Source organism: Lissotriton helveticus, chromosome 9, assembly GCF_964261635.1.
Source record: "Lissotriton helveticus chromosome 9, aLisHel1.1, whole genome shotgun sequence".
Taxonomy (NCBI): Eukaryota; Metazoa; Chordata; class Amphibia; order Caudata; family Salamandridae; genus Lissotriton; species Lissotriton helveticus.
The window spans coordinates 78,224,517-78,296,605 of record NC_136070.1 but is presented as its reverse complement, the minus strand read 5'-3'; positions in this window follow the sequence as shown (position 1 = coordinate 78,296,605).

The window sequence follows — 72,089 nt, the reverse complement described above, 5'->3', positions numbered from 1 at the left end:
ACCATCGGGGCTCTTCACTCGCAAATGAAGGCCAGTTTCCACATATTAACCGTAAGGATCGAGACTGTGGGTTTGAGACCGGACTCCGGCCCTGTGTCTGACCTGCAGCATACGGTGACCCCCGGGAAGCTTGATCTAACTCGAAAGGAGGACCCCGAACAGAATCAAGACCTGGTGCCATTTGTCTATACACGAGCACAGCGGTGCGTTACTGGAGCCCCTGAACAACTAGCATGATTGACAGAGTCGTCGCCCGCACTGGACCCATTTCTTCTTTTACTTCTGGAGACTTCCTTCAATACTTTTTGGGCTGACTTTCGTATATCTGGTGGACTTCGAGACTTAACATTTTTTACCCTTTCTGGCTGTATTGGTCTCCATTTTCTACAACGTTTTGACTCTTCTGCTGTTATGATGGTCCTATTGGATGGGGTTCGTGCGATGGATCGTAAGGGCCAGGGCTGAGTTTGACTGTCTGAGTTCGGTACAATGACTTCCTTTTGGCTCTGCTGGGTTCGATACAATGGCTATGTTTGAAGGGATTTGCTGCCTCTGTTGCGCCGGGAGTTGGGCGGGAAGTTATTTTTCTTCTGTGACTCCCCTATCGGTTTGTTTATTAGTCTGCTTTAATTGCTTTGTACGACGGTAGGGGCTGTCTGCTTTTGACGGGGGGGAGGGGAGTCCGGGAGCTCGTATTGTATTCTATGACATTTCCTCCTCCATCTTTTCCCTTCCTTGGGGTTTGGTTTAGTGGGCGACAGGCACGCTGCTAGTGGGGTTAGGCCGTAGCCATCTGCAGGGGTGCAGGGTGGGGGGCTGAGGGTTTATTTTTTTGTTTTTCCTTTACATTTTTTTCTATGGCCTTTCCTTTTCCCTTTTCTCCTCTTCACAAGAGATGTGGCGTATTATCCTGAGTTGCTCTGTTCCTCATATCCGGGTGTCGAGTGTTCGATTTTCATATCCTGTATTATGGGTGGGCGTGCTCTGATGATGTTGCTTCAAGTGATCTGTACCGTATTGTTTTGCTCCAGCTCTACGCTTGTCTTGTTGCCTCTCAGATGCCTATAATTGTTGTGTATTTCCTCAAATCATTTGCCCGTTCACCGCTATACTATGTTCCTCTAAATGACGCCCGATATGTTCATTTCTCCTCTTGTGTTATAATTAATAAAAATATATATAAAATTGGTCACCCTCCCATTAATTTTTCCCTCAGTGACCACAGGAATGTGTCTAGCATCATTGGATCTTCTAGGTGCTTTGTTACACATTCCAATCCACCATGATTCCCAAGGTTACCTAACATTTTTCTCTCTGCGACAATAGCTCCAATTCAGAGTGCATCCATTTAGTTTTGCTGCCATTCTGAGGGTTTTCACAAACGTTATTGCTCCACCAGTGGCTAATTTACATGCTCAAGCCTTAATCCTTTCTACTTTACTTGGATGACAGGTTCATCTGTGCTGCTACTTTTTCTAAGGGTGTGGAAGCAGTTAAGCTGGTCTGCGAGCTCAGGAGAAGCACAGATTCCTTTTGAATATAATGAAATCTTACCTGTTGCCAGTGCTGCGCCTGATTTCCATAGGGGCCTGTTAGACCTGACATCCATAGTGTGGTATTCCCCCAAACATTTTACCTTCACTCCTCCTGTTTTGCTGAATTCTTGTTGGCATTAAGACTCTGGGCACTTTAGCACTGCTAAACAGTGCTAAAGTGCTTGAGCGCTCTCCTTCAAACATGGTAAAATGCATACAATTTATTTCCCTACGAAGACGATACCCAACTCATCCTCTCACTCACCGACGACCCCACCACCACCAGAAACAACTTCCACAGATGCAAGACAAATGTCCCCAACTGGATGATGAACAACTGCCTGCTGCTGAACACAGACAAGAAGGAAGTACTGATCTTTGGCAACAGCAGCAACACATGGACCTAGGACCTTCAGCCTCTCCCTTCAACCATGCCAGAAACCTCAGAATCATCATTGAAAACAAGCTCACCATGAAATCACAGTTCAATGCCTTCTCCTCTGCCTGCTTTCTCACTCTACGCATGCTACGTAAAATCTTCAAGTGGCTACCCCTACACATGAGACGCACCATGACACAAGTCTTCATCACCAGCCGACTGGACTACGACAATGCCCTCTATGTAGAAATCACAACACACCTTTTACAGAGACTTCAGACCATACCGAACGCCGCAGCCAGACTCATCCTCGGCCACCCCTGATGAACCCTCATCACACCCACCTCAGAAACTCCATTGGCTCAACTTACAGAAGAGATGCCAAGTCAAGTAGCTGACCCACGCCCACAAGGCTCTACACAACCAAGGGCCTGCATACATTAACCACCGCCTGAATGTCCATCAACCATCAAGAAGACTACATTCCGCCGCCATTTCAGTTGACCATACTCCCTGCATTTACCGAAGCAGAAGTGGAGAGCACTTCTTCTCCCACATCGCAGCAAAGACCTGCAACAGCCTCCCCACGCACCTCCGGACCATCACCTCACTTCAGGAATTCCGGATGGCCCTCAAGACCTGGCAGTTCGAATAAGCCTCCAGGGTTTGCAAGTGCCTTTATGCCCTATCGAGTGATTAGCCCCACTTTATAAATCCTGATTGATTGATTGATTGAGTCATTGATTGATGGGCCATAAGTCCGAAATGACTGGGGGCAGAGCTGTGCCTTGCCCCACTTACACTTCAAAAGGCTTGCCTCCAGAGGACCCTGACACCAGCCTTTTGTCACCCCAAACAGTTTGGAGCCGTAATAGGAGAAGTGAAGAACTTTGCAGAATCAGATGTAGGGTGCAGGGCAGGATGTCCAAATAAACAAAGGCTGGTACCAGTTATAAGTATTGGACCTCCAGTGCTACTCATCAGAACACACCTGGACCTGTGGACTTTACAGAAGAAGGACTGCCCTGCTGCTTGAGGACTGCCTTGCTGTCTGTGAATGAAGACTGGGCCTGCTTACCTTGATCCCAGGCTAACCTGAGTGACTCCAAGGGTCAACTGGCTAACCTGCTGTTTGAACTATAGGGACTCAACACGCTCCAGAGGCCTTCCTGCATCTGCCCAGTAGACCTGAATCTTCCTGGATACACAATGAAATCTGCCTGAGCCCTGCTGGCCTCTGCTGGAGTCAGTCCCTGATCACCAAGTGGTGTCTCTTCAGGTCCTGGACCATGGTTGGCTTAAGAGCGCACTCCTCCTCAAGAAAAAAGTGAAATCCTGAAGTTTGGACTCTTCATGACCACAAACAAGCCCTTTGTAGGCCAAGTCTATGGTGAAACCTGCTCACCACAGTCCTATGAGTAACCTCATAGGAGTCTAAGTATACTCTGTGTGCAGTCCTGGAGTGGTAGTTCAAACTCTCAATTATGATGAGTGGAACATGTGGAGGTTAAACACAGTACTGGTGTTTTGGAGCACCAGCCCTCAACCACCACTTGGTGGCATACTTCATAAATGGGCTGTGTCCTTGTCGGGCTGGTGCTGCAGTGCCCAACGGGCCCCTCGACGGGGCTGTTTGACAGAAATATTTTTCAAAATCAGTCTTCGAGTCCGAAATGTCGGACTTGATGTGAATGCAGAGTAGATTGGCCAAAGCAGAGAGTGAAGAGGAATATAACATTAATTAAACAACCCCCTAAACGATTTTTTCATCTGGTGAGGCCGTTGTTAAGGAAAAAAAACATTTGAGATCTCAAGGAAATAATGTTCCATGAGATCTAATTTGGATCTACATGTTTCTTGCCTAGTAGTGTCCCTAATTGGATCAGCAGCAATTCATCAGGACCAATATACTAATGCCTAATCTCCATCTTAGGTTGTACCTAGGTCAGGAAATACTGGCATGCCCTATTTAGTGTACCCACAGCTGGTGTCACACTGCAAAGAAATTGTGTATATTTAGTAGACTCAAGTTACTCTATTTGAGGGAACTTGTGTAGCATTGTATAGGGACCAAACTTTAAAGTAAGTCTGGTCCCTTTGGTACTCATGGAGAGAGGATCTCAGTATGGAGTATTTGTTTTTATGGAAGGTTCCGCATTGTGTCTACCAGTCTTCATAGCAAAAACAACAGGTAATGGACAGAATGCTGAACAATGTCATACATTCACCCCAGTACAGAGATCTGGGCCTAAATCCATCGTTTTGTTGCTCACCATGCCATTCCAGTTTGAACCCAGCCATATGCAAATCAGTCTTGATCCTGTGCCCCATGGGAACAGTCCAGCCCGAACTGCCAAGCCAGGTCCTCCCAGGACTGGAAACAAGCATCCAAGGACCGGTTTCGGGCTTTCAGCCCTCATCAGCCTGGATAGCTTGATTCCAGTGGCATGGAGAGCACGGGACCCACGTCTGAGCATACCCGTCCAACTCGGGGTGACAATTGCAATGGTTCTTTCTCAGTGAGTACCAAGGCGCACCTGCTCCTCTATCCTCTAACGAACCATCTACTGTCCCGTTGGAACCCAAAGTCAAAGCACTATGACAAGCTGGTGCCTATCTCTCAGTATTCGCCTATGAGGCAGGAGTGATGGCTGAATCCTTCCCATCTGGCCTTGGTTATCGCCTTATCAACTTCTCTTTCCCTAGTTCTGACAACAGATTCAGTAGATGAGGGACCACATTGGGAGATCTGTCAGTCCAGGGTTGCTGGTTGACCAGAGAACAGAAGAAGGAAGAAGCTATCTGCTGTTTACAAGGCCGTTATCCTTCATGTCTCTTCTCTGAAATCACGCAGTGCAGATCTGTACAAGCAGGTCACAGGATCATACATGAATCACTGGGATAGTTCAATGGTTCCCAGTCCAGCTCACTTGATGGAATTGAAAGGTACCTCTAGCAGCATCTCTCTCTAATGACAGTATATTTGCCGGGGACAGAGAATGGTATGCAAACAGGTTGAGTTTTGTGTCCCTGACCATGGGTCTTTGTCCCCTTCTGTTTCTGTAAATTCAGTTGAGATTTGGATACCATGGCTATATCTGTTCTCACCCCCAGGAGAACTCTGTGCTGAGACGTTTAAGCTTTCTTCTGGCTTGTCCTTGGGCAGTAAGTGCTATGAGCATCCAGTGGCCCAAGGAGGCCTCAATGCTCCCCACTCTTTTCCATTGCTGTGATGATTCTACTCAAAATCAGAGACAAGAAAGTGATGGTTCTTTTAGTAGCCTCAGCTTGGTTTCACAGGCCCTTTTTCCCTCCGTTGCAGCAGTTGGCTGTTCAGGCTCCGTGGCTTTTTCCTGCATGCCCATCTTCCCTGAGAATCCTTCTTCTACCGAAGAATTCTCTTCTGCAAATGTCCCTCGGGGTTTGGAAATCGAAAGGCAGACGTTAGAAGCCTTTGGTTGTTGTTCAGAAGGGGCCCAATCCACCCAAAATTCAAGGGGTTGGCCTAACGGCTAAGTCGCTCGACCTCGGACCTGGGGATCTGGGTTCGAGTCTCGGTAACGACGCCAATAACCCCCTGTGATTCTGGGCAAATCACTTAATCTCCCCGTGCCTAAAAAAATGAAAGTGTGTCCTCATGTAACGTAACTGGTGCTATGTAAAGCGCTCTGATAACTGATTCGGTTCGGTTCTAGTTCGCGCTATATAAAACTCTACATAAAAAAAAAAAAAAAGGGGGCTAACTAATAATATGTCATACACTGGAGAAACTGTAGCTCGTGGTGTGTAGCAAGAGTGAGAGTGGGAAAATCTTGGAGTTTCTTACAGATGGTTTTCTTTGTGCACCTTGCTGTTTCCATCTTACATAGTCAGTAGGCAGCTATCAGAACAATTGGAGATGACAGTATTTCTGGCCTCTCCTCTTCTGAAGAGCTTTTTTTAAAGAAACCAGTGGTGAATTATCCAGTCCCTTCCAGGGATATTGCACTTGTTCTGAGCATTCCTCAAGTTGGTCCATTTGAGCCTCTGCAGCCGGTCTGTATGAATGTTCTTACTTTGAAAGTCTTCTTTTTGGTCGCAGTTTGCATTAGGTGTTTTGATGATGAGGTTGTATTAAGACCTAACCCTCTTCTATTTTTTTTTTACCAAAGGAGGCCTCACCACTCTATCTATGTCAGGATTCGATACTCCCGTTTTTCTTTTCCTCTGGCATGCCTTAGATCTACACAGGTCTCTTTCCATTTACTTAGAAAGAACAGCTACCTGGAACCTGCTCGACACCACAGCCCCAGACGTCGCCTTCCTCACGGAAACCTGGATGAATGCCTCTTCAGCGCCCGACATCGCCATCGCCATCCCAGACGGCTACAAGATCATCCGAAGGGACCGCACCAACCACACCGGAGGAGGCATCGCCATCATCCACAGGAACACCATCCGCATCACGACCAACACCGACGGCACCCTCGCACCCGCCGAGCACCTGCACTTCCAGGTCCACATCAACCCCAAGACCACCCTCAGAGGCACCCTCATCTACAGACCCCCGGGACAACGCACACAATTCAGCGAAGACATCGCCGACTTCATCAGCCCGCACGCCCTCTGCTCCGCTGACTACATCCTCCTCGGGGACCTCAACTTCCACCTGGAGAACAACAACGACCGCAACACCACCACCCTGCTGGACAACCTCGCAAACCTGGGACTCAAGCAGCTGGTCACCACCCCCACCCACCTCGCCGGACACACACTCGACCCCATCTTCTCATCCAGCAAGGACATCGCCTTCAGCCACGCCACCGGACTCCACTGGACGGACCACAGCTGCATCCACTTCAGCTTCGGAAGGACCACGATCCACCACCACCAGCAACAGGTTGCACGCAGAAGCTGGAACAAGATCACAGCCGACCAGCTCGTGACCTCCCTGAGCATGAACCCTCCCACCAGCACAACGAACCCAAGCCAGGCGGCCACCAACCTCACGAAGTGGATCAGCGACTGCGCAGACGACCTCGCCCCCCTGAGGACCCCGCCTAGCAGACCCGGCAGCAAGAAAGCCCCATGGTTCACCGACGAACTCAAGAGCTCCAAGAAGAACTGCCGAGCCCTAGAGAGAACCTGGCGCAGAGACCCAACTCCGGACAACATGGCTGCCTTCAAGCTCGCCACCCGAAAGCACCACCAACTCATCCACGCCACCAAGAAAACCGCATTCAAGGAATGACTGGACAACAACGCACGCAACAGCAAGGAACTCTTCAACATCGTCAAAGAGCTCTCCAACCCCAACGCCGGAAACAACGACATCACCCCTTCGCAAGACCTCTGCAACTCCCTCGCCTCCTACTTCCACAACAAGATCGCGGACATACACAACAGCTTCAGCACCCAACCGACGCACGCCACGACCGAACCACCGCCCCCCACCACCACCCTACGCGCCTGGACTCCCATCAGCACCGAAGACACCGTCCGCACGATGAACTCCATCCACTCCGGATCGCCGACCGACCCCTGCCCTCACCACGTCTTCAACAAGGCCGACGCTGTCATCGCACCCCACCTGCGGGACATCATCAACACCTCCTTCGACACCGCTACCTTCCCGGAGAGCTGGAAGCACGCCGAGCTCAGCGCCCAACTGAAGAAACCAACAGCGGACCCCACCGACCTCAAGAACTACCGCCCCATCTCGCTGCTCCCGTTTCCTGCAAAAGTCATCGAGAAGACCGTCAACAAGCAGCTGGCCGCCTTCCTCGAGACAAGCGGATCCCTCGACCCCTCGCAGTCCGGCTTCCGGGCCAACCACAGCACTGAGACCGCCCTGATCGCAGCTACCGATGACATCCGAGCTCTACTCGACAACGGAGAAACAGCGGCCCTCATCCTCCTAGACCTCTCCGCGGCCTTCGACACTGTCTGCCACCGTACCCTAGTACAGCGCCTCAGCAACGCCGGAGTCCAGGAGAAGGCACTGGAGTGGATCATCTCCTTCCTCGCCAGAAGGACACAGAGAGTCCGCCTCCCTCCGTTCAGATCTGAAGCCACCGAAGTCATCTGCGGCGTTCCTCAAGGCTGCTCACTCAGCCCAACCCTCTTCAACGTCTACATGAGCCCCCTCGCAGACATCGCACGTCAGCACAACCTCAACATCATCTCCTACGCCGACGACACCCAGCTGATCCTCTCCCTCACCAACGACCCCGCCACCGCCAAAGCCAACCTCCACGAAGGGATGAAAGAGGTAGCCGAATGGATGAAGAACAGCCGCCTGAAACTGAACTCGGACAAGACGGAAGTCCTCATCCTGGGATCCTCACCCTCCGCCTGGGACGACTCCTGGTGGCCCCCCGCCCTAGGCAGCGCACCCAAACCAACAGACCACGCACGCAACCTGGGCTTCATCCTGGACTCCTCCCTCTCCATGACCAGACAAGTCAACGCCGTCTCCTAGTCGTGCTTCAACATCCTGCGCATGCTACGTAAGATCTTCCGGTGGATCCCCACCGCGACCAGGAAGACGGTCACCCAGGCCCTCGTCACCAGCCATCTGGACTACGGCAACTCCCTCTACGCCGGAACCACCGCCAAACTCCAGAAGAGACTCCAGCGGATCCAGAACGCCTCAGCACGACTCATCCTGGACATCCCCCACCGCAGCCACATCTCCGGACACCTGAGAGACCTGCACTGGCTCCGGTCAACAAGAGAATCACCTTCCGTCTCCTCACCCATGCACACAAAGCCCTACACAACCAAGGCCCAGGATACCTCAACAGCCGCCTCAACTTCTACACTCCCAAACGCCAGCTTCGATCGACCGGCCACGCCCTCGCCGCCGTCCCCCGCATCCGAAGAGCCACCACAGGAGGACGGTCCTTCTCCTACCTCGCCGCCAAGACATGGAACTCCCTACCGACCCACCTCCGCCTGACCCAGGACCACCTCGCCTTCAGGAAGCAACTCAAGACCTGGCTGTTCGAGCAGTAGCGGACCCCCCCTCCCCTAGCGCCTTGAGACCCTCTGGGTGAGTAGTGCGCTATATAAATGCTGTGATTGATTGATTGATTGATTGACCTTTCATAAGGTGGCTTCTTTATTTGTAACTTTCAAACTGCCCAGCATGGGTTAGCAGTCTTGTACTTACATCTTAATTAGAGTAATTAAGGTTATCCTTCTGTTGTTTATCTAAAATTAATTTTGCGAATAAATATTTTTCTTGCAATTTGCAAATTGATGCATGCTAGTTCCTTGTCACCTGGTTACGTTTTGGAATATTTGGGTCTTCCTTCTGAAAATACCACTTATTGAGACTGTTTTTAATTTAAAAAGGTCTCTGAAAACAGGAACTTGTAAGTCTCGATGAGACTGTAGATCAGTTCTATGAATCCGGCGTCTCTCCGTCCTCCTCTACTTGTTCTGCCTTCCCAAGAGTCTACCGTGGGCATTTCTAGGAAGGGCCAGAGAAGCGAAAGGTGGCTTCCTTCAGTGACTTCATTGTTTTCCTGTGTTCAGCCTTGGTGTGCCTTGAACCGCACCCTTTACCTTTTTAGCTTCCCCCCACACATGCAATGTAGACCCCTGAGTTTGGTTGCTTCAATTGTGCCCTTGGACCTTTACTCCTCGCCACTATTCTGCTCTAAAATGTGCTCCTCTCTTCTTTCCACTGCCTCTCAAGGCCAGTGTGCAGAAGGCACATCTGGGTGAGCACAGCACCTGCATTCTGTTCCCCTATATTACGCCAATCTAAACCATTCTGCTGTAAACACTTCTCTTAATTGTACTACTTGAAGATCTGTTCCTCCCAGACTATCTCTCAGCTTCTGTGCTGGTCTCTAATCTCATTCACTCTCCATTAGCTACACATCCAACAAGTACCAATACTCTGCACACCTTTTAAACCTACCCTACCACTAACTCTCTAGTCAATGTCCCACTCTCATGTCACTTTCCAGAACTTTGGTTGGAGTTAGTAGATTGCTTGGGATGAAGCTGATTGCATTTTTGGGGAGGTCTACCCCCTGGGCTACCTCTGTGATGCTTCTTGGAGAACTCAGTAGACCTTTGGGTAAACTTGTCGCAACCTCTACTGTAACACCTTTATGGGTGGATCCTGTAGATTGCCTCAGTAACCTCATAGGAGAATCTTCCATCCCTCCCGAGTGCACCCCACAGATAGTTTGGATATATCAGTGGTGCCCCCCTGAGAGCTTTGCCTCCCACGGTTGAAGCTGTGCCACCTCTGGGTGGTCAGTAACGTGATCTACAGAAAAGAAGAACAAGGTATCAGGTTATGCATCAATAATGACATGCATTTGAAGCCAGAAGATGGCACCACGAGTTACTGCATTGCTGCGCAGAGGCATTTTTGGATAATCAGGTTTTTGCCTAGAGATAGACCAACCCCCCTCCTCCAAAGAAGATCAGCCCTCTCAGGCACTTGAGATGGAACTGCGCTGTTTATTTTACATTTTAATGTTTAACCTTGAAAGGCCTCCTGGTGTTTCCCAGAATGAAGCCTTCATTTGTCACCTTCAACGAAGTACTTATTTATTAGGGAGTTTGGTTCTTCATTTGGAAGCAGAAAATAATTGTCTACTGTAACAATTTTTTTTTCAGTTGATATTAAAGTTTTCTTATTGTTTACTTAATTACAGTACAATTTTTCAAAAGATAAACAGAAAATAAAGTTTGCTGATTTTTTGTGTTGTTGAGAATGTGGGGTGGCGTTGGGTTATCAGCGTTACTAGAATGCGGCAAGGGGAAGAGTCTCGAAGCCAGTCGATTTGTTGCTAGTTGTGGTATTGGTTAAATATGTAACGTAGTGCGCGTGTATGGTCTCGTGTGTGTTAGCGTGTGTATGTGTGTGCGTGCGTGGAATGTATAGAATGTAGAGGGAGAGAATGTAGAGGGGCAGAAGCTGGCTGGAGGAGAAGGGAGAAGGTTGTTGTGTATATCGGTGCCGCTGTTATCCTGTATCCATCTAATAAAGGAAGAAGTGCGGAACCTGAACCGTCTGTGAGTTTCTCTTTGCAACATATGGCGACGAGCGGGATACGAGTGAAATTACTACGAGTGAAATTACAGCGGCACTGAGCACAAAACAAAAAAGAAAAAAAAAAAAAAAACTCAAGAAAAAGGGCAAGAAAAGAAAAGCCCTTAACAACAAAACCATGGATAAATGAAGTACCGGACCACCTCTTCCAGTGTTCGACCAGCGTTCAACCAGAAAAAACCGTACCTGGTAAGCCAACTATGCAGCGCAGAATACCGCCGTTGGTGAGCAATTTATAAAGAGGCATTTTTCAAGCAGCCCGCGAGTAGCCAGCACGGAACGTTCCATACGTCCTGCTGTGTGACGTCGAACTTCCAAAGCGGTTCACAGAGGCAGCTTTGAGCCACCGTACTAATATCGTCATCACGTCCTACAACGCAACGTGGCAGCCATTTTGTTGAGGAATTGTATCCTAGCAACAACACTGAGCCCACCGAGTGCTGAATCCGACGCTGCTAGTTCTTCAAAACGCTTACACTGCTAGCGTACTCGTGAACTAAATTGAAGAGAAGAATTTAAGTAAGCATTCAAGAGTTGACATGATATCCATGATGACATACATACTACAAAATTTTTAAACAACCAACCAAATATTAACACAGATCTTCAGCGTTTTTTTTTAACCACAATATTGGGTGAACATTAGTGAACATTGGTGAACTTTTTGCGCAAGCACCAGTTCTGCTGTACTGATAATTAACTTACCATCCTAGGTGAACTTTTTGTGCAAGCACCAGTTCTGCTGTACTGATACTTAACTTACCATCCTAACCAAAATGTCTTCAATTGTTCCACCACCATTCTTCTTAGCAGAATCTGGTGAGCCTCCCATAGCATGGGATTTATGGCTCGACATGTTTGAAGCATACGTTGAAGTTTTAGCAGAGGAAGAAGCCTCTCAAGAAAGAATGGTATCTCTACTTAAACACAGACTTGGCGCAGTAGGGTTAAGGGAGTTTAAAAATTTACCTAAAATTGATAATGCTGGAGACATGGGTGTTTATCAATGTGCTGTCAAACAGATGCAAGAAAGATTTGGGAGGAAAATTAATGTAGTGATGGAGAGGTTTAAATTTTATTCAAGAGCTCAGAAAGCGGATGAGTCAATTGATCAGTATGTTTCAGTATTAAGGGGTTTGGCTGTTACGTGTGAATTTGAAACTATAACCTATGACCAAGTTTTACGTGACCAAATTCTTATGAAAACTAAGTCAAAAAAGATTCAGGAAAAGTTATGGTCATCGAGTAGCACTTCATTAAAAAATGCTATAGAAGTCGCTAGGGGTGTGGAAATTATGGACCAATGTATTAGTGAAGTCAGAAATGAGAAAAATGATATTACTTCTGGTTCAGTTAACGAGATAAATAAGGGTGATAAATATAAACCTAAAAACGAGAATAAGTCATTCACGAATTATACTAATAAGAAAAGCAATGAGAAAAGTTATGAAAAGAAAAATGAGCAAAAGAAGTTTTTATGTTATAGATGTGGGTCATCCAACCATTTAGCAAACTACAAGTGGTGTCCTGCAATTGACAAAGTTTGTACAAATTGTAAAAAGAAAGGCCATTTTACTAGAGTGTGCCACAATTTTAAAACCAAAATCAATTGTATTCAGGAAGAAGATCAAGATGACATAAATTACATCCAAGATAATGACACCTTTCACGTTGTAGGTGAAGTTTGCAGTGTACACGATGAATTAGTTAAGGTGAAGGGTAGAGTCAAAGAGCTACCATCTACCATAGTTAACATTGATGGTCTAAACGTCAAGATAATGGTAGACTCTTGTGCGTGGTACACCATCATGGGCATGGATCAATTTAAGTCTCTCTGGCCGAACAGATCGTTATTAGTTCAAGATGTACACCCTGGTGGTTATACTGGACATAAAATACCTTTAGAAGGATACATATTAGCCAAAATTAGTTTTGGACACAACTCGTGTAATGGTAAAATATACATATCTAGCAAAGGTGCAACCATTTTGGGATGGCCGCACATGTTTGATTTGAACATGAAAATTGATCCTCGTTTAGAACACCCTGTTTATTCCATTCAAGATGATTGTCGTGAAATGAATGACTATTCATTTTTAAAAGAAAAATTTCCAGATGTTTTTACCAATAGTATTGGCAAAATGATTGGATTTAAACATAAAATTGTTTTAAGGAAGGACACACACCCAGTGAAACAAAAACTGAGAAATGTACCTATTAGTTATAGAGAAAAACTGGGTGAAATACTTAAAAAATTGTGTGAAGATGAAATTATTGAACCAGTTGAAAGTTCTGATTGGGTTTCGCCAGTCGTAATTTCCCTGAAATCCAATGGCGATTTGCGTCTATGTGTTGACCTAAGATGTTTAAACGAAGCCATTTGGGTTGACACATTTCCTCTTCCAAATTTACAAGAGCTCACATCCTCTGTTGGTGGATCTTCTTGGTTTTCCAAGATAGATTTAACAAGTGCTTATCACCAAATAGTTCTTGATGAAGATTCTACACATTGTACTGCTTTTATAACCACTGAAGGAATGTTTAGATATAGGCGAATGCCATTTGGTCTTGCAAGCGCGTCTGCAGTATTTCAAAGAGAGATGTGCAGAGTTTTGCAAGGCATAAAAAACGCCAAGGTATTTCAAGATGACATTTTAATATATGGGGATGACAAGGAATGTCACGATGAAACTTTATATGCTGTTCTAGATGCTCTGAGGAATAGTGGATTGACCATCAAAAATGAAAAATGTGTGTTTGGGAAATCTGAAGTGGAATATCTAGGACACATTATATCCAAGGATGGTATTCGACCTAAAATTAGTCATGTTAATGCTATCTTAGCTGTTCCTGAACCTGCAAATAAGGAACAATTGATGTCATTTTTAGGGTTGACAGAATTTTATTCTCGTTTTATTGAGAATTACGCTGTAAAAGTTGAACCATTGAGACTCTTGCTAAAGAGGAATGCAACATTTGAATGGAGTGAACATCAAAAAGAATGTTTTGAAAAATTGAAGGAAGAAATAGTTGCCACACCATGTTTGAAACCATTTTTACCAAATGCTAAATGTGTACTATCTGTGGATGCGTCTGGTCACGGCATTGGTGCAGTTTTTTCTCAATGTGTAAAGTCAGAAAAATGGGTAGTAGCATATGCATCTCGCACGTTAACGAAATCAGAACGGAATTATTCCGTAATAGAGAAGGAATTGTTGGCGGCTTCATGGGCTGCTGAGAGATTTAGAATGTATGTTTGGGGGAAGAAATTTAAGATTTTTACCGACCACAAACCATTGGTAAATATTTTGAGACCTGAAGGGGGGAAGAATCTAACTCCTAGATTAGCTCGTTTGGCTTCAAAACTACAGATGTTTAGTTTTGACATTGAGTACATTCCAGGTAAGGACAATGTGGTTGCTGATGGTCTTTCAAGGTTACCAAACAAAGATATAATAGGAAGTGAAACAAATATGGATGGTGAAATAGCCTTTACCATCAAGGATGTATTCTTGATAAATGAATTGAGTACTAATAATATTATTTCTGAAGCATCTTGGCTGCGCGAAATGGACAAGGATGAAGTTTTGAAAGAAATCAAAAAGTTTATAATTGATGGATGGCCAAGAGAATCCAGCTTACGTGGTGAGAAAGTTGCGTTTTCAAAGATTAAAGAAGAGTTATGTATTATTAATGATATTGTCCTAAGAGGTGACAGAATTGTACCTCCTGTAGGGTTAAGAGAAGAAATTGTTAAGAAGAGTCACATGGGGCATGGTGGTATGTCCAGTACCAAAAGAAGAGTTAAAGAATGGTTTTGGTGGCCAGGAGTAGACCCTATGGTAGATAGATTGGTGAGGGATTGCAAGGTTTGTGGAACTAGTGATAAAGTAGCAAAACCATTGAATGTACCTTTAACAATGGTGGAATTACCTGAGTATCCATGGCAAAAAGTAGCGATTGATTTCATGGGTCCATTTTCAGCAATGTCTACAAAGGATTGTTACGCTATTGTGTTAGTAGATTATTATTCAAAATGGCCCGAGGTGAGAATGGTAAGTGGAATGACTACGGAAGTAGTCATTGAATTTCTAGAAGATGTATTTTCAAGAGAGGGAGTTCCAGAAATATTAGTTTCAGATAATGGTCCCCAATTTGTATCGCAGAAAATGGAAGAATTTTTGGTAATAATGGGTATTAAACACATAAAATCATCATTATATCATCCCGAAAGTAATGGTCAAGTTGAGCGCTTCAACAGAGTAGTAAAGGAAGTGATTGAATTAGCGTTGAGCGCGGGCATACCCTGGAGAAAAGCACTACTAGAAAGATTAACTGCATATCGTGTAACTCCACATTCTGCTACAGGAAAAACACCTTTTGAGATTTTGAGAGGTAGGAAACCTTTTACTGGATTGGTTCCTTGGTGGTTAAGAAAAAGAAATGAGAAGATGCAATGCAGTAGCAAAGACATTGATAAAGAGATTAGATCTAAAGTTAAGGATTATCAAGAACGTAGCCGAAAATACCATGGAGGTAAATGTAATTGGCCTTTGGTGAGGACTGGTCAAATGGTTCGAGTAAAGAATCCTAGGATTGTGTTGAAGGGAGAAAGCGTATGGTCTAAACCATTGAAAGTAATGAAGGTTTTCAATGGTGCAGTAGAATTGGAAGATGGTAAAAGATGGAATTTTCGCCAATTGAGTTTTTGTAATGAGAAGGGTGGTGGGGTAAGTCCATTGAATAATTCCAATTCTAGTAGAGTTGACGAAGGGTCATGTAATGGATTAATGCTAGGTGATGATTTTGGACTAAAGAAAGATAGAACATCTACCAGTAGTATAATTAGTAATGATACTAGATGTAACACTAGATACAATACTAGAAGAGAAAATAGAAACATAGTCAACGATGTTCCTTCATGTTCCGATATTAGTGTTGAGAGTAACAAATTACGTCGTGGCAATAGAACAAGGAAATTACCTGCCAGATTCTCTGATTTTGAATTAGAGTAGTTATCTAGAGTCTTTAATTGTTGAGAAGGAGGGTGTGTGGTATTGGTTAAATATGTAACGTAGTGCGCGTGTATGGTCTCGTGTGTGTTAGCGTGTGTATGTGTGTGCGTGCGTGGAATGTATAGAATGTAGAGGGAGAGAATGTAGAGGGGCAGAAGCTGGCTGGAGGAGAAGGGAGAAGGTTGTTGTGTATATCGGTGCCGCTGTTATCCTGTATCCATCTAATAATTCAATCACTTCCTTTACTACTCTGTTGAAGCGCTCAACTTGACCATTACTTTCGGGATGATATAATGATGATTTTATGTGTTTAATACCCATTATTACCAAAAATTCTTCCATTTTCTGCGATACAAATTGGGGACCATTATCTGAAACTAATATTTCTGGAACTCCCTCTCTTGAAAATACATCTTCTAGAAATTCAATGACTACTTCCGTAGTCATTCCACTTACCATTCTCACCTCGGGCCATTTTGAATAATAATCTACTAACACAATAGCGTAACAATCCTTTGTAGACATTGCTGAAAATGGACCCATGAAATCAATCGCTACTTTTTGCCATGGATACTCAGGTAATTCCACCATTGTTAAAGGTACATTCAATGGTTTTGCTACTTTATCACTAGTTCCACAAACCTTGCAATCCCTCACCAATCTATCTACCATAGGGTCTACTCCTGGCCACCAAAACCATTCTTTAACTCTTCTTTTGGTACTGGACATACCACCATGCCCCATGTGACTCTTCTTAACAATTTCTTCTCTTAACCCTACAGGAGGTACAATTCTGTCACCTCTTAGGACAATATCATTAATAATACATAACTCTTCTTTAATCTTTGAAAACGCAACTTTCTCACCACGTAAGCTGGATTCTCTTGGCCATCCATCAATTATAAACTTTTTGATTTCTTTCAAAACTTCATCCTTGTCCATTTCGCGCAGCCAAGATGCTTCAGAAATAATATTATTAGTACTCAATTCATTTATCAAGAATACATCCTTGATGGTAAAGGCTATTTCACCATCCATATTTGTTTCACTTCCTATTATATCTTTGTTTGGTAACCTTGAAAGACCATCAGCAACCACATTGTCCTTACCTGGAATGTACTCAATGTCAAAACTAAACATCTGTAGTTTTGAAGCCAAACGAGCTAATCTAGGAGTTAGATTCTTCCCCCCTTCAGGTCTCAAAATATTTACCAATGGTTTGTGGTCGGTAAAAATCTTAAATTTCTTCCCCCAAACATACATTCTAAATCTCTCAGCAGCCCATGAAGCCGCCAACAATTCCTTCTCTATTACGGAATAATTCCGTTCTGATTTCGTTAACGTGCGAGATGCATATGCTACTACCCATTTTTCTGACTTTACACATTGAGAAAAAACTGCACCAATGCCGTGACCAGACGCATCCACAGATAGTACACATTTAGCATTTGGTAAAAATGGTTTCAAACATGGTGTGGCAACTATTTCTTCCTTCAATTTTTCAAAACATTCTTTTTGATGTTCACTCCATTCAAATGTTGCATTCCTCTTTAGCAAGAGTCTCAATGGTTCAACTTTTACAGCGTAATTCTCAATAAAACGAGAATAAAATTCTGTCAACCCTAAAAATGACATCAATTGTTCCTTATTTGCAGGTTCAGGAACAGCTAAGATAGCATTAACATGACTAATTTTAGGTCGAATACCATCCTTGGATATAATGTGTCCTAGATATTCCACTTCAGATTTCCCAAACACACATTTTTCATTTTTGATGGTCAATCCACTATTCCTCAGAGCATCTAGAACAGCATATAAAGTTTCATCGTGACATTCCTTGTCATCCCCATATATTAAAATGTCATCTTGAAATACCTTGGCGTTTTTTATGCCTTGCAAAACTCTGCACATCTCTCTTTGAAATACTGCAGACGCGCTTGCAAGACCAAATGGCATTCGCCTATATCTAAACATTCCTTCAGTGGTTATAAAAGCAGTACAATGTGTAGAATCTTCATCAAGAACTATTTGGTGATAAGCACTTGTTAAATCTATCTTGGAAAACCAAGAAGATCCACCAACAGAGGATGTGAGCTCTTGTAAATTTGGAAGAGGAAATGTGTCAACCCAAATGGCTTCGTTTAAACATCTTAGGTCAACACATAGACGCAAATCGCCATTGGATTTCAGGGAAATTACGACTGGCGAAACCCAATCAGAACTTTCAACTGGTTCAATAATTTCATCTTCACACAATTTTTTAAGTATTTCACCCAGTTTTTCTCTATAACTAATAGGTACATTTCTCAGTTTTTGTTTCACTGGGTGTGTGTCCTTCCTTAAAACAATTTTATGTTTAAATCCAATCATTTTGCCAATACTATTGGTAAAAACATCTGGAAATTTTTCTTTTAAAAATGAATAGTCATTCATTTCACGACAATCATCTTGAATGGAATAAACAGGGTGTTCTAAACGAGGATCAATTTTCATGTTCAAATCAAACATGTGCGGCCATCCCAAAATGGTTGCACCTTTGCTAGATATGTATATTTTACCATTACACGAGTTGTGTCCAAAACTAATTTTGGCTAATATGTATCCTTCTAAAGGTATTTTATGTCCAGTATAACCACCAGGGTGTACATCTTGAACTAATAACGATCTGTTCGGCCAGAGAGACTTAAATTGATCCATGCCCATGATGGTGTACCACGCACAAGAGTCTACCATTATCTTGACGTTTAGACCATCAATGTTAACTATGGTAGATGGTAGCTCTTTGACTCTACCCTTCACCTTAACTAATTCATCGTGTACACTGCAAACTTCACCTACAACGTGAAAGGTGTCATTATCTTGGATGTAATTTATGTCATCTTGATCTTCTTCCTGAATACAATTGATTTTGGTTTTAAAATTGTGGCACACTCTAGTAAAATGGCCTTTCTTTTTACAATTTGTACAAACTTTGTCAATTGCAGGACACCACTTGTAGTTTGCTAAATGGTTGGATGACCCACATCTATAACATAAAAACTTCTTTTGCTCATTTTTCTTTTCATAACTTTTCTCATTGCTTTTCTTATTAGTATAATTCGTGAATGACTTATTCTCGTTTTTAGGTTTATATTTATCACCCTTATTTATCTCGTTAACTGAACCAGAAGTAATATCATTTTTCTCATTTCTGACTTCACTAATACATTGGTCCATAATTTCCACACCCCTAGCGACTTCTATAGCATTTTTTAATGAAGTGCTACTCGATGACCATAACTTTTCCTGAATCTTTTTTGACTTAGTTTTCATAAGAATTTGGTCACGTAAAACTTGGTCATAGGTTATAGTTTCAAATTCACACGTAACAGCCAAACCCCTTAATACTGAAATATACTGATCAATTGACTCATCCGCTTTCTGAGCTCTTGAATAAAATTTAAACCTCTCCATCACTACATTAATTTTCCTCCCAAATCTTTCTTGCATCTGTTTGACAGCACATTGATAAACACCCATGTCTCCAGCATTATCAATTTTAGGTAAATTTTTAAACTCCCTTAACCCTACTGCGCCAAGTCTGTGTTTAAGTAGAGATACCATTCTTTCTTGAGAGGCTTCTTCCTCTGCTAAAACTTCAACGTATGCTTCAAACATGTCGAGCCATAAATCCCATGCTATGGGAGGCTCACCAGATTCTGCTAAGAAGAATGGTGGTGGAACAATTGAAGACATTTTGGTTAGGATGGTAAGTTAAGTATCAGTACAGCAGAACTGGTGCTTGCACAAAAAGTTCACCTAGGATGGTAAGTTAATTATCAGTACAGCAGAACTGGTGCTTGCGCAAAAAGTTCACCAATGTTCACTAATGTTCACCCAATATTGTGGTTAAAAAAAACGCTGAAGATCTGTGTTAATATTTGGTTGGTTGTTTAAAAATTTTGTAGTATGTATGTCATCATGGATATCATGTCAACTCTTGAATGCTTACTTAAATTCTTCTCTTCAATTTAGTTCACGAGTACGCTAGCAGTGTAAGCGTTTTGAAGAACTAGCAGCGTCGGATTCAGCACTCGGTGGGCTCAGTGTTGTTGCTAGGATACAATTCCTCAACAAAATGGCTGCCACGTTGCGTTGTAGGACGTGATGACGATATTAGTACGGTGGCTCAAAGCTGCCTCTGTGAACCGCTTTGGAAGTTCGACGTCACACAGCAGGACGTATGGAACGTTCCGTGCTGGCTACTCGCGGGCTGCTTGAAAAATGCCTCTTTATAAATTGCTCACCAACGGCGGTATTCTGCGCTGCATAGTTGGCTTACCAGGTACGGTTTTTTCTGGTTGAACGCTGGTCGAACACTGGAAGAGGTGGTCCGGTACTTCATTTATCCATGGTTTTGTTGTTAAGGGCTTTTCTTTTCTTGCCCTTTTTCTTGAGTTTTTTTTTTTTTTTCTTTTTTGTTTTGTGCTCAGTGCCGCTGTAATTTCACTCGTAGTAATTTCACTCGTATCCCGCTCGTCGCCATATGTTGCAAAGAGAAACTCACAGACGGTTCAGGTTCCGCACTTCTTCCTTTATTAGATGGATACAGGATAACAGCGGCACCGATATACACAACAACCTTCTCCCTTCTCCTCCAGCCAGCTTCTGCCCCTCTACATTCTCTCCCTCTACATTCTATACATTCCACGCACGCACACACATACACACGCTAACACACACGAGACCATACACGCGCACTACGTTACATATTTAACCAATACCACACACCCAGAGATTTAGAATGTATGTTTGGGGGAAGAAATTTAAGATTTTTACCGACCACAAACCATTGGTAAATATTTTGAGACCTGAAGGGGGGAAGAATCTAACTCCTAGATTAGCTCGTTTGGCTTCAAAACTACAGATGTTTAGTTTTGACATTGAGTACATTCCAGGTAAGGACAATGTGGTTGCTGATGGTCTTTCAAGGTTACCAAACAAAGATATAATAGGAAGTGAAACAAATATGGATGGTGAAATAGCCTTTACCATCAAGGATGTATTCTTGATAAATGAATTGAGTACTAATAATATTATTTCTGAAGCATCTTGGCTGCGCGAAATGGACAAGGATGAAGTTTTGAAAGAAATCAAAAAGTTTATAATTGATGGATGGCCAAGAGAATCCAGCTTACGTGGTGAGAAAGTTGCGTTTTCAAAGATTAAAGAAGAGTTATGTATTATTAATGATATTGTCCTAAGAGGTGACAGAATTGTACCTCCTGTAGGGTTAAGAGAAGAAATTGTTAAGAAGAGTCACATGGGGCATGGTGGTATGTCCAGTACCAAAAGAAGAGTTAAAGAATGGTTTTGGTGGCCAGGAGTAGACCCTATGGTAGATAGATTGGTGAGGGATTGCAAGGTTTGTGGAACTAGTGATAAAGTAGCAAAACCATTGAATGTACCTTTAACAATGGTGGAATTACCTGAGTATCCATGGCAAAAAGTAGCGATTGATTTCATGGGTCCATTTTCAGCAATGTCTACAAAGGATTGTTACGCTATTGTGTTAGTAGATTATTATTCAAAATGGCCCGAGGTGAGAATGGTAAGTGGAATGACTACGGAAGTAGTCATTGAATTTCTAGAAGATGTATTTTCAAGAGAGGGAGTTCCAGAAATATTAGTTTCAGATAATGGTCCCCAATTTGTATCGCAGAAAATGGAAGAATTTTTGGTAATAATGGGTATTAAACACATAAAATCATCATTATATCATCCCGAAAGTAATGGTCAAGTTGAGCGCTTCAACAGAGTAGTAAAGGAAGTGATTGAATTAGCGTTGAGCGCGGGCATACCCTGGAGAAAAGCACTACTAGAAAGATTAACTGCATATCGTGTAACTCCACATTCTGCTACAGGAAAAACACCTTTTGAGATTTTGAGAGGTAGGAAACCTTTTACTGGATTGGTTCCTTGGTGGTTAAGAAAAAGAAATGAGAAGATGCAATGCAGTAGCAAAGACATTGATAAAGAGATTAGATCTAAAGTTAAGGATTATCAAGAACGTAGCCGAAAATACCATGGAGGTAAATGTAATTGGCCTTTGGTGAGGACTGGTCAAATGGTTCGAGTAAAGAATCCTAGGATTGTGTTGAAGGGAGAAAGCGTATGGTCTAAACCATTGAAAGTAATGAAGGTTTTCAATGGTGCAGTAGAATTGGAAGATGGTAAAAGATGGAATTTTCGCCAATTGAGTTTTTGTAATGAGAAGGGTGGTGGGGTAAGTCCATTGAATAATTCCAATTCTAGTAGAGTTGACGAAGGGTCATGTAATGGATTAATGCTAGGTGATGATTTTGGACTAAAGAAAGATAGAACATCTACCAGTAGTATAATTAGTAATGATACTAGATGTAACACTAGATACAATACTAGAAGAGAAAATAGAAACATAGTCAACGATGTTCCTTCATGTTCCGATATTAGTGTTGAGAGTAACAAATTACGTCGTGGCAATAGAACAAGGAAATTACCTGCCAGATTCTCTGATTTTGAATTAGAGTAGTTATCTAGAGTCTTTAATTGTTGAGAAGGAGGGTGTGTGGTATTGGTTAAATATGTAACGTAGTGCGCGTGTATGGTCTCGTGTGTGTTAGCGTGTGTATGTGTGTGCGTGCGTGGAATGTATAGAATGTAGAGGGAGAGAATGTAGAGGGGCAGAAGCTGGCTGGAGGAGAAGGGAGAAGGTTGTTGTGTATATCGGTGCCGCTGTTATCCTGTATCCATCTAATAAAGGAAGAAGTGCGGAACCTGAACCGTCTGTGAGTTTCTCTTTGCAACATATGGCGACGAGCGGGATACGAGTGAAATTACTACGAGTGAAATTACAGCGGCACTGAGCACAAAACAAAAAAGAAAAAAAAAAAAAAACTCAAGAAAAAGGGCAAGAAAAGAAAAGCCCTTAACAACAAAACCATGGATAAATGAAGTACCGGACCACCTCTTCCAGTGTTCGACCAGCGTTCAACCAGAAAAAACCGTACCTGGTAAGCCAACTATGCAGCGCAGAATACCGCCGTTGGTGAGCAATTTATAAAGAGGCATTTTTCAAGCAGCCCGCGAGTAGCCAGCACGGAACGTTCCATACGTCCTGCTGTGTGACGTCGAACTTCCAAAGCGGTTCACAGAGGCAGCTTTGAGCCACCGTACTAATATCGTCATCACGTCCTACAACGCAACGTGGCAGCCATTTTGTTGAGGAATTGTATCCTAGCAACAACACTGAGCCCACCGAGTGCTGAATCCGACGCTGCTAGTTCTTCAAAACGCTTACACTGCTAGCGTACTCGTGAACTAAATTGAAGAGAAGAATTTAAGTAAGCATTCAAGAGTTGACATGATATCCATGATGACATACATACTACAAAATTTTTAAACAACCAACCAAATATTAACACAGATCTTCAGCGTTTTTTTTAACCACAATATTGGGTGAACATTAGTGAACATTGGTGAACTTTTTGCGCAAGCACCAGTTCTGCTGTACTGATAATTAACTTACCATCCTAGGTGAACTTTTTGTGCAAGCACCAGTTCTGCTGTACTGATACTTAACTTACCATCCTAACCAAAATGTCTTCAATTGTTCCACCACCATTCTTCTTAGCAGAATCTGGTGAGCCTCCCATAGCATGGGATTTATGGCTCGACATGTTTGAAGCATACGTTGAAGTTTTAGCAGAGGAAGAAGCCTCTCAAGAAAGAATGGTATCTCTACTTAAACACAGACTTGGCGCAGTAGGGTTAAGGGAGTTTAAAAATTTACCTAAAATTGATAATGCTGGAGACATGGGTGTTTATCAATGTGCTGTCAAACAGATGCAAGAAAGATTTGGGAGGAAAATTAATGTAGTGATGGAGAGGTTTAAATTTTATTCAAGAGCTCAGAAAGCGGATGAGTCAATTGATCAGTATGTTTCAGTATTAAGGGGTTTGGCTGTTACGTGTGAATTTGAAACTATAACCTATGACCAAGTTTTACGTGACCAAATTCTTATGAAAACTAAGTCAAAAAAGATTCAGGAAAAGTTATGGTCATCGAGTAGCACTTCATTAAAAAATGCTATAGAAGTCGCTAGGGGTGTGGAAATTATGGACCAATGTATTAGTGAAGTCAGAAATGAGAAAAATGATATTACTTCTGGTTCAGTTAACGAGATAAATAAGGGTGATAAATATAAACCTAAAAACGAGAATAAGTCATTCACGAATTATACTAATAAGAAAAGCAATGAGAAAAGTTATGAAAAGAAAAATGAGCAAAAGAAGTTTTTATGTTATAGATGTGGGTCATCCAACCATTTAGCAAACTACAAGTGGTGTCCTGCAATTGACAAAGTTTGTACAAATTGTAAAAAGAAAGGCCATTTTACTAGAGTGTGCCACAATTTTAAAACCAAAATCAATTGTATTCAGGAAGAAGATCAAGATGACATAAATTACATCCAAGATAATGACACCTTTCACGTTGTAGGTGAAGTTTGCAGTGTACACGATGAATTAGTTAAGGTGAAGGGTAGAGTCAAAGAGCTACCATCTACCATAGTTAACATTGATGGTCTAAACGTCAAGATAATGGTAGACTCTTGTGCGTGGTACACCATCATGGGCATGGATCAATTTAAGTCTCTCTGGCCGAACAGATCGTTATTAGTTCAAGATGTACACCCTGGTGGTTATACTGGACATAAAATACCTTTAGAAGGATACATATTAGCCAAAATTAGTTTTGGACACAACTCGTGTAATGGTAAAATATACATATCTAGCAAAGGTGCAACCATTTTGGGATGGCCGCACATGTTTGATTTGAACATGAAAATTGATCCTCGTTTAGAACACCCTGTTTATTCCATTCAAGATGATTGTCGTGAAATGAATGACTATTCATTTTTAAAAGAAAAATTTCCAGATGTTTTTACCAATAGTATTGGCAAAATGATTGGATTTAAACATAAAATTGTTTTAAGGAAGGACACACACCCAGTGAAACAAAAACTGAGAAATGTACCTATTAGTTATAGAGAAAAACTGGGTGAAATACTTAAAAAATTGTGTGAAGATGAAATTATTGAACCAGTTGAAAGTTCTGATTGGGTTTCGCCAGTCGTAATTTCCCTGAAATCCAATGGCGATTTGCGTCTATGTGTTGACCTAAGATGTTTAAACGAAGCCATTTGGGTTGACACATTTCCTCTTCCAAATTTACAAGAGCTCACATCCTCTGTTGGTGGATCTTCTTGGTTTTCCAAGATAGATTTAACAAGTGCTTATCACCAAATAGTTCTTGATGAAGATTCTACACATTGTACTGCTTTTATAACCACTGAAGGAATGTTTAGATATAGGCGAATGCCATTTGGTCTTGCAAGCGCGTCTGCAGTATTTCAAAGAGAGATGTGCAGAGTTTTGCAAGGCATAAAAAACGCCAAGGTATTTCAAGATGACATTTTAATATATGGGGATGACAAGGAATGTCACGATGAAACTTTATATGCTGTTCTAGATGCTCTGAGGAATAGTGGATTGACCATCAAAAATGAAAAATGTGTGTTTGGGAAATCTGAAGTGGAATATCTAGGACACATTATATCCAAGGATGGTATTCGACCTAAAATTAGTCATGTTAATGCTATCTTAGCTGTTCCTGAACCTGCAAATAAGGAACAATTGATGTCATTTTTAGGGTTGACAGAATTTTATTCTCGTTTTATTGAGAATTACGCTGTAAAAGTTGAACCATTGAGACTCTTGCTAAAGAGGAATGCAACATTTGAATGGAGTGAACATCAAAAAGAATGTTTTGAAAAATTGAAGGAAGAAATAGTTGCCACACCATGTTTGAAACCATTTTTACCAAATGCTAAATGTGTACTATCTGTGGATGCGTCTGGTCACGGCATTGGTGCAGTTTTTTCTCAATGTGTAAAGTCAGAAAAATGGGTAGTAGCATATGCATCTCGCACGTTAACGAAATCAGAACGGAATTATTCCGTAATAGAGAAGGAATTGTTGGCGGCTTCATGGGCTGCTGAGAGATTTAGAATGTATGTTTGGGGGAAGAAATTTAAGATTTTTACCGACCACAAACCATTGGTAAATATTTTGAGACCTGAAGGGGGGAAGAATCTAACTCCTAGATTAGCTCGTTTGGCTTCAAAACTACAGATGTTTAGTTTTGACATTGAGTACATTCCAGGTAAGGACAATGTGGTTGCTGATGGTCTTTCAAGGTTACCAAACAAAGATATAATAGGAAGTGAAACAAATATGGATGGTGAAATAGCCTTTACCATCAAGGATGTATTCTTGATAAATGAATTGAGTACTAATAATATTATTTCTGAAGCATCTTGGCTGCGCGAAATGGACAAGGATGAAGTTTTGAAAGAAATCAAAAAGTTTATAATTGATGGATGGCCAAGAGAATCCAGCTTACGTGGTGAGAAAGTTGCGTTTTCAAAGATTAAAGAAGAGTTATGTATTATTAATGATATTGTCCTAAGAGGTGACAGAATTGTACCTCCTGTAGGGTTAAGAGAAGAAATTGTTAAGAAGAGTCACATGGGGCATGGTGGTATGTCCAGTACCAAAAGAAGAGTTAAAGAATGGTTTTGGTGGCCAGGAGTAGACCCTATGGTAGATAGATTGGTGAGGGATTGCAAGGTTTGTGGAACTAGTGATAAAGTAGCAAAACCATTGAATGTACCTTTAACAATGGTGGAATTACCTGAGTATCCATGGCAAAAAGTAGCGATTGATTTCATGGGTCCATTTTCAGCAATGTCTACAAAGGATTGTTACGCTATTGTGTTAGTAGATTATTATTCAAAATGGCCCGAGGTGAGAATGGTAAGTGGAATGACTACGGAAGTAGTCATTGAATTTCTAGAAGATGTATTTTCAAGAGAGGGAGTTCCAGAAATATTAGTTTCAGATAATGGTCCCCAATTTGTATCGCAGAAAATGGAAGAATTTTTGGTAATAATGGGTATTAAACACATAAAATCATCATTATATCATCCCGAAAGTAATGGTCAAGTTGAGCGCTTCAACAGAGTAGTAAAGGAAGTGATTGAATTAGCGTTGAGCGCGGGCATACCCTGGAGAAAAGCACTACTAGAAAGATTAACTGCATATCGTGTAACTCCACATTCTGCTACAGGAAAAACACCTTTTGAGATTTTGAGAGGTAGGAAACCTTTTACTGGATTGGTTCCTTGGTGGTTAAGAAAAAGAAATGAGAAGATGCAATGCAGTAGCAAAGACATTGATAAAGAGATTAGATCTAAAGTTAAGGATTATCAAGAACGTAGCCGAAAATACCATGGAGGTAAATGTAATTGGCCTTTGGTGAGGACTGGTCAAATGGTTCGAGTAAAGAATCCTAGGATTGTGTTGAAGGGAGAAAGCGTATGGTCTAAACCATTGAAAGTAATGAAGGTTTTCAATGGTGCAGTAGAATTGGAAGATGGTAAAAGATGGAATTTTCGCCAATTGAGTTTTTGTAATGAGAAGGGTGGTGGGGTAAGTCCATTGAATAATTCCAATTCTAGTAGAGTTGACGAAGGGTCATGTAATGGATTAATGCTAGGTGATGATTTTGGACTAAAGAAAGATAGAACATCTACCAGTAGTATAATTAGTAATGATACTAGATGTAACACTAGATACAATACTAGAAGAGAAAATAGAAACATAGTCAACGATGTTCCTTCATGTTCCGATATTAGTGTTGAGAGTAACAAATTACGTCGTGGCAATCATGTAATGGATTAATGCTAGGTGATGATTTTGGACTAAAGAAAGATAGAACATCTACCAGTAGTATAATTAGTAATGATACTAGATGTAACACTAGATACAATACTAGAAGAGAAAATAGAAACATAGTCAACGATGTTCCTTCATGTTCCGATATTAGTGTTGAGAGTAACAAATTACGTCGTGGCAATAGAACAAGGAAATTACCTGCCAGATTCTCTGATTTTGAATTAGAGTAGTTATCTAGAGTCTTTAATTGTTGAGAAGGAGGGTGTGTGGTATTGGTTAAATATGTAACGTAGTGCGCGTGTATGGTCTCGTGTGTGTTAGCGTGTGTATGTGTGTGCGTGCGTGGAATGTATAGAATGTAGAGGGAGAGAATGTAGAGGGGCAGAAGCTGGCTGGAGGAGAAGGGAGAAGGTTGTTGTGTATATCGGTGCCGCTGTTATCCTGTATCCATCTAATAAAGGAAGAAGTGCGGAACCTGAACCGTCTGTGAGTTTCTCTTTGCAACACTAGTCTTAAGCTTTCGCCAGTTATTGTGGGGCTGCATTCTCGGGGGTCTCTATGCCCTGCTAGAACAGGTCACACTCATGCTCTAGACCAGTGGCCCTCTTGACCTTTACATGCAGCCCCATTGGTGAACAGCTGCACTAGCTGCTGAGCACTAATATTCAGAAAATAGTGTTAAATAAACGGACAAGCATTTATTAAACTGCAAATAAATGCTTGCCCGTTTATTTAACATGTTTTAGACCTCCTTACACAATCCCTGACCCACCCAGACCCCCTACCGCCACCCTGCTGGCATCAGTGTGGCCCTCGGTCACACCACAGACTGCACTTTGTGGCTCCTGGGCAAATGTATGTGAGTACCCATGCTCTAGACTGATGCACTGTGTCTGGTCTAGTCACTTGCACCCCTCTATCTGATGCTTTACTGTCAGTCAGCGGCATCTCAGTGCTTGCTTGTGAGTAACCTCCTTGTGCTATATTCCCCAGTGGTCCCACATGCCCTCCTCCATGCCCTAGTGCATTAGACACAGCCCCTCCAGCCTCCCCGGCCTGCACGGGAACTTGTCCAGCAAATCCAGGCTCCTTGGGGCTTTTCTTTCAGTCTGTTTCTCCTGTGGATATGTTATCTGGCGGGGGAGATTGAGAGAAGCAAGTAGCAGTAGGATCGCATGTCCTAAGCGGCTTTTTTGATACTCCAGCTTCTCCTGGGAATTCTTCATGCCAACAACTTAGGATTTATGTTTTCATTTACGGGTTTGCTTGTGGGATTGCAAAATGAGTGGCCACTGATCGGTATCTATCTTATTTTTGGGGTCTTCAGCTTCATTTGCAAATTCCCTAAACTTTTTATATAAAAAGTATCATGTTCATTAAAGAACTTCTTCCCATCCTCGTTAGTGATTCCCGCCCACTCCTTGAGATACCTTCACATGGCTTTACTGTGCTGGTGGTACATAGTGTGGGCAGGAGCGCCTCTCATTGGGGCTCCCTACGATTAGATTTTCCACCCCCATCATATAGTACATGAGGATGGAAAGGAAGCAGAAAACAGGGTTGGGGTACCCTCAGTTTTTTTTCTAACTGATCTTGTGGAGCGGAGAAGGAAAGGGTAACGTACACTCACACCCAAAGTTCCCCCTGCATTCGCCTGACCTCGTTTACGCACTCAGATAGCTAGAGTAGGGGGCTGGGTAGATAGATAAAAGTACCTCTTTCTCATACATTCAACCTTCAAGGGCTTTTCCTGGGGCTCCTGCCTATTTTCCCCATCACATACTATCTCTAGAGCCGGCTCGCTCTATGTTATGGATTCACACTCACACAATTCCTGTCTCTGGACTTCTATTTCTACTCATCCAACCAGTGTGTAGTGTTGCTGCCGTTGGGGCGTACCATGGCAGCACACGCCCCGTCCCCACTGTTGTCATGTTATTTACCCCTTGGGCGTAAGGGGTCTGTTGGTTAAGTCCAGCGTAGCGTGGACACGCACGATAACGAATAAAAGGCCCAGGGAGCTGGGCGTGGCTAGGTTAGTTACTGCCACTATCTGTATACAGCGTGTCCTGTGTCGCATTGATTGAGGCCTATGCCAGGACACGACACTGGCGACGACGGTGGTCTACGATCCACCCTTCAGCGTGCCCCACTCCACAGCTCAGCTGCACCACGCTGTGCACGCCTGCCCGTGGCGAGCCGCCCGTCACACCGGCGCTCCACTCACCGGTGCCGGTCGGAATCTCCAGCCGCCTCCTGAGCCGTCCTGACCGTGGTAGCCGCCCTCAGGTACCCCCGTGTGCCCCCACCGCTCCACGCTGCCTCAGGCCCTGGCTCCGCCGCTGTACCCGGTCCCGGACCCCTGTCGGCTCATCGGCCTTCCCGCGCATGCGCAGTGAGTGCCCGCAATACACTCCTGGCGCGCGACGCGGCCGCTCGACCTTTCCTCACGCTTCTCGCGTGAGCGCAGACCCTGCCAAGTCTCACGCATCTCGCGGAACACCGCCTACGGGCCTCCCGTGCTGCTGGCTTCCACTCCCAGGTATTTACAGCTGCCCACGGTGCCATTCGGGGAGTCTCCTGTCTCCAGTTCAGCAGTGCTTCAGCCACCATGGCCACCGTGCCGCATTTGGAGCCTTTTGCAGTGACAGGAAGCCCCCCCTCTCAGGCTGCCAAGTGGAAGAAGTGGGTAGAGCGGCTTGAGAACTATTTCGTCGCAGCAAACATTGCGGTGGGGTGCCAACGCGCAATCCTGTTGCACCTCGGAGGTGAAGCCATCCACAACATCTCCAAGGACGTCACGGAAGGTGCCCCGCCCCACACGTATGCGACCCTATGAGACGCCATCACGAGGTACTTTGAGCCTTTCACTAGTGCAGACTACGAGCGCTTTCTACTGCGCCAAGCGCGCCAACTCCCCGAGGAGTCCATGGATGTGTTCTACGCGCGGCTCAAGAAACTGGCCAGCACATGCACTCTCCCGGACGCGGCGGATGAGATTCGCGCCCAATTCATACAAGGGTGTGCCTCCCTGAAGCTGCGAGAGAGGGTGCTAGAACAAGACGCGATGCCCATGCGCGACAACCTGGCCCTGGGGCGATCCAAAGAACTCTCCAAAGCGCGTGCCGCGCACATGGAACCGTCTCCCACAGCAACCATCAAGGCAGAGCCTGTGTGCGCCATCAGGTCGCATCCTACAGACAGCCGAGTGAGGACTCCCAAGAAAGGACGACCAAAACCAAGCCAATCCACCAACGGCCAAGCCTGCATGTGGTGCGGAGGCATCACCCCCCACAAAGGCTCATGCCCAGCCCACGGAAAAATCTGCAGCGCATGTGGTAAGGCAAATCATTTTGCAAGCGTCTGCTTATCATCCCAGCGGAAGAAGCAGAGTGGCCCGCCCGGGAGAGTACGTCAAGTGGTCGACGCGTCGAACGCGTCGAACAGCAGCGACATGGACGACGACGAAGAAGACGCCAGGACAGTCCACGTAGTGCGCATGCTCAACGCCCTAGCAGCCGCGTCGTCAACCGAACCAATGTGCACCGTCCAAGTGCATGGCCAAGCGGTCAGAGCCCTCATCGACACCGGCGCCACGATAAACCTCATGGCTGCCAGCGTATACCAATGCCTCGAAGACGCCCCCACGCTTCACCCCACACGAGTACAAGTGTTTGCCTACGGAACCCGGCGACCGCTGCGCCTGTGCCGAGTATTCCAGTCGACTGTGGCCCACGACTCAACGCAGCTGCAAACAAAGATCTACGTAGCCCAGGAAGGATCAGGTTTCCTTCTTGGTTGCAAGACCGCATGAGAACTCGGACTCATACACTTTGCCTTAACAGTGCAAGCCCAAGGTCTAGACCATCTGGTCACGGAACACTCCTCGCTGTTTGAAGGCATCGGATGCTTACGTGGCCCCCCTGTCCGACTCCACATTGACCAGTCGGTAGCCCCTGTAGCCCTCCGGCACAGACGGATCGCCTTTCACCTCCGGCCAAAAGTCGAAGCTGAGCTGAGAATGCTTGAACACGCCGGTATCATCGAACGGGTGACTGGACCCACGCCGTGGGTGTCCCCCATCGTGGTAGCCAAGAAGCCGAAGCAACCCGAGGCGGTGAGGATATGCGTAGACATGCGCCTCCCCCACCTGGCAATTAAGAGGGAACGTCACCTGACACCGACCATTGACGACATCATCGGGGAACTTGCAGGATCGAAATGGTTCTCCAAGATGGACCTACGGTCGGGGTACCATCAGATCCCTCTTCACCCAGACTCACGCCCAATAACAACCTTCTCCACCCACGCAGGCCTGTGGAGATATACGAGGCTAAACTTCGGCATCTCGAGTGCCGCGGAGGTGTTTCAGAACATCATTCACAATGTCCTCCAAGGCCTCGACGGTGTGCTCAATGTGAGCGACGACATCCTGGTGCATGCCCCGACCTTGGAAGAACACATCGCACGCCTCCAAGCAGTATTCAACCGGCTAAAGGAGAGAGGACTAACCCTCCACAAGGACAAATGCGAGTTCCTACGCAAAGACATCAGCTTTTTCGGATACCGATTCTCCGATCAAGGAGTGGGCCCCGACCCGGACAAGGTCAAAGACATCCACGACGCGCCAGCCCCCACATCTGTGACAGCCGTCCGCAGCTTCCTAGGTATGGTGACGTACTGCGGGCGTTTCATCAGGGATCTGTCGGATTTGACAGGGCCCCTCCGTGATCTCACGAAATCGAATGCCACATGGATGTGGGGCCCGGAGCAGCAAGAGTCGTTCGCAAAAACCAAAGCAGCCTTGTCGGCTGACACGACCCTGGCCTACTTCAATCCTCAACACGAGTCACAACTACTGGTGGACGCCAGCCCCACTGGCCTGGGAGCAGTCCTATCACAGCGTCAGGCATGCGGAGAGTGGGCCCCCGTAGCGTACGCCAGCCGCACGCTGACACCGACCGAACAACGGTACTCGCAAATTGAACGTGAAGCGATTGCCATCCTATGGGGGTGCCGCCATTTCCACATTTACCTCTATGGACATCCCTTCTCAGTGGTCACTGATCATAAGCCCCTCATACCACTCTTCCAAGGCTCCTCCTCTCGCCCACCACCGAGAATCGAGAAGTGGGTGCTACAACTGCAGGAGTTCCACTTCACCGTGGAATACCGACCCGGCACGCGGAACCCCGCAGATTATCTGTCAAGACATGCCCGGCTGGTCACCGACGCTGAAGCTGCTGAAGCAGCGGCCACGGAAGAGTACGTCAGGCTGATCGTCGAACGGTCAAAGCCACGTCCAATGTCTTTCGAAGAAGTAGCGAGAGCCACTAAGGACGATGACTGCCTCCAGATCGCAATCCAGGCCATAGAATCCGGCGACTGGAAGGCGCTGCAAAGCCCGGCATCTTTTCGCACTCAAGATGCCCAAGCTGTTCTAAAAGCCCTGTATCAAGTCAAGCATGAACTTTCCGTCTCAGCTGAAGGATGTCTCCTAAGAGGCCCACGCCTTGTACTGCCCAGCAGCCTCACCCAGCATGCTGCTTTGCTGGCTCACGGATCACACCAAGGGATCGTCAAATCTAAGAGTAGACTCCGAAGCAAGCTGTGGTTCCCTGGACTCGACAGAGCCGTTGAGGAAGTAGTTCATAGTTGCCCGGTGTGCCTAGCGACGAGCCTACCAAACCCTCCAGCCCCAATAATCACCGAAGAAGGGCCGACATCCCCGTGGGTACGGGTGAGTGCAGACTTTGGCAGCCTTCCCGGAGGCAAGTACATGCTTGTTGTGGTGGACGACTTCTCCCGCTACCCCGAAGTAGAAATTGTGACGTCAACTGCAGCGTCGGAAGTGATCCCAAAGTTCGAGAAGATTATCGCTACCCACGGGATCATGAAAGAAGTCCGCACAGACAACGGGCCCCCATTCAATGATAGCGAGTTTACGGAATACCTGCAAAGCCATGGAGTCAAACACAAACGGATAACGCCAAGATGGCCGCAAGCCAACGGAGAGGTCGAAAGGCTAATGAGAACTCTGAACAAAACAATCCAAATCGCGATCGCTGACGGCCAATATCTGGAGCTGGCCATCTACCAATTCATCCGAGAGTATCGCCAGACCCCACACTGCACTACTGGAGTCACCCCGAACAGGCTCTCCTTCAACCGGGCTGTTGCGGACACCATCCCACACCACCCTATGTGGGAGTCGGCCCCCAACCCCAGCAACCGATCTATGGAACAACGCGCCAAGAGCAACCAGGAAGCATCCCGAAGACGGAGAGCCGCAGACAGCCCCATTCATGCCGGAGACGTAGTTCTCGTAAGAGACCGCCACCCTGGCGGGAAATTTCGCCTGCCATTCGAGCTGGATCCCTGGAAGGTCACTGAGGTCAATAGAACAATGGTCACAGCGGTCAGGAATGGGGAAGTAGTCACAAGAAACATTTCGTTTTTCAAGCAAGTGCCCGGAAGGAGAGAAGACCCGGAACCAGAGGATAGGCACCAGTTCTCGTCGCGCGGACCATCAGGACCGATCGAGACAAGCACCACAACACACTCAACAAATGACCTCGCCCCAAGCGATAACCCGCTAGAGAAGCCTACTGACACCCCCAGCACCGCTGGAACTTAAGAAGCTGAAGAATCCCCACCAGCCATGGCGGAAAGTCGCGGCCAAGCGAGGTACAACCTGCGTCAGTGCCCCAAGCCTTCCCAGAGGTACCGAGACTTTGTGGCCCAGTGCTGGCGATGAAACGATCCAGAAGCTGACCCCGCCGAGAATACAAGTAAGACTGTTTTAAGTTGTACCTGATGTTACGGGTGTTTGAAGAATTCAGAGACTGCACCAGAGACTATCCAGTGGACTCTGTCGAGCATAGTAGAATTACGGTCACAGCGCCTCCACTGACCACCAGAAACTTTTGTTATACCACTGTACTCTTCCAGTTTGTTTTATCCCTAGGTAAAGGAGGAATGTAGTGTTGCTGCCGTTGGGGCGTACCATGGCAGCACCCCCCCCTCCCCACTGTTGTCATGTTATTTACCCCTTGGGCGTAAGGGGTCTGTTGGTTCAGTCCAGCGTAGCGTGGACACGCACGATAACGAATAAAAGGCCCAGGGAGCTGGGCGTGGCTAGGTTAGTTACTGCCACTATCTGTATACAGCGTGTCCTGTGTCGCATTGATTGAGGCCTATGCCAGGACACAAACATATGGGGAGGGCCTCAACGGCTCTCCACACCCAAACGCACTGCGTCATACGGATACCAGATCCAATCATTATTTCACCATTTTTCCATTTTTCAAGTTAATCCAATTTTAATCCAAACTTTTCCAAACTGTAGCAAGTTTTTCTCCTCCACATTAATTCCTACGATGTTTTGAAAAACTTCTCATATTCTCGTATGTCCATCCGGACCTTTTCAAAAATACGATTCCAAAACAGACAAGTGTTCCAAGCAGCATTTCTTTATTTTAAAAAACCCAATGCATTTCGGGCTTATTACGAGCCCTTCGTCAGGGGTAGCTGTAAGGCAACAATTTTAGAAGAATACATTATTGCATCGTTTGTTAAGTACACAATTAGACAATTTAATTATGCGCGTATAACATTTCTCATAAAATATATATTGGAAATGACATTTCATGGCAGTTATATTAAATGGAACGCTAAATGCCCGTGACCCATGAGTAATTATTAGCTTCACCCTCAAACAAAAACAGTACCAAATAGTGTCGAATTTCTATCAGTCTTTTTTCGTGCCCTTACCCACCCGTCTATTCAACCCTATTTGTAACTAGATTAAGAGACAAATGCATATTTTATGTTAATTTTCCTCCGGTAAAACAAATCAACATTTTCCATTGCATGCTTGCATCTGATTTCATATGTATTTCACGCCGCATTATAGGGAAACCCCCGCTGCACGCATACCTGCTCATTGCTTAATCTCCTAGCAGTCTCGCAAACAGCTTTCCTCTCCAGTTAACCGGAACCTACTCTGTAGCGCTCATTTAAACTATGGGAGCTCCACCCCCTAATTATTGCAAAGTAATTCGTCACTTAATCCCCTGTGGGAAATGCTAAAAAAAACACAATCCCCATATTCCCCTGCGTCACGTCTAAAACAATTTATGCTGACCGTAAACATCACTCCAAATATGATACATATGCGCGAAATGTTAACAAATTCCTTTGTGTAATCCAACCAAAGTCATTTTGTGAATATCTTCTTTCATTGCCGTCGTCCTTGAATGTTGCTGAGAACCAAAATATGTGGAGTCCTGAAACGCATATATGTTTAGCTTTAATCTTCCGCTGCTTAGTGGGTGCAAAACCAACGGGGGGCATGAAAGTTACACAATGAATGAGGTGGTAGGCACTCCCAGTTTTTCGATTTTGTTCTATCATTATTTCTCAAACTTTGCTCTTTGCGTGCTGGATGGGCTGTGCTATGCCCAAAATGACTTTGGTTGGATTACACAAAGGAATTTGTTAACATTTCGCGCATATGTATCATATTTGGAGTGATGTTTACGGTCAGCATAAATTGTTTTAGACGTGACGCAGGGGAATATGGGGATTGTGTTTTTTTTTAGCATTTCCCACAGGGGATTAAGTGACGAATTACTTTGCAATAATTAGGGGGTGGAGCTCCCATAGTTTAAATGAGCGCTACAGAGTAGGTTCCGGTTAACTGGAGAGGAAAGCTGTTTGCGAGACTGCTAGGAGATTAAGCAATGAGCAGGTATGCGTGCAGCGGGGGTTTCCCTATAATGCGGCGTGAAATACATATGAAATCAGATGCAAGCATGCAATGGAAAATGTTGATTTGTTTTACCGGAGGAAAATTAACATAAAATATGCATTTGTCTCTTAATCTAGTTACAAATAGGGTTGAATAGACGGGTGGGTAAGGGCACGAAAAAAGACTGATAGAAATTCGACACTATTTGGTACTGTTTTTGTTTGAGGGTGAAGCTAATAATTACTCATGGGTCACGGGCATTTAGCGTTCCATTTAATATAACTGCCATGAAATGTCATTTCCAATATATATTTTATGAGAAATGTTATACGCGCATAATTAAATTGTCTAATTGTGTACTTAACAAACGATGCAATAATGTATTCTTCTAAAATTGTTGCCTTACAGCTACCCCTGACGAAGGGCTCGTAATAAGCCCGAAATGCATTGGGTTTTTTAAAATAAAGAAATGCTGCTTGGAACACTTGTCTGTTTTGGAATCGTATTTTTGAAAAGGTCCGGATGGACATACGAGAATATGAGAAGTTTTTCAAAACATTGTAGGATTTAATGTGGAGGAGAAAAACTTGCTACAGTTTGGAAAAGTTTGGATTAAAATTGGATTAACTTGAAAAATGGAAAAATGGTGAAATAATGATTGGATCTGGTATCCGTATGACGCAGTGCGTTTGGGTGTGTAGAGCCGTTGAGGCCCTCCCCATATGTTTGTATTTACTCGGTGCATTCAGGGCATAGCACAGCCCATCCAGCACGCAAAGAGCAAAGTTTGAGAAATAATGATAGAACAAAATCGAAAAACTGGGAGTGCATACCACCTCATTCACTATGCCAGGACACGACACAGTGTATTACCTTGTCCGGTCCAACCTCGACTACTTTTCCTGCACTTTCAAAGTATTTAAAATAAACACAGGACAAAACATGCCATACTGTTACAAGCAAGCAAGTAGAATACAGTAATCGCAGTTAGACTTTATTTAAATTTGGTTCAACCTGCTTACGCTGTGTCGGTCCAAATCGCCAGTTCCAGCGTTTGACCATGATTCACCGAGTCCCTCTGGGGAAATCTCTCCCTTACTTCTGGTACATGGCTCATTATGTGGAATCCAGTCCAGTGCTCTCCTGTTTGTCTGATCCCCGGCATACAAACCACCAGGCTGTAGGAGAAACACACAGCACTCTGGATAACCTATTAGGTCTAACATGCTATTAATGCAACATCGCCAGTATTATAAGCCAAAATAATGCAAGGCAATTGCTGTTTCAATGGACCTGAGCTTGCACCCGTAATTAGTTGGAGCATGTTATGCTAAAATCCATACCTTTTTTATTATATGTGCACCATTTTTCTCAATATAACCTAATGGAAGCACGAACATGTGACAGACAGTGAAGCTAACTGATAGATACTAATGAGCAGGTGCCAGGGTCTTCTCACTGGAAGGAATGTGGTGCATTCGCCGGGTATTGAACCCGGATAAACGTATCTTCTCAACTTGATTAGCCTCTCATCCAAGCATGCAGGAGAATTCATGCTTTCTGCTTCCTGCATCTTTTGACGTTGGTGCAGCCATAATAGCAACAACAACAGCCTATAAAACAACAATGATAAAAATGAGTGGCGGATCAGTCCAGGGAATTGTCCTTCAGTCTTTAGACGGTTGTCATATTTTTGAATCACTGCAGGCAAAGTGCAATCATACGTAGTACTCAGTCTCTACAGAAGACAAACTCTCCTAGGTCAAATCAGGTGCACTTGCAAAGTCTTGGGAAGAGAGTCACCTGCACTCTTATTTTAGACTTGGTTGACAGTCATACAGTCATGCAAGAGGAATGCAAGCTGGTCGGATTCATCACTGCAGCATCAAGTTGTGCAGTGAGATCACTTCCTTCTGCACTGCTGCCCAGATGCCTGGTTCTGCCTAACATAGAAAAGTCACTGTAGGGGGCAGGAGAACAAATGTGTGCATGGAAGAGTCAAAACAGTTATGACTGCTGCTGCCATCTCCATCATCTCTCAAGAATCAAGCTCAAGAACCTAATCTATGCCCGGTACACTTTTCCAGAAGCCAAGGTCAGAAGTGCAGAGAGCTATAGGTGCCAGAAGAAGCCAATTCCATGTATTCGGCTGCATTCACATCATCCTGTTTCCATCCTGCCTAATGGACTGTAGCTCGTTTTTTGCAGCACTTTAGAAGGAATATGGACGGTGGTAAGGAGCCTGAAAAAAGAAGGAGCGTTGAGATTGGTCTTAGTTGGATAGGGATAAAGGTGGCAAGGTTGTGGAAGACAATTGGTTGACTGGAGAACCTTGAGCAAAAAAGTGAATGGTCTGGAGGCTAACAGTTGGGTGGCAGGTGAAGAAGCATAGGTCAGTGAAATATTAAGTAGAAGTAACAGAAAGAGTATATAAGAATCGGTTATAGCTTGCTGGATCTTTAAATGATTATTGCAGAACAAGCATGTGTATTGTTTTGAAATTGTTTGTGAACCTTTTAAATCATTTGTGATGTATAATTTATGGTTTAATTATCCGAAATAAGCATGACTTGAACGTTGTAATGCAGTACGAGGAAAGTTTTTCTAAAACCCTAAAATGTTCTTTGGCATTGTTGGGGCTCAGAAATTATGTTGGTAAAGAAGGCAGATTTTATGTTTTGATTAGTTTTTTGTGACCTCTAAGATGAACGTTGAAGTCAACTTTCATGGTCTGGCTGAAGTATGAAACTATGCCATTTGAAGCAAGCAAAAGTGATGCTTAGATTTAAGGATCTCATTTAGCCAATCTGTTTTTCAAAGGGAACATTTGATTTCTTCAGATGCTTGTCCAGGAAAACAAGAAGGTTTGAAGATCTACCCAGATTTGTTTAACTTGATGTTCATTTACCAAGGGAATACGTACTGTCAGGGTTATAGATTAAGTGGACACTAATGTGGTGGTTTAAGTTGTAGAAGTCATTGGCTGGGTGTGACTTTTCGAGCTGATGGGGCCAGAGACCTGCAATTTTAGACCCTGAGCTTACATGTTTTGGGATAGTGTGTGGGAGCAGGCTAAACTGCATTGGGTAATAAAATAATTGAGGTAACCAAGACATTAGAATAGGAGATGAGGTGGACAGCAGTATCTCCAAAAATGAGAGAAGAGCCCAGATGACAGTAAATGATTTAAAGGTAAAAATTGAAAGATCAAAGCACTTGGAGGAAACACTACAGCTTCAGGCTTTCTCCTATGATTGGAAACATGAGGTCAAGGAGGCAGGCAACAAGGAAGCTTTGTAGATTAGGGCAACACCACCATTTCTAGATGAAGAATCACTCAACCAGGTTTCATTTCTAATGAAATACCCAGGTAGTTACCATATAAGAGGCTATGTATTTGAAGCTGGTGTCTGATGGGTGCAAGATGGTTGAGTAGCAAGGCAAGAGGAGTTCAGTTAGGCTGAAGTGACTGGAAAGTAATTTACATTCCACTGAAGCGTGGCTAGGATCTTGAAAAATGGTGCCTTCTGGTGCAAAAAAGAAAGACACTCAATGGCACAGTAGGAAAGTTACTTGGTGGCAGCGTGGTCGATGGATTAACTAGCCATTGCTTACACCAAATATAGGAACCATGTTGAGTACAAAAATTCCAGATGAGTAGTCCAGTCCACACTGATCTGGGAAATGTAAGCTGTAGGAAACTGGGTAATTGGTTATGCAGGATGTGAGGCCTGCTCAAGTAATAGGTCCACAATTTCACCTTACTGGAAACCAAGCACCTCATTGTAGCACTTGACCCTCTTAGAGTAGCGAAGGTGGGCAGTCCGAAGCCTACTCAGGGGTTGTGTGGGCTAGTAATGACCATTCGATGGCACACAATAGTAACACTCAATAAATGATTGTCCAATATGTGCTTTTCTTTAGAAAAAGGAGAAGTACATTCATTATGCACACACCACTAAATGCTGTACATTAATTTACAAATATGTATATAAGCAGGTCAAAAACACCTTTGAATATATTATGAAATCACATTTGACCCCGAAGGATCATGACCTCAAAATTACTGTGCTCCCTCGTCTAAACCAAACAACACATCACAATTTGAAGAGGGTATAACTTTAGATAACACAAGGTTAACCATATCACAAGAACCACGAACCATATTTTAAAAACACTGTAATTTTGTGTGTAAATGCAATTATCAATAATAACCATGTATAAAGGCAATTATTAATTTCAATAAAGCAAAATCAACCTTGATCAATAATCACTGTCAACATTATTATATTGATAAAGTATTTTAAAAATAACATAACATGTCGCTGGGTGCTTTTAGTGTCGAGCCAGCGAGAGCATGTGCTAGCACATTTGTCTCGCTTGCGAGACCCAGTTGTAGACATAAAAGGGCTTGGAGCCCACCCATTGCGTACCATTTGTTGGCTTGCGTAGCACTCTTCTTTACAGGATCGTAGTTCATCAAGCTAGGCAGGCCTAGCATCATTTCCATTCCTCTCTGTGGAGCAGTGACCAAGCACTGATTGATTCAACTTAATCAGTGCCCGCCCACTGCTCCCAGCGTGATTGAGACATCTTTTTCGTTCTGTTTAACTTTTAGTGCCCGGCTAACAGAAGGAATGTGACTGAAAAAAACGTGCCCAGCAGGACAAAGATTTATTTTCGACAGTTACGTTTCTTTCATTCTGCTAAATCTTCTTTTCTCACTTTGCACTCATGTTTTCTTTTGTTTTTGTTCATGGGTACAGTTCTCAAAAGATGAGGATTATTTTATTGCAAAGCGACATTGTTTCTTTCTGTTGTGTAGTTTCTGAAAGGATGATTTAACACTTAATTGTGCAGTACACCCCAATCCACCCCATTCCAATCTGGCCCACTCCAATCCATGCCAATCCAGCCAACCTCAACTCACCCTGCACCGATCCGCCCCAGTCAATCCAATCCACCCAAGACCAATCCAATCCACCCCACTCCAATCCAAACCACTCACCCCAATCCACTCCAATCCACCACACTCTAATGCTTCCAACCCACGCACTCCAATCTACCCCACTCCCATTCACCCCACTCTAATCCAAAACAGCCTACCCGCTCCAATCTAAAACACATTTTCCCATGCAAAACAGTCAACCCCTCTCCTATCTGCCCCACTTCAATCCAAAACAATCTGCCCCACTCTAATCTGCCTCACTCCAACCCAAAATAATTTGCCCCACTCCAATCAAAAATAATTTACCCCACTCAATCCAAAAGAATCTGCCCCACTTCAATCCAAAACAATGTGCCCCATTCCATTCCAGTCCAATCCACCTCACACCAATCCAATCCACACCAATTCAATCTACCCCACTGCAATCTAGTCCACCTCACCCCAATCCAATCTACCCCACTCCAATCCACCCCATCCCATCCCACTCCAATCCACCGTACCCCAATCCAATCCACCCAACCCCATCCAGTTCACCCCACACCAATCCAATCCACTTCAATCCAATCCAGCCCAATCCAATCCACCCAACTCAATTCAATCCACCTCACTCCAATCCACACCACAGCAATTCAGTCTACTCTGCATCGATTCACCCCATCCCATGCCAATCCAATTCAACTCACTCCATTCCACCCCATTCAAGTCCAAACCAACCCACCCCACTCCAATCCAATCCACCCCACTCCAATCCAATCCACACCTCCACTTCACTCTAATTCACCCTACTCCAAACCACCATACTCTACATCAATCCACCCCAATCCAATCCACCCTACCCCAAACCTATCAATCCACCCTACTCCCACTCCAATCAACCCCAATCAAATCCACCTTACTCCATTTCAATCCACCCCACTCCATTCCAATCCAGTCCACCCACTCCACTCAATCAAAACCACTCTACCCCAATCCAATTTACCCCAATCGCCTCCAATCTACTCCACTACCTAAATCCACTCCTACCCACTCCACTCTATTCCACCTCAGTCTGCTCTACGCCACTCAACTCTATGACTCTGTACCCTATGACACTACACTCTGCGACATTCTTTGCCAGTGAACCGGTAAACTCTACTTCCCTCTAGGCTATTCTATGACACTCTACTCCCCCTGCTTCAGCGAGATGACTATGCCAATGAAGCCAGTACCAAGTACTTCAGCGGGAGCTTCTGGCACTAATAATGCAGAGGAATGTTTGTCTCTCTCACAAGCAGATTTGCAGGCAATGATTGATAAGGCAGTTACTTCATCCTGGTCTCAAGCAACTGCAAAAAGGCAAATGCTTATTCCAGAAGATGAAGAGGATTCACAACTGGGTCCTAGAGGCAGACATGTTCAGGGGCAGCAGCTTCAGGATATTTTGAAGCATATAAGGGAAATGCTGGATATTCAGGAGAAAAAGTACCAAGTGGACAAATTCATTACTCAGCTTAAACAACCTGCAGCTGATGATCTGCCCATTCATGGAGTTATTGAGAAAATATATCTAAAATAATGGAAAGAGTTTCTTTTAGATATCTCTGGAAAGAGAGTTTCTTTTAGATTTCTCTAGAAAGAGAGTTTCTTTTAGATGTCTCTGGAAAGAGAGTTTCTTTTAGATGTCTCTGGAAAGAGAGTTTATTTTGGATGTCTCTTTTGATTTCTTGTGGTCCTCAGGGATGGCAGAAGGAGCCTCGATTGCTGCACATCGTCAATTGTGGCAGAAATTATGGATATTAGAGCAGTTATAAAAATACCTAGATCCTCTCTCTTCCCTTCACTAGAGACAAATTGTTTTAGTCTCAACTAAGTGATCTAGTACAAAAGGCTGCTGAAAAGAAGAAAATATTACAGCTATACAGGCTGTATAGTTCTAAAAAGTATTTTAACCAAAAGAAAACTAAGCATCGCTTTCATGGTCGGGCTCATGTTTGGGAAGCTTAGCTAGTGAGAAAATCTTGACAGCAGTTGCAAACCCAGAATCCCAACAGGAGCTCCAACAAAAGAAATGACAATCAATCCCATACTGTGGGAGGAATGTGACAGGTTTTATTAACAGACAGGTGGGTTTTGGATCTTGTTTGTCAATGTTATAACATTGTCTTCCACACACCTCCACAAGAACTATATTGTGTACAGACTCCATTGATCAAATATCCGTCGAAAATGCAAGCAATTCAAGAAGGGGTGCAAAATCTCCTGCAGAAGAATGCAATAATTCCTGTACCAGAACGCCAACATTGGCAAGATTTCTATTTAATTGTGTTTTTTGGTGCCCAACAGGACAGAAGGTTTTGCCCAGCATTGGACTTAAAGAACCTCAAAAATGTGTAAAACACGTCATTTAAGATGGCGACACTGCCGCAGATAATCCCAGCAATAGCACAAGGGGACTAGACGGTCACTTTAGATTTACAGGGCTTGTATTTTCCCGTCCTAACTCATAGAAAATCTTAGAGATTTCTTTGTTTCACTGTGAGGAATGAACATTTCCAGTTCAGAATGTTGCCCTTCAGCCTGACTTCCTCCCTGAGGGGCTTCACCAAGGTACTAGCACCAGTGGTGGCACCTTCAAATTTGCTTGAGGTGCATATTTTTCCTTTTCTGGATGATTGATTAATTGTAGGATCTTGTTTTCCAAGACAGAGGAAGATGGGCAACAGAACATCCAAGTGCTGTCCTCTCTGGGTCTGATCTTGAACAATGAGAAATCTCAGCTACTTCCAGCTCGATAGAAGAAATTCTTTGGAGCATGCTTTGATTCGGAAAAAGCAAAAGTATTTCCTCAGGAAGACAGAATGATGAATCTGCAGTTTCATCTTCATCAACTGCTTCAGCTACCATCAACTTCAGCAAGGCAATGGTAGAAAGAACAGGGACTGATGTTTTCCTGCACGGCGGTTGTTCTGTGGTCCCATTTCCATCTAAAACCACCGGTACAGCATGTCCTGACTCAGTAGGGACCGGCTTTCTTAGACTAAAAGATTGGGATTCCAGTGGCCCTTTCATGCTCTCCAGCAGTGGTTATCTCACCCGAATCTGTGAGAAGGAGTTCACATGGTGGAGCCTGTTCCTCTTGTCATCATGGAAGATGCCAGTCAGTGGGGTTGCGGAGCAACCTTGGAGTATCAGGAAGGCCAGGCAGGTGGTTAAATTTAGAATCACTCAACTCTTCCAGCTGGAGAGAGTTAGTGGCAATAGGAAGGACCCTCATAGCTTTTGCAGCTTCTCTCTTCCAGAAACCAGTCCTGATCAGGAAAGACAGCCAAGCTGCAAAGACTTACATACACAGACAAGGTCCCAGGTTCCAGCGACCCTAGACAACGAGATTCTGACGTGTGCGAAATCGATCTTGTTCCCATCTGGGCTGTTTAGTTTCAGGGACATCCAATCTTCAGGCAGACAGCCTAAGCCACAACATTTCCTCAGCAATAGACTGCCACCGGAGCCTCCAAGCTTTTCAGCTAGTGAAAAAACATTTTGGTCAACCCAGGATAGACCTGTTTGCATCCACATCGAATGCTCTTTGCTCACGATTCTGTACAGAAAAGGTATGTCAGGAGTCTTGGAGAGTAGATACTTTAACTCTCCCTGACACAGGAGATGCTCTATACTTTTCCTTTTTCTCCCCTCCTCCAGAAGGTGCTTCAGAGGATTCAGAGGGAAAGGGTAGTAGTCATTCTGATAGCCTTGCATCGGCCGAGGATACAGCGTTTTTTCTTATTGACACATCTAGCGGTAGAACCTCACCTAGCCCTCCATTTTACTCTGAACACTTTTCAGTTTCCTGATCTAAACTCCAATCAAATCAATCAGTTGAGATTGATGGCTTGGAAGTTGAGAGTTCTGTGTTGCAACATCTGGGATGCTCGTGAGAAGTAGCATGTGATATACAGGTGGGACAGAAATCTCCACCTTACAGGCATATGCCAAACACTGGAAATATTTTTGTGTCAAATGTACAGTTTTGGGGGTAGAGCCAGTGTTGGGTGATCCTTATATAAAATGTTGCATTTTTTTAAGGGATGGATTTGCTGAAGAGTTGCCCCTTTTTTGTTGGTTAAATAGCTTCTTAAGAGTTTCAGAGTGAAAAAAACAATGATGTCCTCTCCGATTCCTTTTTGGGATCTTTCTACTGTTTTTGAGGTGTTACAAAAGGAACCAATTGAGCTGTTAGAGCAAGCTGTCATTTCCTGCTAAAGTAGCATTCTAGAATGCAAGCACTTTTGCAAGGAGGTGGCGTGAATTAACTTCTTTATTAATTGCTTTTCTGTTCTTAATTTTATTTTTCAACCTGTGGTTATAAACCCAGATCCAAACTTCAGACCTGAAATACAGTCTTCTGTCAATACAAGTCATGAAATTATTCTTTCAGTTCTTCAATCCTCTCCTAAGATTCCTTATTCCTTAGACATAAGGAGGACTTTGTTGATTTATTTATACAAAACAAAGTCATTCAGATCCTCCCAGTTCCTATTCAATATTACTTTATTCGGCATAAATACAATACCATAAAAGTACAGTTAAAAAAAACCATTACAAAGTGGAATAAAATCGGGCTAAAATACAGGTACAAACAATTCACAAATGGGCCACTTCTCCAGTGTCATTCTTCGTAGGGGTCAAATAAAAATGTCCCTGGGATAGAGGGAGTCGGCGTGGTTTTAGTGGTGGATAACAAAATCAATCAAATAGGTGCAAGGGTAATTGATTCGTTTTATGCTAGGAAATTGCCCATCTCCACACAGTTCATTATTAAAATTACTAACAGAGAGGTATTACAGCCATATATAATCACCCCTCACCTCTTGTGTTTCTGAGTCTCACAGCCGACCTTAAAAAATTTACAGTACAAAAAGTGTTAAAACCTCGATGGACAATTTCAGAAACAGTTGGGCCACCTTTGCCTGCTTGAACCTAGCATTCTTTAAAATACATTTTAAAAATAACTTCCTAGAGCGAGCATAATGGGGACATAATAAAACAAAGTGAAGGGTATCCTGCGGAGACCGTTGGTCGCAGCCGCACGGGCCCTTCAAACCCTATAGATGATTTATACCCTGCGGGAACCGCCAGAATGTGGTGTAGTAGGTCCAACCTAAATTGAGTCATTAGAAATCTATCCTGTGCATTGTGAATAAAGGACAGATAAGCTTCAATACCCGGACAGGATTTGGTCAGCAGGTGAGCTCTCACCAATGGTTTAGTCAGCTCCTTGTCTTCCCTGAGGGATACCACATACTTTAAAAATTCAGCCTTGACATGAACCTTGTCCTGGGGAAGCAATTTTGTTGGGTGGTTAAAATAGTCCCCACATCCCAGGCCTGTTAATATTTCCCACACATACTTAAGCCAAGGAATGTTACGACCCCTGTCCCGGGCAATACAATCCGTTATGATCTGCTTACTTAGTGATGCCTCAGGGTTTGTCCAGATTTTGATCCAACATGTTAGGGGTTTGAGTTGCGACCTGTCTCTGATGTGAGTAACACCCAATTCCTCATGGATAATGTGGGAAGGTGTGCTCTGGGGGACTTTCAGCAACTGCCGAAGGAAATTATTCTCTTCAGTTTGTAGTTGTTGTAGAACTATAAAGCCCCAGACCTCACTGCCATATAGAACTTTGGCACAGCACATGGAACTATACAATGTCAAAATTTGCTCCGGGGACCAACGACCCAGCCTTCGTGCGAAATTCATAATTGCCCCGGAGCAACTAGCTAGTGTGCGGCGTTTCTCATGTGCCAGGGCTTTAAAACTGAGGTGGCTGTCCAATAAAATCCCTAGGTATGAGAACGCCTGCACCTTTTCCAAACAGTGAGTTCCAATCATATAATTAAATGTTCTTTTCGGCGTTTTTCCCACTTCCATGACATATGATTTGGAGAGAGTGGGGGACAGATCTAAACTCTCCATAAAGCGGACAAAACCATCTATCAGACACTGAAGCCAGCGTGCAGTGTGCGCAAGAAGCACCGCGTCGTCCACGTATAGCGGGACAGGGATCCCTCTCATACCTATCCTTGGGGAATCCACCCCTAGAGCACTAAGCACCTGGTCTAGACCATTTATATACAAAGTGAATAGAAAAGGCGCTAAGATGCACCCCTGTCTCACTCCCCTAGAGCATGGGAAGGGGTCAGTGGTACTCCCCTCCTCATTGTATCTAACCTGGGCAGAGGTATTCTGGTGCAATACTCCTAGGATATTTACTAATCCTGGATCAATTCCAAGAACCCCCATTAGTTCCCACAATTTCCTGCAGTTTACCCGGTCAAAAGCTGCTGTCAAATCCATAAAAGCCAAGTACACTGTTTCTTGGCTGGCAATAGTGTACTTGGCTACCAAAAGATATAGATTAAGGCATTGATCGGTAGTTGAACGGCTATACCTAAATCCATACTGAGTGTCAATGATTATTTCGTGTGCATCCGCCCAATCCATCAGCCGATTGAGGACGACCCTGCCTAGTACTTTCACTGTCACATCAATGAGGGAAATGGTCCGATAACATAGTGGGCTATCCCTATTGCCCTCTTTAAAAATAGGGACAATTGTAGCTGTGGACCAGGATGCTGGCATGTCTGACTCCACTGCTGCATTAATGACTCTAGTTAATATGGGCACCCATACCTGGCTCATAAAGAGGTCAGGAGGGATCCCATCGTGACCCAGGGCCTTATTCCGTGTCAGGCCTTAATACCCGCCTTTATCTCTCCCAGGGAAAATGATATCTGAGTAAAACTCACACTCCCCTCCTCTACTGCAATCAGTTCATTGGTGCTGCCGTGATTGTAAAGGCCTTGGAAGTGCTAAAACCAGGACTCTAGCAGAATATGATTTACTACTTTGGATTTGTTTGTATCTTGGAAACTAGGGTTGTTTATAACTTTCCAGAAAGCGGTTGAATCCTTCGACTCTGCCGCCTCTCTCAGGTTCTCCCACGCCTGCTGCTGCAGTGTCGTTTTGCATCGTTTTACTGCCTGTTTGTACACAGCCCTACATGAGGACACCTTCATTTTATCTTTGGGGCAGTTTTTAAAGCTAACTTCAATTCCCTCAGGGCAAAGGCTTTAATCAAATCTGCCCCTTCCACTGTTAGGTCTAAACACTTCCAGACCTGCTGTTCGCTGTCTGAGATTAACACTCTAAAAAAGCTTCACCATTAATATGGGACCATCTGAGTCTCCTTCCTTGATCGGTGGCACCTATTGTGCCACCGGCCCCCCTGCAAAGAATGCTTTTTCGGGTTTGGGTCCCTGATCGACATGACCAGGGGATTGTGATCGCTAAAGAAGCTAATCTCTATGTTAAATGTTGAGATCCTACTCTTTAACATGTTGGTGACAAAAATAAAGTCAATAAAAGAATTCCTTCCCCTGCTTTTAAAAGTTGAGTGGACCAAACTGCCCTCCCCCACTCTGATCAAGTCCATGGTGTATGTGAGGGCATGTATGCCCAAAACCTTACTTAGCTCTTTTCCCTCCCTAGTGTGCTCCAAGTGCAAGCCCTCTTCCAGTGGGCACGAGGACCAGTCCCCCCGACTAATTTTCAGGTGGGGCACAGATGCCAATTAAAATCGCCCAGTAGCACCAACTGGGAGCTCAACGCCCCTTGTTATAATATTCCTTCCAACCGGCACTCCAGCTTAGCCAGTCTTAATAAAGTCTGTCCCCCTACATTGGCATTATAAAAGTTAATAAAAATGAATTTTAGGCCCTTTTGTGATATCTGATCCCTTGCATAAAATCTGAATCCCAGCCCAAATCATCCCACCACCCTTGTAATCCCAAGTCCACATATGTGATCAAATCACTCCTCGCTCTCCCAGAGGCTGCCTTCCGTGCTGGTACGGAGCACATTTTGTATCCTTTTTAAGGCGAGTACACTGCTGTTCACCTCCAATGTTTCCTGTAGGCAAATGACATGGAATTTCTTTATGTAAACTAACCAGCCATGTTTTTTTATTTTCGAGGATAATCCTGCTATGTTCCAGGAAATTATCTCATTATCACCCTATCTTTGGCCGACTGCGCTCTCTTGCACGTAACCAATAAGCGAACTAGTAGATTCGTTGGGTGCTTGAAAATTCCCCTTGGGACCAGACCCAATGTGCTCTCCAAATACTGCGGGAGGAATGGACTCAATAGTCTTTGGCATGACTAACCCTCCTACACCCACCTTGGGGGTGGAGACTCACCCGTCTAGGACCATTCCCAGAAGATGGCCCACTAGCTAGTCAGTCTATTTCGTTTAAGGCTGAAACACTGTAAAGAGGGGGATATCGATTAATTAGCGGGACTGTCTGGCCCACCCAGTAAATGTTGCCTATGATCATCCCGGTTTTTTGCACATATCGTGTCCCTGTAAAAAAAGCCCAGGGGGGTTAAGAAGATCTCTTACCAGCCCTGGATACCTTAGGTTTAAGATCATACAATCTCCTGGGAAACACTTCCTACTGTTTCCAATTCAGGACACCCTTCTTGCCATAAGAATGTGCCTATGATGGGAGATATTAAAACCTACATTTCTATTCAGCCAGTGGGCCGCCTTATTGATCAGGGTTCGAGGTGTTTCTTCTTTGTCACCGCTACAAGCCGGGACCCCTGTCAAGATTACTGTGTAAGGGCAGGATGCCGGTGGTAAGTCTAAAACCGGCGGGTCGGAGGTACACCGTACGAGGTCAGCTAATATTGGCGCTGTGACGTGAGGTGTGAGTGTTCTTCCCTCTGAGTTTCTGGGGGCTGTGTTGGGGTTAGGCCTTTGATCTAACCTTTCCACCATTATCAGCCTGTGAACTCCCCAAGCGTTGTGTGGACTTGGGACATTTCCATCGATAGTCCCCGCAGTTGGCCCTTTTTTTATAGCTTCGTGTGTTCCATCTAGCTGTTCACGGTCGTGGATCCCCCCTCTGTTCCTTCTTGGGTGATAACTGAGTTAGGGCGAGTGGAGCCCACTGGTGCCCCCGCCCTGATGACATGTTCCCCTGTTGGTACAGAAGCCTGAATACTGCACTGTGCAAGAAGCAAAGATAGTTTCCCTTCTATCGCATTTATTTTCTCATGTACAGGCTAAATGGGTAGTTAACATTATTTCTAGCCTAGACCACAGCTCCGTAACCGCCCCCGATTCATCTCTATTTTACCGCAATTTAGACACTGATTATTAGCTGCAGACCCCCCACTTTCTTTGTCCCTAGTTGTTTTGGGCGCACCCCTCTGTTTTGGTTTAGCTTTCGACCTGTGGTGCTCCCCCCCACCCCCAGTTCGGTTACCTGAAGCCACGGGATCAACTATGGGGGTGACCACACTGGTTGCGCCTGTGACTTTCAGAGCCCTTTTGGATCAGGTGACCACCTCCCCACCTTCCCTTGGGATGACTTCTACACCTGGCAGATCTAAGGCTAAGACAGGCTCTCCCTCTCCCGACCCTGCCCCGTGGGGTGACACAGTGGTTAATTCACAATCCCCCTCCCTTTCTTCTGTGATACCCTGTGACGTACTTAAGTCATCAGCTAACAGATCAGTGGGTTGAGTAAGCAAGCCCGCCCCCTGTAGCGATGGAACAGCGGGGGTTAAGGCCTTTATATTGTTACCGTGTATAGGTTTAATTTGGCCTGAAGGTGCCCCAGCATTAGGTGATTTACACTTGGCAATAATACCCATAGAAGATCGCTTTTGCTCTATGATCGAGTCCAAAGATAGTCTCTTCTCTGTGAGCTGGATTTCGTGGACTAACAGGGACTCCGCTCTCGTGAGAAAGGCATCGAGAGTCCCCTTTACCCCCCTACCAGAGAGCTTGTTGCCTTGCGTTTACTCATCCCAACAAAAAGAGGGGGTTAAGTTTGGGCTTATGTTAGAGGAGATGTTAATGTGAGAAACAGAAATCAGTACCTTGGTAGTTATTAGTAGCTAATATAGTTCTGTCCCAAAGGCCACGAGGTTTTCCTGAGTCCTTAGTGTCCCTAGGGAGCCCTTCAGACACCTCCCGGACAATGATTACTGGCGTGCGGGGCAGCTAATTGGTACTGTGAGCCAGTCCGCAGAACCTCTTCCAAACATCTTCCGAGCCAGCAGTGCTCCAGGGTTCTGGTGGGGTCGTAAGGGGGGTGGTCCAGCCCAGCCTCTTCCGGCCCCTGAGGGGCGCGGACGGCCCGCCCTTGGCCCGGGATTCCCCCGCGTCCTGCGAGGCCTGCGGCGAATTTAAAGCGTCTCCTGGCGCTGTGTGGTGACGCGGCTGACTGGCGCCACGGGGACTCTGGGAAATGGAGCCCCAGCACGGTGTTCACCAGTTCCTATTAATCTCCTACAGATCAGTTTGTACGGGGAAGAAAGGTTCTACTACCAGCTTCAATAGATGGGTAAGACAATCCTTATCCCAATCTTATGCATCAGTAGAGTTTGAATTACCAGGGAACGGCAAGGTCAACTAGAGTAGTTGCAGCTTCGCAGGCTGAGGCAGAAGGAGTTTCACTCCAAGAGATTTTTAGAGCAGTCACATGGGCGCCTTCTAATACATTTCTTTGTCATTACAATTTAGATGTCTTTGCTAATGATAGTTTTTCAGTTGTTAAAATATCTATATATTTCTGCATCATATAATTGTCTCATTGAATTCATTGTATCCTCATAAGGATTAGCTATGATGAGGAGGATTAAGGAACAAATTACTTACTAGTAATCTTCATTACCTTTAAATTAGTTCTTGTTTTAGCAGCATCTTGCCCTCCGTCTCTTCCTAGTTCACAAACATATGTGGCTTATGTAACAACAGGAAGAGCTACAGGTGGATGGGACCTTTATGCTCATGGGGTGTTCAGTGTTATATCATAAAAATAGAAGAAACACTTGGGTAGTGTTGTCAGGAGGTGGGACCCCGTCACCAGTAATTCCAATGACGAGGAGAACTATCCTAAACGCAATGAAGATTACCAGTAAGTAATTTGTTTGTCTTGCAACAAAGTAATGACCAGCCTAGCTGGGTATTAATTCTGTCAAAGAGGGATGGCCAAACACTCTAAAGACACAGTGTCGCCGCCCCCCGCTGAAAGCCAGCAGAGGCAAGGACATAAATAAAATGATAATAAAACATTTGTATTACAATTTTATTTTGCATCCTGCAGGCTGCCTGCCAGCCGAGCCGGGTGGAAGGGGGTGGGGGGTCAGGGGCAGCCACAGTGACACTGCAGTACCAGGGATGAGGGGTGAGTGGTGGGCACTGAAAAATGCACATAATGGTTTGGCCTTTCCCTTTTCTGTCCTTATGCCGGTTTTCCTCTTTTTCACTGTTTTCCTTTTTCCTGTTTGCCTCCATTATTTCCACTGCTGCTGCCACCGCGGACACTCCCTCCACGTGTTCCAGCTCCCACCTCCGAGCTGCTCTCCCTCCCCCTCCCTCACCTCAATGTCGGGCGCGTCGCTGGCACGCCAAAGGCAAGCCTGTCTACGCCCATCCTCGACTCAACCGCGACGAGCACCAGAGACCCTGGTCCTCCCATCTCCCACCGCAAGGACTCCAGCACCCTACATGCACTCAACCCTGGATGCAACAACTGTCAGCTCTCAACGCTGAGCAACTCCCAAGGCGCGTTCTCCTGCTAACACTGCTGCCACCTGTGAACCAATACAGCTACCGCCAACCCACCGAATGTCAGCGCACCCAAATCCTCCTCAACATATGCCCCCTGCACAGACACGCAGTAGAAATCTGGGACCTCCTCAACACCCTCTCGCCCGTCGTTGCCTTCTTCACAGAGACCCGGACCAACACCAGCTCCGCTCCCGACATCACAACCGCCATCCCTGACAGGTACAAGATCCTGAGGAAGGACCGCCCCAACCACCCTGGAGGAGGCCTCGCCGTTGTCCACAAAAATCTCCCTCCTACTGACCACCTCCATCTCGAACGAAACCTTGCCCCATTAAACACATTCATTTCCAGATCCAGACCAACCCCAGACCTCCCAGACCCCACTCCCCTTTCACAAACACCATTGCAGACTACATCGCACCCCATGACCTCACATCCACGGACGACGTACCGCTCAGAGACCTGAATTTCCACCTTGACAACCTCAGCGACCCCAACTCCACCGCCCTCCTAGAGAATTTCGCCTACATCGGGCTGAAGCAACTCGTAACCACCCCCACCCACAAAGCGGGACGCAGTCTCGATCCCATCTTTGCTGGAGGAAACAACATCTGCTTCAGTCACACCACGCAATCCTTACTGTGCCGACCACCACTGCGTCCACTTCTCCTTTCCGAAACCCACAGCACACAAGCCAACGCCATGCCTCCCACGCAGAAACTGGAACAAGATCACCAAAGAGCACCTCACCTCCGCCCTCAGCTGCACTCCTCCCCCCACCACGACAGACACCAGCTCCGCAGGCAACGACCTCCACCAATGGATCGCCGATCGTGCAAACTCGCTCGCCCTCCTCCAGAACTCCGACAGACGACACAACACAAAAGCCACCTGGTTCACCACAGACATAGAAGAATCCAAACGCTCGTGCCTTTAACTGGAGAAAGCATGTAGGAACACCAAAACTCTGAAAGCATGCACCACCTACAGGGCCGCCACGATGGCACACCACCAACTCATCAGATCTACGAATAGAAACTTAATTCAGGACAGAATCCTCTCCAACTCCCACAACTCCAAGGAACTCTTCATTATCATACAAGAATTCACCAGACCCCCTCACGAATCCTCTGACGTCCCTCCCTCCCAGGACCTCTGCAACAAACTCAGCTCCTTCTTCCACCACAAGATCAGGACACTCTACGACAACTTTGACAACCAAGACCAAGGCACCGACCCAACACCATCCACCAGCAACATCACTCAGCTGTCCCTCCTAATCTGGACCCCTGTTGCCGCTGAAGACACCGCAAAGACTATGAGGAGCATCCAATCCGGAGCACCTACTGACCCCTGCCCGCCACACATCTTCCACAGAGTTGCTTCCGCTATCGCAGCAGAACTACGACGGACAATCAACTGCACCCTCGAAACAGGCATGTTCCATGATGACTGGAAACGTGCCGAAGTCAAACCCCTCCTCAAGAAGTCCTCCGCAGACCCAATGGATTTCAAGAACTACAGGCCCATCTCTCTCCTCCCCTTTGCCACCAAAGTTACAGAGAAACTAGTCAACACCCAGTTAACGCACTCCATAGAATACAACAACATCCTCGACGCATCTCAATCCGGATTCCGCAGCAACCACAGCACCGAGACCGCCCTCATAGCTGCCACGGACGACATCCGCGCACTCCTTCTCGATCAAGGCCACACTGCAGCCCTCATCCTATTAGACCTCTCAGCAGCCTTCGACGACGTCTCCCACCGCACACTAGCTGCCGGACTCCACAACGCTGGAATACAGAGAACTTCCTTAGACTGCATCCACACCCGCCTCTCTGGCAGAACACAAAGACTAACACTCCTGCCCTTCCTCTCCGAACCCACAGAGATCAGATGCGGAATACCCCAAGGACCCTCCCTCAGCCCCACGCTCTTCAATATCTACATGGCCCCCCTCGCAACCATCATCAGAAAACATGGACTCAGCATAGTATCCTAAGCCAAGGAACTTGGCACAGTTTCCAGGAAGAAATGAAGGACGTCACATCCTGGATGAGCAGCAGTTGCCCGAAGCTCAACTCAGAGAAAACGAAAGTCCTCATCCTCAGATCCACCCCCACCATGTGGGATGACACCTGGTGGCCCATGCCCTTGGAAACCCTCCCACCCCCGCGGACCACACCCTCAAACTCTGCTTCATACTCAACTCCTCTCTCCCCTTGGACTGACAGATAAATGTTGTATCCTCCACATGCTTCAACACCCTCTGCATACTCCGCAAGATATTCAAATGGATCCCAACTGAATCCAGAAGACCATCACACACACACTCATCACCAGCAGGCTGGACTACGGAAATGCTCCCAATGCCGGAATCAACAAATCTCTCCTTCACAAACTCCAGAACATCCAGAACCCCGTAGCCAGACTCACCCTCAGCATCCCACGACACAACCACATCACCCAGCTCCTACGAGACCTCCACTTGCTCCCCGTCGAAAAAAGATTGACTTTCAAGCTGCTCACACACAGCTAAAAAGCCCTCCACAACACCGGACCCCAATACCTTAACAAAAGAATCTCCTTCCACGCCCCCTAGGGAAACCTCCGCTCTGCCGACCTAGCCCTGGCTGAAATCCCCTGCATCCATAGAGCCAGAACGGGAGGCAAACCCTTCTCCTACATCACGTCCAAGACCTGGAACAAACTCCCACTCAGCATCAGAAAAAGCCTGACACTGCAAGCCTTTCGAAAGGACCTCAAGACCTGGCTCTTCGGATGACCTCGGAGCTGCCCGAACCCCCTCACCAACGCCTTGAGACCCTCACAGGTGAGTAGTGCGCTCTATATACCCCTGATTGATTAATTGAATGATCCCATAAAAATAAAAGCTTGCTCGTGTGTTGCACGTTGACAGATGTTCTGTTTTTCACCTATTGTGAATGCAGATTATATAACAACAAATGCACAGCAAATCACCAACACATATTATGTTTTGTGATCATTCCATCTCGCATACATAATATCTCTACCATTAACAAAAAATCGAAATTGCACCTAAGAGAAAATGCACATGGTCGCCCCCCCTATGTGAAACAAATGGTATTCCTCACAGAGATCAAGGACATCTATAAATTAGAGAAATGTTATATGCTTTGTACAAGTAAGAAATGAACAAAAAACAAATAACTAATGAATGTGAAGCTAAAGAACTCTGATATTAATTCTATTGTTGTTTTCATTCCAATAACAAAAATACTTGCACTATTAAAGAAAGAAACTGACGTGCCCGCTTACTTTGGGTTCATCAATTTGGAGGTTTAGGATTAGGACTAGACGGACGATTCCCAAGCAACTTGGACCTGCAGAAATTGAAATGTTGTTTGGGCCACCATTTCACAGTGGCCCACTTTGCCATTGTTGTTGTTCAGAAACGATCCCCCAAATTGTTTTTTTGCTGAAAAAATTGAAAAGTCCCTAGTGTGTTTGAAGTTTCACTCCCAGCGCTTTTGAGACATTTCTTCATTTACCGCGTTTGTAAATACTGTGCACGTCATGGTGGCCCTGAAAATGGAAAAACTCTACATCAGAAGTCCCGCCCTATGTAGAGTGTTCATTATGATGTCACAAAGTAGGCAGATGGCCACCGCCAATTGAGAGTTTCAGACAGCAGAGCATGCTGGGGCACTGCCAATGGAAAGCTGGCCCTTTCCCCGCTCTAACTGAATCAAGGGTACTGATAGGCGGGTGGAACATGATATCCGCTGAGTTATGGTGCATATCTCATTTACAACCAACCATCTCCAAATTATGCCTTTCCTTCTAAAGTAAAACTAAATGTCACGTTTGTTAAGCGCAAACTTTTCACCCCTAAGGGTATCCAGGCTCTGTGGGGCTATTGGGTAGATTAAGTGTGCTATTACCCTCAGTCACATTATGCTACGCTGGGCTGCTGCCAGCACCGGGGATCGAACCTTGAGTCCCGTGCTCTGGAGTCAGCCACTCTGGCCGCTGCACCACACCTCTTCCCTCTCCCCTCTATTGGTGAGGGGCTGGGGGATTGGTGGGAAGACAGTCAAGTGAGGACCTCAACAAATGTCAACAGTAACTATAAAAATATTTTGAACACCACAATGCACTTGATACACAGAAACAGTAGGAAAGCCAGAGTCTACATCGTCAAGGGTACCACAGCTTAAAAATGTATACCACCATACCAGACAAAGGATGTACGTTGTTACAACGCATGCTTTTACTACGCATGCCTTTACAACGCAGGTTTTTCAACGCAAGTCGTTACAACGACTTGCGTTGGGGGGTGCTGGATAGTGAATAGTTTAATTTACTATTCCAACTCCAGTCCCCATGGATAGTAGGGAAGGTGTTGGATAGTAAATTAAACTATTACCTATCCTAGAGCGCCGCCAGCACAATTCGTTGTAATGACTTGCGTTGAAAAACCTGCATTGTAAAGGCACTGCGTGGTAAAAGTTGCGTCGTAAAGGATGTTTCCCCCAGAGGACCGTGCCTTATGGCCTTTCTCAGGCTTCCATAGCTGGATATACACTAGTGCATCTAAGATTAAATAAACCCATACGTATTTCCAGTCTTCAGGGAGCTGCATGTGTCTATTCTTCACACTGCAGCAGTAACTCCCAAATTTAAGGGTGAAAGGTGCTCCAGTACAATACGGCAGATGCTATTAGCGCCAAATTTTCAAAGCTGATCGATCATAGCATATTTCAGTCCAGTTTGAAAGCTAGATATTTCCCTTCCACCTCCTTGTATACGACTTATCATTTACCAAGCTAAACCTTTGTGCAGGTGTGTGCAATGATGTCTCAGACATTTCTTGGACCGTGACCACACTTTTAAGATCACTCAAATTTAACCAAAAAAGATGATTTATTTGTACTCACACAAAAACATGCACACACAGCTGTGTACATACATACACACACACTGTAGTTTAGAAAATGTTACATGTGAGTCATTTCAAAAGGCAGGTATAAAGTGCTGTGGTGCCCGCCCGATAAACTAGCAATCTATCCTGTTCCCATTGTCCCCCGATCGCCCAAAAACTGTCCCAGACCTGCTGCTGACCCAGTGGTTCGCCTGCGCCGCTGACCGCTGGTCGTTGGGACCCCCGCCGGGGCAGACACTTGCCTGGTGGTTGCGAGGTCCAGCTCCTGATTGCCGACCGCGACTCACAGCAACTGCGCTACGCCGCAGGCGTGGAGGACATAGCTCCGCCTGTCCGGCGTCGGCGCTGTGCACACGGGGAGCCTGCTTCCCGCGGGCACCGAGGGACCGCCGTGCCTACCCGACCTCCGGGATCAAGACCGGCACAGAGAACAGGTACGAGCCAAGCCCGAGGAGGGGTGCACCGGGGGTCTCCTGAGGAACGGAGCCGTAGCAGAGGAGACCACACACACTTGTGTGTTGATTCTGGAGGCAGGGCTGGGGGGCACGTCTGCGGGAATCTTCCCCCCGGGACTTGACCAGTAAACCAAGGGTCTGCCAACCGATCCTGTGAATGAGAGGTTGCCACAGGGGCCTGCCGGGAGAGACTGACCGACGGCATTGCGCCCGCCATTTTGTTTCCGCAAGTGCAACCAAGATCCGCACGGCGGTGGGCCAGAGGTACTCCTGTACGTACTCCCAGCGCTAAATAACCCTGGGGGAGAGCTTTCGCTGCATACTGCCCACGACGACCCAGCGGACAGTGGGAGTACATCTCCACTCGAACTAGTGGCGGGCTGGGACGCCGCGCGTGGCACGACTGGGAGTCCCTGCGAGGGCGACAGACACTATCTCAGCACGGAGAAACGCAGCGGAGTACCTAGACAACACCGGCAACACCAGCTGGGCTGACTAAAGATACTGGTGTGTGGCTGCCTGCGGGGGGGGCTATTGCTGGACAGGTATACTGACTGCCCTGCTGCGAAGACACGGAGCGCCTGCCTGAGGACACTGGTGGCGCTGTGCCTGGTGGAGGCGGTCTAGAGGTGTAAGGTACGCAGGCTGTCACAGTCTGCAATCGCCGCCGGCCATGATGGAAGCGCGCGGACGCCACCGACGGGACACCGAGAGCCATGGGGAGGAACAGGGCCAAGGCGCATGATCCCGGAACCAACGCGGAACTGCAATCTACGGGGTCGAACGACCCACTGGCACCCTCTAACATGGAGATCGTGCCACCAACGGGCGTGAACACACAGGAAGCTAAGCTGGACCTCATCTTGGCCGAAATTAAAGCGTCCAGGGAAGCACTAGAATTACGCATGGACAATATGTTAACAGGGCTCTCACTCTTACGAGCGGACCATACCAAACTAGCAGAGAAAGTCACTGAGCACAAGATAGCGCTGGATGACCTGATACCGCAACAAACAATTCATTCTACGAAACTGGAAAGCATGGAAAAACAGATCAAGTTGTGTGGGACAAGATGGACGATGCGGAAGGGCGCAACCGCCGCAACAACGTGCGAATTTTGGGAATTCCGGAGCGCAGCGAGGGAAGGAACCCCACCCAATTTGTGGAGGACTGGTTGAAACAGCTTGTGGGCCCACAGGACCTTACCCCGCTGTATAGTGTTGAACGAGCACACAGGATGCCGGCAATACCGCCTAAACCGGTAGCGCCACCGCGGCCACTAATAGCACAGCTCTTGCATTGCAAAGACAGAGACTCCGTGCTGAGAGCCGCGAGGGAGAAGGCACCGCTGCAATATGGGAACAAGACCATCTCGGTGTATCCTGACTTTACCCCGGCAGTTCAAAGGGCCAGGTCTACGTTCCTAGGGGTGAAACGCAAGCTACGGGACAGACAACTCAAGTATGCCCTACTGTTCCCTGCCCGCCTCAAAATAATACATGGCAACAAATCGTACTTCTTTGACTCTCCCGAGGAAGCGGCGGAATGGCTGGAAGTAACGGTTACCCCTCCGTCTACCCAATACCCATTAGAAGATGCACAGGGTGGAGGACCCTCGCGTCGTGAAGAGAGGAGACCGCCGGATAGACGCACAGATCGCGGGGGGGGATCCTCGATCAACGGAGGAGCGGACCCGGACGGTTCTCGGACAACCGACCAGATCGAACACCTGACGGAGGCCGCGCTGGCGGCGCATGATGCAAGAGACAACGCGACAGCGGATACGCGCTCGAACACGCCAACGGAGGTGTCGGGCTCGGCTGATAGCCTGCTTCTCTTCCCTAAGATAACAGCGCAAAAAGCAAATGACCTTTGAACACGGCGGGAGAAGACTCCGATTAGTAATGTATGACTCTGCGCATGGGCGATCGGGGATGGGGTCACACTGGCTGGGGGCGGGGCGTAACGCCATCCACGCTCTGGACTTGTGCGAGTGGACCCCTCTCCCTACAGAATAGACATGTTCTGGTTGCTCTGTTGTCCACGTTGGACGATAAAGTTTGGACCCCGGGAGTTCTTTATTGGGGACCTGAGAATTGGGAAGTTACTAGTTCGATTGGCACTGGGGACATGGCAGAACATATTTACGCTGCTACTTTCGCGGAGCCCACTGACTCTGTTCGATGCAACTCGCAATGGGGACTCTTACTAATTACAAGATGTGCACCTGGAATGTCCGGGGCCTAGGGTCTGTCCATAAAAGGCATAGACTGATGGCACAGCTCAACCGACGTAACATCAAGATCGCCTGCCTTCAGGAAACTCATTTGAACTCTGTGGAGGGTGGGAAGCTGCTTAAATAATGGAAAGGACAATTGTTTGCCACTTCTTATTCTGTGTTTTCGAGGGGGGCGGCTGTGTGGCTGAGAAACTCTGTCCCATTTAAACTGGTGGAAAAAAGGCTGGACCCGGAGGGTCGATATGTGTTTGTCCGTGGGTTGTTAGATGGTACCCCAGTGGTAATAGGCAGTGTATATGCCCCGAACTCTGGCCAGTCAGACTTCCTAACTAGCATTAATGGAATAGTGGCGGACTGGGCAGAGTATCGCTGGATCATGGGTGGGGATTTCAATGCTGTATTAGATGTTGCGTTGGACAGGTCCCACCCACCATTACAGGCCAAGGAGAGCAGGAGGCAAGCAGATGCACTGACAAGATGGGCCAAGGGGTGGGGACTGGCAGATGCATGGAGAAGTAAACACTTGCTAAGTAGGGAATACACCTTTTACTCCCCACCCCATGGCTTGCATACTAGAATAGATCATATCTTTTGCACAAAAACCCTGCTGGGAGAAGTCACTCTGGCGGAACACATGGGTAAGACTCTGTCTGACCACAACCCTGTGGAGATTACATTTCAATGGGGCAGGGTACCGACTCAATACCTACGTGGCGCCTCTCGCCGGACCTATTGGAAGACACGGTCTTTCGCACGTCCCTTGCAGAGGCTATCACCTCCTACTTTGATACTAACGATGGTTCGGCGAGCTCCAGGCAAGTGGAATGGGACGCTTTTAAAGTTTCAATCAGGGGTGTAGCGATGAGCACACGGGTGGGAATGCGAAATATTGTGATGGACAGACTCCGGGAGGTAGAGGGGAGGCTGGCTTTACTTGAGAACGAGGCTGCTGAAACGAACGTCCCATTCACACCACTCCAGGAAGCGCACATTCAGCATGCAGAACTGCTAGAGGAATTGCGTGTCCTGGATTACAGAGAATATACCTGCAGGCAGCATGCACTAGCTGAGAGGGCGGGGCCCCTACTGGCCCGAATGATACGGGATGACCCTGTACAGTTACCTATTATGGAAGTTATAGATCAGGATGGGTACACAGCAGACACACAAAGGGGTATTAACAGCGCATTCCGGGCATACTATGAGGACCTATACGGCCCCCACGAACCGCTATCGGACACCGCGCTTGGGGAGTTCATGGAGGGGTTGGACTTGCCGCACCTCACTACCCAACAGAGCGAGGACCTATCCTGCCCCCTTGTGATTGGGGAAATACGACAGGCCATACGCGCAATGCCACGGAGTAAGACGCCGGGCACGGACGGCCTTCCAGCCGAATTTTACGGAGCTTCTATTGACCTCCTTGCCCCGCGCCTCCTCGTGGTGTACCGTGAAGCGTTGCAAGCACAGGGCCTGCCGCAGACATCGCTACAGGCCCTGATAGTGTCACTACTGAAACCAGGCAGGGACAGCCTGCACTTAGCTAATTACAGACCGTTATCACTTCTGAACACAGATTATAAAATATTAACCAAGATTTTAGCAACAAGACTGGCGCAATATGTCCCAAAACTGATACACCCGGATCAGTGTGGCTTTGTGCCGGGCAGGAGTACTGCTATGAATCTACGGAGACTTAGCCAACTAATGCTTAGTGGCCCGGAGGAACTGAGGAGGGAAGGTTGTATCTCCCTAGACCTGAAACAGGCCTTCGACTCCATCAGATGGGATTACATGTTGGCGACTCTTACGCGATTCGGAATACCTCCCGAATATATCGCATGGGTTACACTACTATACACCCAGCCGACGGCCCGGGTCCGTACGAATGGGTGCATTTCGCCACAATTTGCTATCGCGAAAGGTACTAGACAGGGGTGCCCACTGTCCCCTCTGCTGTTTATACTTGCATTGGAACCACTACTCTGTAAACTCCGGGGATTAGCCCAACACAGGGGTATACGTAGGGATGGAATGAAACACGTAGTATCGGCCTATGCTGATGATATTATCCTGTATGTCAGAGACCTGGGAGGGAGACTGGACCCTATCCCTAGCATCTTTGAAAACTTCCGCACATTATCAGGCCTCTCTATAAGCGAACCGAAATCCTATGGATTCTATTTCTCGGCGACGGGGGCAGAGACCCACTTGCCCTTCGCTCCGCACTCCTTCCAAGTGGCGGAGACAACCTTCCGCTATCTTGGGATACAGATCTACAGAACCGCGAAAGATATGCTGGACGGCAACCTAGGGAGGGCGCTCGCGGCGTTGAAGTCGCAGGTCCTCTTTTGGACAGCGTTGCCACTGTCCGTATCGGGCAGGGTGACTATATCTAAGATGGTTGTACTCCCCCGTCTTCTTTACTATTTCACGAGCATGCCCTTCCTGATTCCAGTATCCACGTTCAAACTGATAAATACATTGCTGACTGAATTGGTGTGGGGTACAGGGAGAAGGCGGGTTAGCTTAGCCAAGCTGCAACTCCCCACTGCGGCGAGTGGTATGGGGGTCCCGATATGCAAGCTTACAACTTCGCCTGCCAACTACAATGGCTGGCTTACTGGGTGGCCGGGAGGAACCTGCACGAAATCAATGTCACTGAGGGGGACTGGAACAGGGGGAAGGTGCACAGCCTGATACTGCCAGGAGTGGACATTCCCAGATCGACTCCTCCTCTACTCCGGCTTGCAATTGCTTACTGGAGGAGGGCAGTGAGATATACTTCACACACGACCACCTATGCCCCCACGATTCCACTACTCGGCCTCCCGGTGGGACTGAGGCCACTTTTGAACCAAAGGCTTATGGGAAGGAGGGAAGCGGCTGTGACGCAGACCGGGGATTCGTTTGTGGGTGGCAAGATCTTGTCATGTGAGGACTTTCGCGACACGCACCATACACAGGGAGGTTCATTCCTGTTACATGTGGGGGTACGCCAATATATCACACACATGTGGGCACCAGACGGGACGGAGCCGCCCACGAACCCTCTGCTCACAATGCAATACCTCATGGGAACGGGCAGCCACCTCACTAGATGGTTAACTCTTGGTGTACGGGAGGGCAGAGCAATCTCATTGCAGACTCTCCGAGACACATGGGAGGGAGACATAGGCAGACCGTTCAGGGGCAAGGAATGGGACAGAATACTTGCATTCCCGAAAAAAGTGTCAAGAAACCCGAAATTTAAGTTCATACAACTCATGATACTGCACAGAGCGTATCTGACCCCACATCGCATCCGTGCAATGTTCCCTACCGCACCAGACACGTGTCCCCGATGTGGTGCGGAGACTGCTAAGTTGATTCATATGCTCTGGGAGTGCCCAAAACTGGGATATTACTGGACAGCAGTACATACAGCCCTAGCCAGACTGGTCCCCTCCAAACCATACACTGCACTGGAATACACATTGCTGGGGCTGGGCCCTGTGGAGCGCAAACGGAGTGTGGGATCACGCTTCACTGATCTGGCCCTGCTACTGGCGAAACGCACCTTAACAATGAGGTGGAAATCGCCTAAACCGCCAGATCCGGAGATGTAGAGGGTGGAGGTGGTGCGATGGGGGAAAGCTGAAAGCATGACGTTGCAACGGGAAGAACGTAGGGGGCTCAGGAAGACCCCCATATCATTAGACTGGAACGCATTACTGGGCTCTTTCGAGGCAGGAGAGGAGGGTACTTCTGATGACTCTGATGTGGTGATTAGCCAGCTATAGAGTGTAATGAATAGCTATGTTAGCGGTTGCTAGAGTAGGCCATGCACACGGACTGCGGACTATGCTTATCTCTAGGTGCACAGGGTAGACGCGACGTCCGAGAGATTAACATGTGTTCCCAAGGGGAGTTGTATTAGACGCACTACAATTAGTGTACTCCAATAGAGTGGGATATATCACGCGATTGTTGAATGATGTCCCAAAGTGCCCAGGGTGGGAGGGGGTGGGTGGGGGATGTTCTAAGGGGAACGTTTTTGAATTGTGTTAATTGAAAAATGACTTATTGCTGCGAAGAGATGGTTTGTGATTATCCGTATGAAACGTAACATTTATGTATGAGAATACCATGACATGAGAAAGATTGTATACACTGCTAATAAAAAGATTTTCACAAAAAAAAGTGCTGTGGTGCATTTTATACCAAATTTAGGGGCTGATTACGATGTAGGGCGGATCGCCACCACCTGCATGCCGGTGGCGATCCGCCCTACTTTTCCCTCCGCCCGCTACCCATTTCCCCCGCCATATTAGTATGGCGGGGGGACCCCAGCGGACGGAAAGACTGTCTGCCAGTTTTCTGCCGGTCGACCAGTTAACCGGGCGAAAAAGGGGCTAGATATGGTGTTGGTGTCTGCTAGACCGCGCCATCCATATTAGCAGGGGTGCCGGAAGGGCATGTGGCTTTTGCTGTCAGGGGCCCATTGCTGGTTATTGGGGGTTGGGGGCACCTATGGTACCCCCTACATTGTCATGTACAAGGTGGCAGGCACCACGCGGTGCCTGTCACCTTGTGCATGACAATGCACACAGTGCATTCCCAGCATTGTGGCGGGCGGTGCTGTGAGCACCGCCCGCCACAATGCTGGAAATAGACGATGCCACCGCCACAGTGGCATCCTAATTGCAGGTGCGGGACCGTCGCACCACTGGCGGCCCGTCCCCGCATCGCTAGGGTGGCGGGTGGACGAAAGTCCGCCCGCCATCCTAATCGGTCCCTTAATATCTATGAACAGAGGTTGTTTATTTCATTTGAAAACGGATGCCATGGAAATATATTTTTATGATTTCGCTTGGCAGCTCAGCTCACACCAGACAATTATGTGAGAATCACCAGGAGAGGGGCATTGGCTCAGCCTGTCATTAATTCAGATGTACCTGTCTTGTAGGGAAGCCACAACCTCCACAGTAGTTCCAACTTGCCTTACTTGAATCCACCACCCAAAAGGAATTCACTGTTGGCACAGTGGAGTCCTGGGGGCAATGAGGATTTGGAAGAGAAAAAAAGACACCTGGTTCAAATGTATGTTCCTGTAAAAGGACAATACTTTACGAAAGTGTATGATTGTAACTTGGAAATCTCTCTCACTTTGAACACTGCAAAGCCAGCGGATTTACATCTATTTTCTCATCTATCTCTTCTCTATTGTATTAATCAATTATGGCAATCTGCAAAATAAACATACCCGTGTATTGTGTGAACAAAATTTAATGCACTCAAGTTGTCAATAAGTGTGTTTACACCCACCTCTATGCCAAGGATACTTGAAAAAAAGAATAGGTTAATAGCACAAAATATGTTAAACAAATAATTCTCTTCTCACACCAATATTGCCAAGAGGCAGCAAAGAACATTTCTAAATAAATCTCCAAAGACTTGAAGTTCATTCAGTGTCCTTCCAAATGCAATGATTTATGGCTTGCAATACTTTCACAAATTAAGCAAAGTTCACCAGAAATGTTCAGACAGTCTTTCTCCTGTTGTCAAGAATTATGGCATTTGCTACCTCCTAAAACTAAACTCTAAATTAATAATGTTCACAAACCAAATATGCACTTGCAGTTCTTTATCAAACATTATACAGAAAATGAAGCTTTAGGAGTCTCAGGAATGTTTTGTCCAGCTTCTTTTACTGTGGGACAGCTTAGTTCAAACACTTTGGGGTCTATAAGATGGCGGGCAGATTGCCACCGCCCGTATGGCGGTGGCTATCCGCCTGCCATTCTAGTCTGCCCACCTAACATTTCCCCCGCCATATTATGATGGCGGTGAGGACCCCGGCAGATGGAAAGACCGCCTACCAGTCCTCTGCCGGTAGGCAATCCGCCCGATTGCCTACCGGGCGAAAAAGGCCCATCATATTGTGGCAGTGCCGTGCAGGCACCGCCATCCATATTATGATGATGGCGGTCCCATACCTTTCCATGGCGGAGACTACGCCATGGAAAGGCATTCAGTGTTTCCTTTGGGGGCCCGTTACACTTGAGGGGTACCCATGGTACCCTCCAACATTGGCTTGCACAAGGTGGCAGGCACCGCATGGTGCCTGTCACGTTGTGCATGCCAATGCACAACATGCATATATTGCATTGTGGCGGGTGCTGCTTACAGCACCGTCCGCCACAATGTAATGTATGCGGGATGCCACCTCCACCGTTGCGGCCACTGGCGGCCACTGGCGGCCGGTCCCACCACCGCTAGGGCGGCGGGCGGAGTGGCATCCGCCCTCCATCCTCATAGACTCCTTTATATTTTAAACAAAGGCCTAATGAAATCAGAAATCTTCAGTTTAAATGTTTTGCTTCAATTGCTGAAGGTTCATAGATTGAACTTCATGCCAAAAAGAATTCAAAACAATCCTACCATGGTCTTGGGGTCAAGGTTACAAAGCAAGATAACAGGAAATTATATCTTCTTCTAGAAAGTACTGTTGTAGCATACAAACAGCGATGGCAGTCTGAGTAAAGAGATTAACTGGTTTGGGAAGCAAGAATCTATCTAATGTTTCTCTTAATATAACTATCAAAGGGACTACTTCCTCCAACATCTCATGAGACAAATCTGAGTTCCGGAAAAACGTGTCTGTGTCTTGTCTCACCACCTCATCAACTTTTAGGTGCCAAGTTGTAAGTAATCTTCTGCCACATATTTTTCAGGAATTCAACTTTAATTGTGTCAAATGTCACAACACCTCTGTCATTTTTACACAGACAATGTATAACCATTTAGTGCAATTATTTCCTGTGAAAGCCACAATATGCAAATTTGCATTTTTATTCACATTACTGACACCACCCACAGGTTGGTGGCCAGGAGTACATGTTTTGATAGGGCAGAAGTTGTGTGCTTCCTCTAAAAACAGGGCTTGCCCTCCATGCAGCTGTGATCCTTTTATCTGTTTATCCATCTGCCCGAGGTTGAACTTTCAGGGGCATTACATTGTAACTCTGTTAAAGTGTCTTAGATAGCTAGATAGTTCATGTTGTTTTTAACTAGCAGTAGCACAGCAGGGAGGTGGGCAGTTATTAATCTGCATGTTTTTTTTAGGTCTGGCTTTACAGTGCAACTCTCTCCTAACGTTTTAACCCACACTGATAAAATTGTGCAATTATTTGATTCCAGACAAATACATATCTATTCAAATGTCATTTACTTCTATTACTTCGCATTAGCATGCAACATTCGTTTGAAGGCAGACATAATGGCATTGCCAATGCTTGGTTAAAAAAATTTCCTTGAGTCTAACCTGGTTTAACCACAAAGGCGTTAGTCAGAAAGAAATTCCCTTTGGGCAGGTTCACAATAGTACATAAGTACTCACAGACATACAAATAACTACCAAACAACCCACATATCACACGGAAGCAATGTAAACAGGTGAAACTTACAGTATATGTGAAAACACTCTAAAAATATTTCAAATTGTTAAAACAATTTATTGAAGATACATTACATCAAATAAAAACTAAAAATTGGGAAACACATGAGGACGGTACAATAATCAATAAAAACAACATTCAAGTAAAAAAGGAGTGTACAGGGAGAAAGGATAAAACTCAAACAGAAGACAATAATTTTGAATTTCTCCTTAATTTGTATTCCCAGATTTGCTCCTTAGGCGTCGACGCGTTTCGGCGGTGCATTCAAATTAATCCGCCTTCATCAGGACAGTATATAAATAATGTTTCCCAAATAATTTCTCAAACGAGAGATAAGTCTAAAATGTATTATAAGGGGTATTCAGCCTCCTTATCATCAAGTCAAGATATTCGTCCAGCGAATTATTTTCCTCTATATGTGCAAACACTATTTAAAAGTCAGTGGTATAAGGCGTAAATACGTCTTTCAAAGTCATGATGATCTCCAGCTAAATGACTGGAAGAAACAATTAAAAAGCTAGTTCGTAAGCACGCAGTAGTGATATGTTCTGTTCCGACTTCTGCCTCTTTTAATCAAGCTTTTTCATAAATTAGCCACATCAAGGGTTCCGGGAGTTGTAGTCCAAAGATACCCACTGTACGAGGAAATTCCTCTTTGTAAGCCCTTAAGCGTCTCGATCGCGGACGTCCTGCGTGCTTCTCTTCGTCTTCCCGGCTAGCCTAGGCGGATTAATTTGAATGCACCGCCGAAACGCGTCGACGCCTAAGGAGCAAATCTGGGAATACAAATTAAGGAGAAATTCAAAATTATTGTCTTCTGTTTGAGTTTTATCCTTTCTCCCTGTACACTCCTTTTTTACTTGAATGTTGTTTTTATTGATTATTGTACCGTCCTCATGTGTTTCCCAATTTTTAGTTTTTATTTGATGTAATGTATCTTCAATAAATTGTTTTAACAATTTGAAATATTTTTAGAGTGTTTTCACATATACTGTAAGTTTCACCTGTTTACATTGCTTCCATGTGATATGTGGGTTGTTTGGTAGTTATTTGTATGTCTGTGAGTACTTATGTACTATTGTGAACCTGCCCAAAGGGAATTTCTTTCTGACTAACGTCATTTGTGGAACCCTATCCCTTTGGTTTTGGGGTCCCTCTCTCTTTTATTAGAGGTTAACCACAAAGGCTAAAAACAATGCCACTGTGTAATGTATTTTAAAAGAATTGTGTATGTAATATAATAATTGTTAATCTGCAATGTATGTGACGTGTCACATTTATTCTATGGACATTATCTTAAAGAAGTCCTCTTACTGCCTGAAAACAAGGGGCCCGATTCACAAAAGTAATAGGAGACAAAAACCTAACTTTACGACTTTCGGTATTTACAAAGGGCATTTAGGAGTAGTAAAGTTAGGATTTTGAAATCCTAGCTTTACAACTTTCAGTATTCACAAAGGGCATTTAGGAGTAGTAACGTTAGGATTTTGTGTCAGTTAAACATAAGTTTTACTTAAGTTAAACTTAAGACTGAGACAGAATCCTAACTTTACTACTCCTAAATGCCCTTTGTGAATACCGAAATACGTAAAGTTAGGATTTTGTCTCAGATTACTTTTGTGAATCGGGCCCAAGATGTATTCAATTAATCAGACTGTTTGCATCTGCTGCACCTCTAAAACAAAATATTTCAGTTGCAGACAGAAAGTGGTTTCCCAGTAAATACCTGGTTAATATTGTAGTGAATTTGTGCTCTTTATAGTATGGTATGATTTTTATACAAAACATTAATACAAGTGCCATTTCCGGTGCTTCTCATTCACTCTTACAACTGCTGGTCTAGGGGTAGCTGGATTGTTTGGTATTACTCATGAAAGGGTGCATCATCCTATCAGCACAAGCATCGGTATCTCTAACCAGTGGTCCATGTAGTGGTCTGATTATGTCTGCCTGATATGAGACATGTGTGTTGCTAAAGTATAAGAGGAAAGTTACTTACAAATGTACTTTCAGCCGATAGACCATCTACTTAATTTGAACCTTGCCAGTTGTGCTTCTTTTTATTTTAGTTCTGCTGTGCAGGTGTGGCAAAACCCTGTTTGCCATTGTTACTAGATATAGTTTCTGCCAAAAGCCATAGGTGGTTGCATGGGAGTGCCCATGTCCCACCTATGGAACGCCCCCTTGACACAGACTAATGCAAAACAGTGCTTTGCAGTACTTTGAGGCAGCTTTCCAGTGCAAAACAAGATTTGCGCTGGAAACTAAATCCTGCAACAACATTTTGTGCAGGTTTGTGTCACTTTTGCCGACACCCCCCCCCCCCCCCCCCCCCCCCAGTGCAAAAGGCTTTTAAATCTGGCCCAAAGCGTGGTATCCTATCAAATTATCATATGCAGAAATTTTGTGTAATACAGAAATAGCACCTGGCATTAATATCCTGCCCTAAATATTGTTTACAGAAATATCTCAGAGGGTCTGCCATTATCTGCAATGACAGTATAAAGTAATGGGGTAACCCAGTTGAGTGCAGTACCTTGGGATTCGTACATTAAGTGACCAGTGGTTCTGCCACCTATTAGCTTTAGAAAGCGTATAACTTATTTGTGCAATTGGTCCCTCTATCAAGATGAGACTAGCATTCAATGGGCAATATCAAAATTAAGTCCAAACAAAAGAAACTCTTATACTTCTGAGTCAGTATATGATTTTATAGCAAATTGCTAGAAATTGTGTACTCAAAAATTAGAAAACAACAAATATATTCCACACAGATATATACACTATACAATTACACTTAAATTGGTGACGTGAAGTGACAACAAAAATATTTACATATCACAACACAATATATACATAATGATTGAACATAAATTGAATTGATTATCTGCAATGAAGCAATATTTTCGTAAATTATATTTAGGAGATGAAACTAATATCGGATGATATTCTGACCATGATTTTCTGGTACCACACTGGACCCTGGGTGTCCCTATTTCCTCCATGAGTGAGAAGCTGCATTGAGTGTGTGATGTTTGTGTGTGGCATGTTCCCCACCTATTGTTTTTGTAAAAACAATTTTTATTGGCATTCAAATCCAAAAAGAGATTGATACAGTGAGCAAAATGATGCGTTAATTATTGATAATCCAGGATGATAACACTTTTCGTAGTTTAAGCCATTTATAGAACAACCCCCATAACAGTCCCCGCCCCTCACCCCTCCCACACCCGTCAGTGCGCCCTCCGTCTCTCCCTAGTGAGCATATTACCAACAGAAACTCTCCCTCCCGTCATACCGCCAGATACAATCCAATTCAATGGGGAAACCGTCCCCCCAGATCCTATGTTTGATGTTTATTGATGTTTATTGGTTTTTGTATAGCGCACATACACTCCATGGAGCATCTATGTCGTGCATGTAGTAATCGTGTGTTTCTTTGGAAGCAGGTTACCCTCTAGAGTGTCCCTCCTATTCTGCCGCCCCATCATCTCCTTCACTTAGAACACCCTCAGGCCGCTGGAGCGCTACCACCAAGGCCTCCCATGCTCTAGCTACCTCCAAGGCTTTGTCGTTGTCTAAGCGTCTGGCCTGTTGTGGTCGCAGCATGCTCTCAGCCCTCGCTCAGCGCTGTAGAGTGGCCCTCCATCGCAAGTAGCTGGGACCCTGGTTAGATTTCCAGTGCATGGTGATCTCTCTTTTGGCTAAAATCAGGCCCAAATCATAGAACTTGCTAGTGACCCGTGTCCGGGGGGTGTGAGGGAACCACAACAATAAGCAGGTGCCCATATCCACCTCTATCTGCCGGTCCCTGACAGCATTCAGGCAAGCCAGCACCACTCCCCAGTAACCAGTCAGCCCACCACAGGACCAAAACATATGTGCAAAGTC